The following is a 72,089-nucleotide window of genomic DNA, read 5'->3' as shown; positions in this document are numbered from 1 at the left end:
ATCAGAGTCGAGTTTTTCTTAAATTCTCTTCCAGCTCTGAGTACAAAGCCCAGCGCCATGAATGCAGCGTCAATTTTGTTTTTAAAATTACTTACTGTCATCCCATTTTGTCCAGTTGATTATCAGCGAGTTGAATAGCCGTCAGCAATTCTTGAATAGGGTATTTGACTGTATTGAAAATAAATTATTTTACACTATGCATGAAACAAAGCCCCAGAAGATTAATAGAGAAACGTAGACAGCAGTTATTTTTAGACACAATGTCTATTTTAAAACAAATATCAAACTTTAAAGAGTAGGTAATTTTATCGTGACGTCACATGCTAGTGTTTCATATAAATTCCATAGTAGCAAAATCGTTTTGCCAGTTCGAAAAAAGAAACTGATTTGACTAGGTAATTGGACGTACAGGGATTGGACGTTTGGGGAATTGGACGTACAGGGAGTGGACATTCGGAGAATTGGACATTCGAGGCCAGAATGGAGGTAATTAAACGTTCTTTAAACTGATACCAATATTAATTAGGTAAAGTTAATTATGCTATGAGAGACTCAAATTAGTCCAATTTGTGCAAAAGGTGAGATTTTTTCGATAGCGAATGTATGAGAGTTGTAAGGGAAATTCAAAGGGCTGGTGGGGGGGGTAACGGCAACACTTTTCAGCCCGACAACAACGGGTTACTAGGAGCGTAGTCAAACTCCGCTATTTTTGCAAACGGAACTTCACTGAGAGCCCGGTTCTAGCTTCCCTTTTGCACACAGCAATTATATTTAGGCGGAAGCTTTAGAAAGTTTTTTCACTTGTTAGTCATATGTACATTGTGCAGTCGCCATCAGATTTATCGGAGCGGACAAGGTGCTCACAAAAAAATGAACACGCCTCTATTGTCAGGCGTTGGAATGCGTATTCAGATGTTTTTGAACACCTCTGCCGCTTCGATATATCTGATGGCGACTGTACACGAACTTTCTGTATGCTTTCTAGATTCAAGTAGGAGTTGGTTTTTCACAGAACCAAGATTCTAAATAAACATGAAACTAAACTCGTTTAATAGTTCACGTTTATTGCCTGAGTGCAATATTGACACATTGCATTCAGGCAATAATGTTTGTGTAAATATTTTAGTTATTCAATGACTTTTTAACCGACTTCAAGATTTCAAAAGGAGGAGGTTCTCAATTCGGTTGTTTTTTTATGTTTGTTACTCCATAACTCCGTTATTTCTGGACCGATTTTGAAAATTCTTTTTTTGATTGTAAGTATATACATACAGATTGATTCCGTTTTTGTCAAAACGCAGTTCTGATGATGGGATCCATGAGGAATCGAGGGAACTCCTCAAATGTTAAAGGCATAGTGATTTTAGTATTTTCATCAACAAATTAAGCATTTACATTTAAAAAAGTGACATTTGATGAAGTGGAACTGCTGATGATGATCAGAACGAAACTCTCCAATGACCAATAGTTCACGTTTGGCGATTTGTCCTCTTCGTTATGTTTGTTAAGCAAGTTAGGTTTTCAAGACGCATTTTTGTCAAGCTCGAGTTCTGATGATGGGATCCATGAGGAATCGAGGGAACTCCTCAAATGTGAAAGGCATACATATAGTGATTTTTATATTTTCATCAACAAATCCAGCATTTCCATTTAAAAAAGTGACATTTGATGAAGTGGAGCTGCTGATGATGATCAGAAATATTTATTTTATTTTATTGGGAAACAAACAGCTTACAATAATACAGGATATAGATATTATGACTAATACATGAGCCAAAACAGTTTCCACTAATGGAATAAAACATAAATGCTCAAAGGGAACTTTGAAGAGTAAAATAGTTATTTGTTATACAAGGGTGCAAAGTTGTATTTTACCCGCGAGTGTGGAATTGAAACACGAGCAAGCGAAAGGGTCGGTCGCTTCGCTCGTGGTTCAACTATAGAATCCTGAGCGTAGCGAGTGTTTTAACACACGAGAAGTAAAATACATTTGCACCCGTGTGTAACACAAAACTTTTCCCCTCACTATAGCGAGGAAAGTGCAACATCCACAGGCGTTGGATCATCTTCATCACTGGAATTACTCATTTTTTTACGATAATACGATATTATAACAGAAAACTCTGGAAGTTGTGTATTTTTACGTGTCGGAGTCGGTGAGAAAATTTTTGTTGACAATGTTGACATTTCTGACGATGCGTTTTGAAATTGCATCGACTCAACTTGTGAGTTCAAAATTACATTTAACATCATTTAAAAAAACAAATGTTTCTTATGGAATTTAAGGTTAATGACTTAAAATTATTAAATAAAGCTAAATTTGGTATTTTTTATTAAATTCTCAAACCATTTATTTAATGATAATTAATATCGAACGAACCACTATTATGAGCGTTTTACGTTTTGTTATCTGTCAAAAGCTACTTAAACACGCTCCATCCAAGGTCAAATTACTTTCCCCACTAGTGGATAAAATGCGTTTTTCCCCGCTTGTTTTAAAGAATAAAAGACGGCTTTCTGAGCTAGTGGATGGATGTGGATGTTGCACTTTCCTCGCTATAGTGAGGGGAAAAGTTTTGTGTTACACACGGGTGCAAATGTATTTTACTTCTCGTGTCTTGAAACACTCGCTACGCTCATGTTTCAATTCCACACTCGCCGGTAAAATACAACTTTGCACCCTTGTATAACAAATAACTATTTCCCCTCACTATAGCGAGGAAAGTGCAACATCCACAGGCGTTAGATCATCTTCATCACTGGAATCACTAATTTTTTTACGATATTATAACAAAAAACACTAGAAATTCTGATTTTTACGTGAGTCGGTGAGAAGAACAGTAAAAATTTTGTTGGAAATTTCTGTTCTGACGTATGAAATGTCAACGATGCGTTTTGAAATTGCATCATCTCAACTTGTGCGTTCAGAATTATATTTAACATCATTATAAAAAATCTAACGTTTCTTATGGAATTTTAAGGTTTATGACTTAAAATTATTAAATAAAGCTAAATTTTATATTTTTTTATTAGATTCTCAAACCATTTATTTAATGATAATTAATATCGAACGAACCATTATTATGAGCGATTTAAGTTTTGTTATCTGTCAAGCTACTTAACGCTCCATCCAAGGTCAAATTACTTTCCCCACTAGTGGATAAAATGCGTTTTTCCCCGCTTGTTTTAAAGGATAATAGACGGCTTTCCGAGCTAGTGAGGGGAAAATACATTATCACATATCATTTCAATCATTCTAGGAAACAGAGAGAAAGAAAAAAAGAAAAATAAGAGTACATCAGAACAACATCATGCGTCTGCAACAAAATTTGAAGTAATAAAATAATAAACAATAAAATTTGAAAATTTAAGAACTTAAGAAAAAATTACTAGACGTCATTCTTTAACAAGGAAACAAATTTACTAAGCATCGTACTGAATAAATCGAGGTTTGAATATTTAGAGTTATATGCTGAGCACGCTCTAACAAGATACGAGTTTCTTACATATCTAGTACGACAGAATGGAATTGCGAATAGAGCATTTGTTCTAGTTCGGGAATTAGTGCATCTATACGAGTTATTACTGATAAGATACTGCGACTCAATCGAATGATTTAAAAATTTTAAACAGAAATATCTGATCTCGATGTTCTCTACGCAACTTAAGACTTGCAATAGTATCACCAACAGTAGATTTAAACTTGTATAGCATCCATTTTTTTTTTTTTAATTCTTTCGATATGATCAATGTGTACCGAATATTGAGGATTCCAAGCAACTGAAGCGAATTCCAAATTAGACCTAACGAATTTGCGACAAATTAGACGTAATATCAGAATGGAACTCTTTAATGACGCATAGTTCACGTTTGGCGATTTATATTCTTTTTTATGCTTGTTAAGCAAGTTAAGTTTTAAAGACACATTTTCGTCAAGCTCGAGTTCTGATGATGGGATCCATAAGGAACCGAGGGAACTCCTCAAATGTGAAAGGCATACATATAGTGATTTTTGTATTTTCATCAACAAATCCAGCATTTACATAAAAAAGTGACATTTGATGAAGTGGAACTTTTTTGAACTGCGATCCTCACAGAACCGAACTGCTATCAGAATATTGGGTTAGGTTAGGTTAAAACTGTGACCCTTACAAAAACGAAATGCTACTAAAAAAGTGGGTGGTTTTACCTCCTTTTAGTTAGACAAAAGGTGCTGTCTTTTTCATTTCATTGTCTGGAGTGCACCATCAACAATAAGTAACCTCTCAACGGCATCCCCCGTTGAAGTCGGTTTTTTTTCTTAAAAATTATTAAATAGTACCTACAATATTGAAAAAACGATGCCCGAGCATCCCATGGGGCCAAACGCCAAGATCGTCCGAGTGCGGCGCGCTCTCGTCAGAGGGCCTACCGCAAACACTGAAGTTCGCGAATTGCGGGAATCTTTCTCTTTTACTCCAATTAAGGCGTAATTAGTGTGACAGAGAAAGATGCCCGCAATTTGCGAATTTCGGTGTTCGCGGTAGGCCCGTCTGACGTCGAAGGTCGAGATGCAGGATGGACCGAGAGAAGTTTCACTGCCTACTCCATACGGCTACACCCCTGATAGAGCCTAATGAGCCTATATACGCGTTTTTTATGTTATACCCGAATTGATTAGGCAATATACCTACTATGTACAAAGTATCCCTACTATATATTATATATAATGCAATCCCTATTTAATTTTAATAAATGTGATAGTAGTTAACTATGTCTGTCTATCTGTTACCTCTTCATGCTTAAACCGCTGAATCGATTTAGATGAAAGTTTTTATGGAGATAGTTTTAGGGCCGGGGAAGGACATACGGTAGTTTTTTCAATCATCATCATCATTCTACGCAGACGAAGCGGGCAGAAACCATTATTAAATCAAATTGAATTAATCATGAATTTACAAATAAATGCTCCTCGGGTCACCTTCGCATGTAAAAGAGCCCAGCGTTGCTGTTTTAGAAGCACAGGCGTAGCCGCTGCTTGAAGTAGTTGCCAGCTCTCTGATCCGCATCAATGAAGCGCTGGGAAATTTCTGACAGTAAACTTACCTTGGCCGTTAGTCCTCGCGGCCCAAGGGTTTCTACGCCAATAGGCGCAAATATGTAGACATTGCTTATTTTATTGTCCTTTTTAAATATACGACACCACACAATCGTACTTTAAATACACTGCGCGACGTCGTGAATCCTAAGCGGGAGCTGAACATTTACTGTCAAAATGCTAATTTTACAACACAAGATATACAAACTCCTTTCAAGTACCTAATTGAAAGGAGTGTTGACCTCTATGTTGCAAATATGTTTATTAATTCAATTTATCTTAATAGAAAATTAAATGTAAAATTAAAATTACATGTTCATGTAATTTTACATTAAACACACTACACTATAGCCATCTCGTGGCAACAAGAAAACATATACGTAGGTAGAATAGAATCTGATAAAGAATGGGTACGATTTGGTAGGAATATGGTGAATATGGTACGAATAAATCACATTCGGGCGTTGCGATTGTGACATTGATTATCCTAGCTTTAAGGGTAGGTATTGTGTATGGAAATATTAGACCAATAGTATTCTGCTTCTGTTAAATAAAACCATAAAACCAAATCCAAATATCGCAAGATGGCGCTTTGTTGCCCCCAGGGCCCAAATCAAAACCATTTCATCATTTCATAAAAAAGTTAAATGTCAAATTTTAGTGTGTGATGTTTATGTGTCATTTTCACTTTTAGATAAGTATTTATTTTTATTCGATTACGTATAATATTTACTACATACCAAAATGGTAACAAATAGGAAACAAAAAAGCAATGACCCGAAGACAAGACCTTTAGGATTTGGCACTTCAGTCCCAAGGTTTGGCAAAGTGACCCTACACCCCAACCTAGACCCCAGCGGACAGTTCAAGCTGCAGGAAGAGGCCTACGATCCTTGCCGCTACCACCCTATTCCCATCCATGAGATATTCGTCGTAAACAAGAACAGAACCGACCCCAAAGACGTATGGCGCTTCAAAGCCGAAATGGAAGATTGGTGCAAAAACCTGGGCTACAGAAACCAGAAAATTCTGCAATACCGGCGCTGGATGCAATCTGTGGGTGGGCCGGCATGGTGCCAACCTCAGGACTTGCCCAAATATGAAGCTGCCTGCAAAAACGTAGGCTTTGGTAGAGCCCCGCGCTTTATACCAAAAAAATGCTTCATCCCCCCTCCAGGCATGTACTTCAAAGCCACTCCCTACGAAGCGCCCTACGGCCCTCATTCTACTTTGTCTTCCTTTGAATACGGAGAGCCCTGTCGATTCCCTGATAGAACTCTCAATTGGAGCCTTGCTCCTAATCGTTACACTATCGTCGACAAAGATAGCATCGAACAGAAATCCAAAAAGCTAGTCTCGCTTCGGGGTCCGTACGATCTCTTCACGGGGCCGAGAAACGCCAGTACCATAATAAGCCACTTTAACGGACGCAAATATCCAGCCGCGTCGTGGCCAATCGCTTTGCCGGGAAGTTTCGAAAAGTTTAAGAAGACTAGATTAGGTGTGATGAATAAAACAGGGAGAGATAAATCTTACAAAGGGCGGAACGCTTTGGTGGATATCGCAATGGCACCGCGGAGACCGAGCGACCCAGGGCCATTAGACACGAACATCGATAAGCCTAAAGTGTTTAAGGAGAACAAGCGTGGATTCAACAGTTCTTACGACCGCCCGCCTGGATATCAGCGTACCATTGTGTGGCCCGGCGTAGGCCGGTACCGGTCTCAACCGATTAGCTGCGGCATCATAGGCCATGGTCACAAACATGTGTTCCTGAGCAAGCAACAACGCACAATTGGCTCTTATTTACCGGAGCCTATGAACACTTTCTAAAAATAGCGTACATTCAGTATCACAAGAACCTACTGCAGATCTACCAACCTCTATTTACTCGAGTTATTGGTTCGTGCGTGTGTACAGGCAGCATCAAATACTTAAATAGTGGCCAAATATAATAACACACCTTTGTTACCATAAAAATAAGTTTGTAATTTAGCCAGCTTGGCCATCACTGTCAATTTGATAATATGCTACTGTTTAATAATGTTAATATGCAGTGATCGTTACCGTACCGACACAGCATAGTCCATCTACCAGAGGCGGTGCGCGCACAATTAATTATCCATCAAAAAACATAACATGTAAAAGGACGCAAGTCTCGCAACGCAATTATTGTACCTACTACAAAAAAGTTTAGAGATGTAATGCGAAACCAAGTCGGTTATTTTAAGTGCCAGGGGGTGTTAAGAACCGTATGAATATTAGATTAGATATCTTTATTTTTAATACCTATAATTTCTTGGCCATGGCATTCGCGCGCCAATTCCGTGCATTCGGAGGTCGAGGAATTGGGGGGGGGGGGGGGTGCGCCGCGCGTACGTACAAAATGACACCACTCGGTCATGACGCTCAACATTCCTAACATTCCTCAGCCGTGCACGGAATTCGCGCGCGGACAGTATATAATACTTATGCCCATACCAAACTATACTTGTACTCATACAATAGGTACATACTTACATATATCAGTTATTATTATTTACAACGACGGGACTTAATCGCGTAAAATAAGTATTAAACCCACCTCCTCCTGAAATCAAGAAACATAGAAATTTCAATCGAGACGAAGGTTTTAAGATCTCATCCACATGGAACCCAGTCATTAGTAAGTGTAAGCGAAACCAAATATCGAAAGTTGAAAAATCGAATATTGTGAGTGTTGTGTGTCGACCCGGTAACATCCCTAGTGCGCAAAACGTTCAAGTTAATAAACAAGACCAAGTGCGGGTAGTTCGGAAAACTCGCGCGCCTAGAAGATGTTGATGTCAACTTTAGCCAGTCTTCTCCGAGACCACGGGGACAACGCCGTCCTCGAAACGTCGGAGGTGGGTTTAATACTTATTTTACGCGATTAAGTCCCGTCGTTGTAAATAATAATGAGTAAAAATCGTGAAAGTTTAAATATATCAGTTATACCCATGACCCATCCCACACCATACCTATACAATATTCATGTCCATGTCCATACCGTACTCATACTATATACACGTATAATAACATCATCATCATCATATCAGCCGAAAGACATCCACCGCTGGACATAGGCCTCCCCCAGGGATCTCCACAACGACCGGTCTTGCGCCGCTCTCATCCATCGGCTCCCCGGTACCTTAACCAGATCGTCGGACCATCTTGTGGGTCTTTTCCTGCTGCGTTTTCCGGTTCGGGGTCGCCACTCAAGAACCTTTCTGCCCCATCGGCCATCGGTTCTGCGAGCAATGTGGCCCGCCTACTGCCACTTAAGTCTGGCAATTCTCTGAGCTATGTCGACAACTTTGGTTCTCCTGCGGATCTCCTCATTTCTGATTCGATCACGCAGGGAAACTCCGAGCATAGCTCGCTCCATTGCTCTTTGAGTGACCTTAAGCATTATGAGGCCCATTGTGAGCGACCACGTCTCTGTTACGTAAGTCATCACTGGCAACACACACTGGTTGAAAACCTTCGTCTTAAGACACTGCGGTATTTTTGACGAGAAGATATTACGGAGCTTCCCAAACGCTGCCCATCCGAGTTGGATTCGACGAGCGACCTCTTTCTTAAAGTTGGAATTACCTAGCTGGATTATTGTCCTATGTATAGTCATTCACAACTTCAAGAGTAGCATCTCCAACTTTCAAGGTAGTGGGTACAACATGAGAGTTCGACATAATTTTCGTCTTCTCCATGTTCATTTTAAGACCCACATGTTGTGAGATTCTACCGAGGTCGTTGAGCATTTTACCAAGGTCTTCCAGAGTCTCAGCCATGACTACAATATCGTCGGCAAATCGGAGGTTGGTGACGAACTCACTATTTATGTTGATGCCGAGCCCATCCCAGTCCAAAAGCTTGAAGACGTGTTTCAAAGCGGCAGTGAACAATTTGGGGGCTATAACATACCCTGTCGCACACCCCGCTCTAGTCGGATAGGCTTCGTGTCCCGGTCCTGGAGACGGACTGACATAGTGGCATTCTCATACAGACACCGTAGTACTTCGATATACCGATAGTCAATTTGGCACCTCTGGAGAGACTGTAGCACGTATGATAACATTGATAACTATATACACCTCTCCATACTCACATCGTACGACCTTTACTTTACCTATTTGTAGAAACTGCAAAAGTAACTTGTTATAGCATATATTTATATATAGGATTACAAACTTACTTTTGCAGTTCTTAAACTTTTTTTTATGGCTTCATAAGCTAAAAACTAATCATCTTTTAAATTTGAAGCTTGCGGGTCTGCTAGTAGTACCTTAGAATTATGATGATCGGTGAGTGAGTGTGTCAGTGACAAAACTAAGGAACTTTGAAGTGCAATAATTCTTAAACTACATGTTCAAATTGAATGTTTTTGGGAATATATTTAAATCATTTTATGCCTTATATATCACTGATAATTCAGGGTTCTAGCTGTAGCCAGCACAAAATTACAGGACGTTGAAAATGACTTGAATGGCTTCGAGAAAAGGATGGTACGGCCGTGCCTCTTTGTTTTGCTCGACTTGGCGGGGGCACGGTAGTATACGTAGCACGGTACGGTACGGTAGTAGGTACGGTAGTACGGCAGATATTATAACCGTCTCATTAGTCTGGAACCTGGTTTTGTTCGTAGTGCAAATCACTATTAGACATATTTTAACGAATATTTTAAATAAATGTTACAAGGTTTTACCTATATCAATTAAATATGTCATATGTCTGATATTAAATAGAATTACTTTGATAACATACAATGTGGTGTTATAGCTTTCATTTTTGCAAATTTATGTTTACCTGTACCTACTTTATTTATTCAATTTTGAGAATATTAGGCTTCAGCATGCGTCATTTTTACGCCGCATGCTATAAAATTTTACAAACAGCGCCGTCATGTTGCAAAGGAGAAGCGGTTTGCAAATTGCCGAAACATTATTAGTGCCAGTGTGGGATGTTCCATAGACGGAGTGCGCGTTAATAACATCAGCTACGCGGATGACATGGTGCATGCTGAGCCCCTCAGTGAGCGGTTAATTAGTTTATTGCGCCAATGTGAGTTGTATGCAGAGGCCCATGGGCTCAAATACAATGCAAACAAAAGCGAGTTTATGCTGTTTAAAGCGGATAATAAAACCTACAGGGTGCCCCCTGTGACTTTACGGAATTCCTTTGGCACAAGTTAAGCATTTTAAGTATTTGGGCCACTGGGTCACTGAAGACATGTGTGACAATATGGATATCGAGAGGGAACGCAGAGCCCTGCAATATGCTGGCTCGTCTCGCAGGTTTGCACGATGTACTGAAGAGGTGAAGGCTACGCTTTTTAAAGCATATTGCCAGTCCTTCTACACGTGCAGCCTATGGATCAGCTATACGCAGCGGGCATATAGCGCTCTGTGGGTACAGTACAACAACACGTACAGGGTGGTGTTCGAGCTGCTGTGTTCGGACATTTGAAGCTACCTACCTACCTTCCTATTTATTTAGTGTGACGTCCGTGAAAACATCTAACCTACTTACCTACCTACGTTTTTTTCCCCAGTGTAATGTTTTCACGGACGTCACACTAAATCAATAGGTATAGGTAGGTTAGGTTTGTTAGGTAGCTTCAAATGCCCGAAGGGCAAACCACCCAGAAATAGGAGCCCCGTCTATTCAAGTTTAAGTTTTTTAAGCCATAGTCACCCTAACGAAACCCACAACGTTGGACGTTGATGCTATTAAGCGCACTGCAAACCGCTTCGCGTTTATAAAATGACGGCGCCGTTTGTATTATATCAATAACTTTGAACATAAAATCATCATTTCATTTTCAGTCTTCATCAGCAGTTCCACTTTTAAAAATTACAAAATTTGGACCATAGTCCTGTTACTGGACTGGACTGGATTTGGGAGGTTTTACAGTACCTTATCACCTAGAATGTGTATACATTGTTTTTTATTCGGCCACAGAAAATATAAAAATCATTCTTGGGAAATTGTGTATTTATAACAAAGTACCCTTAGCGCCACTTGCGCCATCCCACTAACCCGGAGTTAACCGGTTAAACCCGGAGTGACCATGGTTACCATTACAATTTGACACTGGTTTAACCGCTTAACTTCGGGTTAGCGGAATGGTGCAACTGGTGCAAGTGGCCCTTAGAGGCAGTATCGATAGTTACAAGCAACATCATTTTTACTTGGCTTCTTGCAGTGGCTTGGCGTATATTATGATTTATGAAAGTGCTGTCGAAAAGGTTATTCCGTATAGGTACATACGTATTTAGCATAAATTTTCCCTTTTCCGGATAGGTACTTGCTGACCAGTCTAAGCTTTACATTAGATGAAAATACGCACGCCGCTTCTTTGTGGAGTAGCCAAACCGGTGTATTGTAACTCGGGTACTTGACGCTTTATATTCAGAATTAGAACTAAGTAAAGCCCGACCAGAAATATATGATCATTGTCAAGAGGCTGTTATTCTCGTGTATATGGTGACAGTTCAGTTTAGTATGAAAAATTTAGTTCCAATGAAATTCCGCAATATGGCGCGTCATCATATATTAGGTCAGGCTTTAGTAGTGTAATTTCAATTTCTTCGATTATAAAGTTCAAATTACCGTAACGGACAGGGCTCGTAAACTCTTTTGAAATAAGATAATATGGCCAATCATCTCAAGTTGTTTGTGGTGGTGTGCGTGTTGGCGACAGTTCTCAAGGAATCCAGTCTTATTTCTCTTGTAGTCGGACCACGTTTCATGTCTAGTGCTATGTCAAGTTAGTATTGTAGGAATATATGTTTGTGTCGCAGTCAAATCGTATGAATCCGCCGTTTGGAAAATGCCGAAGGCAAATTGTAATAAGTCCAGGCAATTTGTAAAATACCTTATGTTATGACATTAACAGCGCCGTTTGCAATTTGCAGAAGCTAATTAGTTCTTTAATTTACCACGCGTGGCGCTGCACATCAAAACTATGAAAAAAGCTGGGGTGTAAATCTGGAGTTCGTCCGACTTATTAGGGGCGTAGGGGCGGGGGAGGTTTTTGGATCTGGTGGCTCCGGCGCTGCGGAAGAGCCGCCCATCCGCCTTCGCGTGACGAAGCACGGTGACTACACTCGGCTCCGCGCCTCCTATTACGCAATTGCTCTCTAGGGGTGGGACAGACAAGGCCACGTAGATAGAAGGTTGCTCGGATTCGGTTTTGGGTGACCTTGAGATTTTGGTGGCCTTGAGAATGGTGGTGTGGTATAAAAGTTAATATAAATTTACCCTCCGACAACCATCACGTCGCGTTTACGTCGACACTATTGAGCGCACTAACAATTTGCCTTCGGCAATTTGCAAATGTGAAAACGTTTTTAAATGGACGCCGTTTGTAAACGGCGGATTCTTACTATTTGCCTGCGACATATGCAGTCTATGTCGCGGCGAGATACCTTCGCGCCAATCATGTGCTAGCCCGGCTGACTGCCAAGCTTGTGTAAAATTAGCGTGGTCAGTCTTTTGTTTATTGTTCTGTGGGAATATATAGTTGGTCAAGCAAATATTGTCACTAGAAAAAAACGGCAAATTTAAAAAATGTAGGTGATAAGGGATACCGTCCCATAGAAAATTTGAATTTTGCGCCTTTTTCTACTGACAAGATTTGCTTGACCAAGTATACTTACAAATTGGTTAAGGAAGTTAAAAATGAACCGGACTCCTTTCATGCCGTCGCGGATCCACGTTAGATAGTAGGTATTGAGTTCTAGTTGGTTCTAGTTAATTAGAATTCAAAACCTGTGCGGATCCATGTTCCATACGCGACTAATCAAAAACGTAAAACATGTTATCCTAGTAGGAGGTTTATGAAAACAACAGTGATTATTTTGATGGCAGTTTAATTGAGGAACAAATCTAAAGCATTTATAAATCAACGATCGTAATTATCATTTAATTTGTCAACATTAATATCAACCCGCGGAAGTATACAAGTTTAGTTTTGCTCCCCAAGTTCCCATTATTCTTTATTGTAATATTCACTGATAGTTCAGTTAAATACAATAACATGTTTTTACATTACATTACTTAGTGACTCAAAGTAGTGCGCATTTGGAGGCCTTTTGATTTAATTTGTTACTTATTTAAAAAAACGATAATTACTAGGTCCAAATGCGACTACAAATCGCGAAATGATTCAACTCAACTAACTATATACAGAAATAATTACTAAACAAGCAAAATATCGTAACAGTCAATGGAGCACAAATATAAACAAACATCTCATTATAAAGTTTAATTTTTCTTACTAATTACTTTTTTAATATACAAAATATCGATCCCAACTAATCTTACACGAGCCTGTTACAATGTTTTGCCTGACGTTGTTCCATGCTGAATATACTTCTAAAACTTAAAGATACAAAATAGGATGCCTATTACAATGGTAGCCTTCCTTAGTTGGACAAGGGGTGTCCTTAGAGCAAAACTACAATAACGGAGATATTTGTTTTTCCTTACTCTTACACGCTTCTGCGCCCGTCCGTCCCGGTCGCCGGCCATCCACTCTCATACGAGCCGTGCGAAGGCCACCTTCTGGCTTCCCACAGGCGGATACTAATCGGCCATTTGGCTACCTAACAGATCCCATATGCCACTCTATCCTTATATTATCTTCGAGACATTTACATTTACAAATAACAATTTTCAAATATAAGTACTTAGTTACATCGCCTGCTACCTCACTTTTGATTCTTCAACATTATTCTGAAAGACCAGCTTCCATACATATAATCGTGAATTCGGAATGATAGCTAAAAAGAGTTTGAGCTTTACTGTTTTCATCGAAACTGGGTAGTTAGTAAACCGTTTTTTAATACAATGATTGTTTAGGGCGGAGTCCCAGCTTTCGATGAAGAAGCACGTCTCTTGTCTGAATAAAATACAACCTAAGCGGGCGCCCCTTTGTCAATTTAAAGTAACAATAAGAGACGCTATCATGAAAATATAAAACAATAGTTTGCTGTTAAATCAAGGTATAAAATTAAAATACTAATACAATCACCGTCATACGTGACATCTTCAAATTTGATGCCATTTAGTTCGGCAGTTTTATAAAAGTCATTTGAGTAAAATTAACTCCATGCATGAATTTATTTTTATTTTTGGATTCATAATTTATATCGTTGGAATGATAAAAATACTTTTATAAACCTTAACATTATTTTATTAAAAATTATTTAAAATGTTGAAATTTTTGAGCGGTTGAAACGCTCATAATTTTTGGCGCGAATTCGACAGAGCGTGATGACGTCACACGTTGGGCGGCCCAACTGACGTTTGCTACTAATGACACTAATCTGTCGAACGCGTGACGTCACGTGGCGTTTGGAGCGTTTCGCTCACTAGCTTTTCGCGGCCAAATTTTTGTACTTTTTATTTATAATTTTAAGTAATTAAATGGTAATTTAAAAACGGAAATGTATTGTAACATGATATAACGGTAACAAACATCCGAATAAAACATATTTCGTTCAAATATAAACTTCATGCATGAGGCTAATTATAATTTTATACACGAACATTTCCACTAACAAAATTTACAGAGAAACTTAGAACTATTTAGTTTTACAATAGGTAATTTACGCAAGCTCATATTCCGCATGACATCGCGGGTAACATTATACCTTCATGAAACTAATTTAATTTTCAACAAAAAAAGTCATGTCATACTATAAAGCTACCCCCTCTGTAGTACATAATAAGTAGAACAATTTAGGCGCAATAGTAGTGTTACATATTTCTACTTCGCGTTTGCACTTTAAGGCTATTTATATATATGAGCAACTGTAAATTGCACAATATCGGAACGGAATTTAATTTCAAGGAGTATAATAAATGAGTGAGACAAATGTTCTACGAACCGGCAACTTCAGACAGTTCAGACGATTCGTCTTGTGTTGAAGAATTACATTTTTCTAATAGGAATAATCACATTTAAAAGTGGCACTGGCATTTTATCCTATATCTAAATTTCAGTTATTGACGTAAAATAATAAATTAACGCATTTAATAAAAATACTTAATCACTACAAATATTACACTAAGCTTCATAATCGCTGGGCGTCAATAAAGTTGGGCTAATATGTATTACTAGCACTTCACATGGAGCCATTTGCCAAATAGAGCCATGTCAAGTGCCAGCATATACGTTTCATTTCATATCACAACTGAAGACGAATCGTTTGAAGATAATGCAGTCTTAACACAAAACTAATCACACATTGAAATATGATAATTAGCGGAATCACATCGTGAGTTTCTAGAAAAATATTCCTTTCTTATTTTGCTAAATAAGTGTAGGTCCATTAGCACAATGAGTTATTTAAGTTTCATATAAACGGAATTAAAAGTACGGGTAGTATTTTATTAAGATAAATTGCACTGCACTGGAAAACTCGTAAGATGTTAATTTATGAAGGCCGTATAGTGGCAGCCGTACAAGCCCAATTTCAAAGAAAAACCGCAAATCGATGTACAGGTTAGCAGTTTCGCACACGCATACTAGAGGTCAAAACTAAATTTATGACCCGCAGTTCCTAAAAAACAATCCATAAGGAGGGGAGTGCTGAAACATATGTCTGTGTATTAAAAAAAAATTTTTTTGTTTAAAACCTATCTATACCACATTATACTATACATACTAGAGGTCAAAACTAAATTTATGACCCGCAGTTCCTAAAAAACAATCCATAAGGAGGGGAGTGGTGAAACATATGTCTTTGTGTATTAAAATTTTTTTTTTTTTAAACCTATCTATACCACATTATACTATATATATTACACACAAAAATAAAAAAATATTCAGCCATATTTCTTAAATTAAAACAAAAATAATTTTCAAAACATGTCAAGTTTGGGCTCCTCCAGATATGATATGGCTGTTTTTTTTTTGTACAATGTACTACAAATGATACTTGATATCCTCATATCTAACCCCAAGAAAGCAATTAGCTCCGCGTAGATTAGTATGGCAAGCTATGTGGGCACAAGAAATACCAGAACACTACATCTGTCTGGTGCAAGATATGTATGACCGCATCAGTACACAAGTGAGAAGTGTGGCTGGAGTTAGTAAGCCATTAGAAGTCAAAGTTGGAGTGCATCAAGGCTCGGCTCTAAGCCCACTCCTATTCAACCTGTCTATGGACTACCTCACCAAGCACATCCAATCAGCTGTCCCATGGTGCTTACTATACGCTGACGATATAGCTATAGCCGATAAGTGCGGAAAGAACCTGCAGAACACCTTGCAGGACTGGGCACAAGCGCTAGAGAATAATGGCCTCCGCATTAGCAGAAACAAAAATAGCCATATCAATTGACGGACAGCCATTACGGAAGGTACATCAATTTAAATATCTGGGATCGATGCTAAGCGCTGATGCCAACATCGATGCGGACGTAGCGTAGCATAGGACAAATGCAGCCTGGCTAAAATGGAGAACCCTTACGGGTGTGTTATGTGATGCCAAAGTCTACAAAACGGCAGTAAGACCAGCCATGATGTACGGTACCGAGTGCTGGGCCGTCAAACAGCAGCACGAACAAAAGATGCACACGACTGAAATGAAAATGCTACGGTGGGCAGCCGGAGTAACAAGATTGGACAGAGTGCGGAATGAATATATCCGAGGCTCTTTTAAAGTTGCTCCCATCGTGGATAAGATGATGGAAAGTCGTATGCGATGGTACGGCCATGTAATGCGACGGGACGAGAACAACGCTGTAAAGAAGGCCCTAGCTATCCCGGATAAAAGAAGAGGTAGAGGACGACCGTGCGCCACGTGGTGGACAACCGTTGCTAACGATCTAGAACGAGCTCAACTAGACGAGCAGACAACCCAAGACCGACTGTCTTGGCGCCGTAAAACGAGGAGGGCCGACCCCAAATAAAGGGATAAGGCACGGCAGAAGAAGATTTTGTGTGTTACGTGTTGGTTTATTTTTTAAGGTTTAGAGCGAAAAACAAATAACAATCAATAATTAACAACAGCATAATCACGCAAAAAATAGAATCAGACAACTCACTAGTGTAGAAAATAAAACCAGTGGCTGATATTTGTACGCAGGTCAGCAATAGGGATGTTGAATTGTTGACATGAATCGCGAATATATAAAAATTAATATTGTTTTTACCATAGCAGGGAATATTAGAATGCTGAAATAGTTATTTGTGCAACAAGAGAGGAAAGTTCGTTTTTCTTGCGAGTGTTTATTTTGAGTCCCGAGAAAGCGAAACATTCTATAATTGAATCACGAGCGAAGCGAGTGATTCTAAGGTAGAATCTTGAGCGTAGCGAGGGAGTCAAAAACACGAGATGTAAAATAACTTTGCTCTCGTGTTGCACACATAAATTTTCACCTCAGTAGTGAGAACATATTAAAGGTTAAAATGTATTTCGAATTACACAGAATAAACAGAAAAAAAAGTATTATAATATGTACGATACGATACGATACGGGACGGGACGGGACCGAACCGGACCAGACCGGACCGGACCGTACCGTAACGTACCGTACCGTACCGTACCATACCATAAAAAAATGTAATAAAAGTATGAAGTTCATGGCCTTCACTAAATTAAAAAGCTACATTGTTTCACTCCCTGGAGTGAGGAAAGTCGCACTTTCCTCACTCCAGGGAGTGACGAAAGTAGGCTTGTTCGAGCTGCTGAGGTGAAAATCATATTTTGTTAAGTGTAAATATTATTATGCGTAATAAATTAATTAAAAATAATTTAAAAGTATTTAAAATAATGCCCAGCATCACGTGACTTCAAAAGCAAATCGGAGTGCGTGACGTCACGTTGTGATAAACACGCACAGACAAGTTGTCAAACCACCAGTGAGGACCACCAAGGCCGTGTTGCATAATAAACTACAACTAATATTACAAGCGGAACTCCTTTTCTAATTACACTTATCAGAAAATGAGTTCCGCTTGTAATATTAGTTCTAGTTCATTATGCAACACGGCCCAGGTCAGCGCCAGAGGTGGCACTGACAGCGGTTTGTTTATCACATTGTTACGTCATCAAGATCACACTAAACTAATTTAAAACACAAACACTAAACACTGAACTAATTAGTCGATTTTTTATTAAAAAATTATAAATAAAAATTCATAAACATTTTTTTTTGCAATAATTACGTATCTATCTATAAAATGAATACAGTTCTAAAAAATTGACAACATCCCTATTGCAAACTTTATACACGATACTGTCTTGCTTTATGCTGTCTCGCCAAAGGCCTGACACTCTTTGATAGACAAATATAGTCTTATTGCGATTCCTATAAGAGGAAAGAGAAAATAGTGCCATGCTTTGTCCTTATCACCGCCCGGGTTTTTTTTTCATGGTCGGGTTATGGCAGCATAGGTAGGAGGCGATGGCGAAATACCGAAATTTAGAAGAGTGAAAGAGAAAAAGGATTATGCTGCCATACATTAACCTGTCAATACATGAATATGTCTCTCTTACCCCTGGTCGCTCGGTTTCATGTCTATAACTACTATACTATGTCTATGTGTCCCGCCCATGATGCCGGTTGTCAATGTCACTGTGCGAATTTGACAGCAATAAATTATGCGCGTGCAATAGAGATAGCAACAGGCGGGTCAAAGTACGAAAATCTATCTGGAAAGCGTCTCTTCTTTATACAAGATCGCCCAAAAATACACTGACAACATATATTTCGTTTCTCATGCCCTGAAAGCGGGTCATTGTTGTTCTAAAAGCTAAAGAAGAATATTTTGAAGACAATACGTTTTGCTTTAAATGATTTTGTATGTAGTTTTAATTTTTATTGACATTTTGTAAATAATGTATAAGAATAACTTTCTTACTTACACGTAAAGTAAGAAAAATATTCTTATAAATTCTTTGTCAATGTATTTTTCGGCTACCCTGTACAATATATTTGACGCCAACGCCTTGTCACTCTTGTCAGTGACAAACGTGTAGTATTTAGGAAAAATCTAAATTTGGTCAAATAACTAACTGCTATCGGGCGGCAACAACGCGGCGTTTATCAGATAAGTGCAAGTGCATGATTCTACACACCTATGTCAAATGTCGAAATTTAATGGGCCATATGTAGTATATAACGTTGTACGATACACGTGCGCATAGGTAATTCGCAACTCGTGTCTGTTTAAAACACTCCCTTCGGTCGTGTTTTAATTTATCGCCACTCGTTATTATAAGTTAATAATTTAGGAACATGCAATATGCATGTATAATTATCTAACTTTACGACAAAATATAAAAATTTATAAAAAATTGTCTGTAGCACTAAGATAAATTTTAAAGTTTCAAAATGAGGGTTTAATTCTACAGATTGATTTAAGAAACGTTGACTTCTGTTGTCCGTGTCCGTGAAAACTTTTAGAGAATCATGATAGACTGGGTAATATAAACTAGGCCTTTTAATAATCTAATTTATCTTAAGATGATTTGACAAACTTCACACGTTGAAAGTAATCGCTTAAGCATTTTGTTACAGTAATACAGGTATCACTGGACACGTACAGGGCAATTAATACACAAGTTTATATGCTCGATGATAATATTTCATTAAAAATAATGAACAAAGTGGCTAACGCAAACGAAGATCAATAGCGGCATATCTAGAACAATACGGGCAAACCGCTCAAAGGTCGAATTGTTACTAAAGAAAACCTTCGTCTTAATAAAATACCTAACATTAAATTAAACTAGATAGCGGCAAAGTGAATGACGTCAGTGCCCGTTCGCCACTGGCTCATTCAGTTTGGTCAAATCGGGAACTTAGTACAAATCCAAACGGGAATAGTTTTCAAAAAAACAAGATTTTCTTATAATTAGCCTCGTGCATGAAGTTTTTATACCGGGTGTTTCCTGTAACAGGGGCATTAAATTAAATTGGAGGCTGTACTCCTCAAATTGACCAACATTTGTTCAGCTAGTTTTAAAAATAACTTGTGTTTTGATTTTCATTACACTTTTAAAGTATTGCAAAATTTGTTATTATGGACGGTATAGAAAGGACGACAATCTCTTATGGCAGAACTATTGCAAAAGTGACCAGCTTTCAGCTGTAAATAATAGTTCCTAATCTCTCCGGTGGCGCTAGTTAGGCTCTGGGACATGAGTATAACATGAGCCATATAAGGCAACAAATAACCCGACCATATTACGTTTGTTTTTGGTAGTATTTCGGTGTAAGGTGGCGCCGCCTGATTACTGTTTTTTGATGGACACTTTTCATACATAGAGATTTGGCTCCTTTATATAGTCTCCATGTTTGTTATGTTTAAAGGGTGACAAGCAACGTAAAACACACAGATGGCAGCGTACATTGAAAATAATATTTAATTTACATATTTATTTATTTGACATTTAACCTATAGGTATAGACACTTAGCCGTAAGAGACTTGACTGACAGACTGACCAACGTAAATCCCAAGTAGCTAAGGTTATTAGCACTAGCACCTATCTTCATCTTTAGACATACTTTCTTTTTTTTCAATCTAGTTTTTAATTCACTAACTGGTCGCCCAAGATACAGGCTATGCCTAGTTTGGGGACCCCTGTTCATACTGTTTTAAATGTACCGCTGTATGCGCGCAACCTGGACCTCATGTATACTAAATCTGCAAATTCCCATTTTTGTGTGCAAAATAAATATATTTTTCATTTTTTCATTTTCATTTTTTCAATTAGTATGAAAATGGTAAAATCTAAAAATTTCATTATTTTAAAAAGTTGCTGAACTAATGTAGGTCATATTAGATTATTTTAAACCGGGTCACTCACGTATTATTAAGTCGAATAGCTCGACATGTTTCGGTCCAATTTACGAGGACCGCCTTCACGGAGACACGACACGTCTTCACTGGTCGAGGGCGCGGTCAATCGTGACAGTGGCTGGTCGGTGCCGCCTAGTTGGAAAACGGTTTTGGGTACTGCGTCGGTGGTCAGTGTGGACCGGCATTTAGCAAGTGACTCAGTGAGTGTTGTGTGCGATCCGACATTTGACAAACGCAATACGGAGGGTAGAGCTATCCTCGCAACGGTGACGTCGCCGGCACCGCCGACGCCGTCTGTCGTGAGCGGCCGGGCGAGTAGGGCTTTGGCCCGCAGTACACGCCGCGCCCTCGACCAGTGAAGACGTGCCGTGTCTCCGTGAAGATGGTCCTCGTATATTGGACCGAAACATGTCAAGCCATTCGACTTAATAATACGTGAGTGACCTGGTTTAAAATAATCTAATATGTTTGAGTCTCACGGGAGTTTTATAATGTTGGTCAGTTTGAGGCGTACACCCTCTAGTTTAATTTAATGCTCCTGTTACAGGAAACACCCGGTATTTGAACGAAATATTTTTTATAAAATTTAAAAAATAATATTCGGATGTTTATTACCGTCATTAAATAATCATTTAATTAAAATAATAAATAATTAAAAAGTATAAAAAATTGCAATCATCGTGCTCTGTCGAGTTCGCGCCAAAAATTATCAGCGTTTCAACCGTTTAAAATTTTTCAAGATTTTAAATATTCTTTTAAAAGTATTTTAATTTTTTCCGGTGTTCAATTCAATCAATATAAATTATGATAAAAAAAACTAAAAAAAAATTATGCATGCAAATTGTAACTGACTCGGTTTAAAATAATCAATATGTTTGAGTCTCACGGGAGTTTTATAATGTTGGTCAGTTTGAGGCGTACACCCTCCAGTTTAATTTAATGCTCCTGTTACAGGAAACACCCGGTATATGAACGAAATATTTTTTATAAAATTTAAATAATTAAATAAAATAATATTCGGATGTTTATTACCGTCATTAAATAATAATTTAATTAAAAGAATAAATAATTAAAAAGTATAAAAAATTGCAATCGTTAAAATTTTTTCAACATTTTAAATATTCTTTTAAAAGTATTTTATTTTTTCAGGTGTTCAATTCAATCAATATAAATTATGATAAAAACTAAAAAAAATTATGCATGCAACTTGTAACTAACGCGATATGAAAATTGTTGTCTCCCTAGAAATTAAAAAAAACTCAATTTGACGTGTCTAAAAAACTGAGCCGAGCCTAATGAGGACTCGAGGTTTTGCCAAACAGTACCGGTCACTCTATTAGCCGGGTCCAACGTGCCGGGGGTTCATCGCTGCAAGGTGCGGCGCAAGCCTCGGCGCACGCGACGCATGCCGGCGCTGGGCGCGCTGCCCATGCTGAACTGGACCTGCGCCGTCTGCCCGCCGGCGGCGCCGAAGTTGTACACACCCGCCTGCTGCGGCTGCTGGGCCTGCTGCTGTGGCTGTGGAAACGACGCTTTGGTTACACTTTGATCTAGTACACGTTGACGTTATAAGGTACGAGCACCGATGCACATGTTCTCGTCTAGTCACAGCATTTCCTGGGGTTCTCCCATTAAGACTTGATACTGATGTAGTTTAATTTTTTACGAAAATATTCTACGATAGCAACATTATGAAGAAGCCGTACCTGTTGTCCGAACATGAAGGAGGAAGTTTGAGTCGTGCCGAAGTTGAAGGAGGGCGCTGGAGCCGGCACCGACGGCGCCTCGAAGTTGGGTATCGAGGGGTTCGGCGTGCCGAACGTCGGCGTGGCGCCCACGCTCGGCCGCCCGAACATGCCCAGTGCCGGCGCCTGAGCCGGCTGCGCGGGCGACCCGAACATCCCCGTCGCATTCTGGTTTGGCGTCGAAAATATGGACGGCTGGCTGTTCTGACTAGGCATTCCAAAGATATTAGGCGTGGATTGCACGATAGAGCCGAAAGCGGGCGTCGCCGCGGTCTGAGATGCGCCGAAGGCTGGTGCCGCCGCCTGCTGAGTAGCCGACCCGAACGCGGGCGGCGACGTTGCCAAGTTGCTTCCAAACGCCGGCGTCGATGTCTGAGTGTTGTTCGTGCCGAATGCCGGCGTTGGGGTCCCGCTGAACGGAGTCGACGATCCGAACGAGAAAGGTTTAGGCGCGCTGTTCGTAGTCGCGTTCGCGTTAAACGGATTCGCCGCGCTGTTATTCGGCGGAGTCCACGAGTCCTTCTGAATTGCCGACCCAAATATGCTAGGAGCGGCCGCGGACAGGCTGTTTCCGGGCGACAGACCCACCGCTAGCGGATTAACCGATAGACTGTTGCCGCCTAAAGAGTTGCTGGTCAAACTGTTAGTTGCCGACAGCCCGTTGCCTCCGGCCACAGAATTCGGTGCTAAAGGATTTTCCGTCGAAGAACCTCCAAGTGAAAATTTGTTAACGGTGGTGCTGCTGTCCTTCGCCGCGAATGTTGGCGGTTTGAACACGTCAGATTTATTACTACTACCAAATGTGAAATTAAAGCTAGGCTTTTCGCCCGATTGCGCTTGAGAGCTGCCAAAGCTGAACATGGGCGCTGCGGCAGGAGCGGGCGCGGCTGCCGCGGCCGGCACGGCGGCGGACGCCGCGGGCGCGTCGCTCTTTGGGAATATGGAGGTCGAGGCCGTCGTCGACGGTTCACTCTTTTGGAAGATTGTATTTACAGGTTTTTCGTCAGTCTTTTGGAACATGGATAATGCTGAGGTGGCCGAGGCTGTGGTAGTTGGCGCGAAGGATATGGTGGGCGCGGGCGCGGAAGTCGCGGCGGCGCCAAAGAGACCGGTTTTTCCGGCTGATCCGGTCGTCGGGGCCGAAAAAGTCAGGATAGGCGCAGGCGTGCTCGTGGTAGCCAAACTGAGCGATGCGCTTGGGGCGTCCTTTTTTAGAGTAAACGCTGTACTTAGCAGCTGATTCGTTGTAGACTTGTCTGCCAACGGGGCCGATCCAAACATCATAACTGGCGGCTTAGCAGGCTCATCTGCCTTTTTCGCTTCCTCGGGTTTATCATTCAAAACCGGCTTCTCTTTTTCTTTAGGTTTGTCTTTCTTTTCGGATTCTTTAGAAGCTTCAGTCAGTTTATTTGGGATCCCGAATATCTGCGCGGGCGTGCTGGTTGGCGCTAATGAGTTCTGTTTAGGAACGCCAAAGGTGAAGGTGGCTTTAGATGTCTCGGCTGCTTTCTCTGCCGCCTTATTGGGAGCGTCAGGCTGATCCTCCGATTTCTTGGCCGGTATGCCGAAGGAGAACGTTGGCGGCGCCTTTGCTAGCACATTATTGTTAGTTTCTGATTCTTCTTCTTTATCTTTTGTTTCTGCCGGTATCTCCGACATCTTAGCCAAGTTAGCTTCTTGCACTTTCGGATCAATGCCAAATTTGAATGTAGTGTTGACAGTTCCGAAGTTGAATTGCTTCCTCTCTGGCTGTTTGGGCGCTCCGGACCGATCGGCCTCGCAGCAGACGCATTTGGTTTTATCGCTGTCGTTCCTAACTAAGCAATGTTCGCACTCCCACTTGTTCGCCTGGGATTTTAGCACAATCTTGAATGTGTTATCGGGTTTGCTTTCTGCACATTTGCTGCAGGTTCCATCACTATTTTTTGTAGAGAAGCATTTAGAGCACATTCCTCCGGAAGTCTCAACAGCGGGAACAGTTTGTGTGGACTGTTTCTTGGGGTTGGCTGCGCCGCAGCAGGCGCACTTGTCTGAAGCGTCGTCGTTGCTGACCCAGCAGTCCTTGCAGGACCACTTGGCGGTAGTGTCCGCCTTGAGAGGTTTAGCGATGTTGTTGACCTGAACTGCCGCACAGTTGACGCATTTGTCGGAGTTGGGTTGGGTGTTGGCGAGCTTGCAGAGCGAGCACTTGGCACTGGCGGGGGTCGCGGGGGTCGCGGGGGTCGCAGCGGTCGCGGCGGTCGCGGCGGCCGCAGCTCGGTGCTTGTGTCCGCAGCACACGCAAGAGGCCGCGTCCGATTTATTCTTCACCCAGCAGTCTGGGCAGTTCCAATCGGCCGCCACCGCCTCAGTTTTCTTTTCGCTTTCTTTTGACGCACCTAGAATTATTGAAGGCTCAGAAGTCTTTTCACTAACGAGAGGCTTGTCTATACTTCGCTCTGGGCTACCGAATGTGAATTTGGGAGGCGTTGACGTCGGCTTAGGAGATTCACTAGTTATTCTCACTGGATTAGCGAAATTGTAAATACTGTTGCTAGTTGTTGTTCCAGACTTACTTTTTTCAACACTGGTCTTTTTAGGTGCGAACGTACTAGTGGCGAATGGCGTTATTAGAGTAGGTTTTTCTATTGAGCTTGATTTAGAGGCTACTGGGATGCTGAAATTTGGTAAATTGTTAAGATCAATTTGTAAAACTGTTTTTGGCAGTTCCACGGGAGTGATCGTTTCGGTTTCTAATGCGTTAGCTCCATTTCCATGAATCCTGGTCCGCTTCGTCTTCACTTTAGTTGTAAACTTGCTGTTACCGTCCACCGCCAATTGGTCTCTATAAACAAATGAAATAGATAATAAATCAGTGCGATCGACGGCCATCATTATGTATGGTCTACGGTGGGTACAATAAACGCAATTACAAAATAAACTCGCAATAAAGACTTATCAATGTGTAAACGGGCCCCAATGTGAAGGCGAGTCACACTTACCCGTATGCCACAATTATCGGTATGCCATACTTAGGGCCAGTTGCACCAACCACAATTAGCGGACTGATCAATGACACTCAGCAGATAACTATGAAACTTCTCATACAATAGAATTTAGCCAGCGATTTAACGGTAACCGATGGTTTGGTGAGATGGTTAAAGAGTTCGCTAAATTTTATTGTGTGGAAAGTTTCATAGTAAACCGCCGCGGCGCGCCGGGTGACGTTGATCAGTCTGTCAGGTGCGGCTGGTGCAACTGGCACTTACCCCCGTATTAAATTTATATAAAATTAATTTACAACTTACTACTTTTAATTAGATCTTTTTGATTAGTGATGAGCATCTAAAACTTTAGACCAATATAAAGACACTGTATGAATATAAATTTGATGAACTATGATCCAGGTACAGTCCGCAAAATTATTATACCCCGTTTTTTTAGCATTAGAAAAGACTACACGATCTTGACATGCCTTTTTGTCGAAAAACGTTAAAAAAAAACAAGTGTGCTAAGCTAATGGTTTTGTCGATTACGTCTGACACTTACTAACAGACTTGATTTGACTGAATTCCGTTAAAAGATATTGTCTTCGGTTACCGCGCTAGTTACTCATGAAATAAAACTATGAATGAAAAAGACATGGAGAGATACATAGTGAGAGTCGGCATGTATTATAATTATTATAAATTCAATATACGCGATATAATCGGTACCGTATCCGTACGTTACCTGTTCTTGGTAGAGCTCGGATAAGGAGAGTAGTTGTGCGAGGAGCTACTGTGCGACGCGACGAGCTGCCGCGCGGCGTTGGTGGTGTCGTCGAGACGCGAGCGCTGCTTCAGTCGCAGGATCGATGCTATGCTTGGCACGTGCAACTCTTGCGTTTTGTAAGCTGAGAGAACAAACCGTTATGATGAAAACTAATAATGTCCGGTCACCATCAATAATAGCGGATCACACTACGCATCACAAATATGAACGGTAGATATTTTTGATGCGTAGTCTGATCCGCTATCCGTTCTCTAATGAGTTCTAATAGCTTAACAAAAAGAGAAATGTCTTTGAATGCATAACAATTATACTGTGACGTGACAGATACTTCTCAACACAACTATAGATAATATCCCTATTTGGAAAAGTATTCCAGGGTGGCAGACACTTTTGGCGCGTTGTTTTTTTTATCTACTACTGTTGATGCTGACTGTCCGACTTGGTGCATGAAAAAAAAATGAAAATTTCAACTATCTAGCTATGACGGTTCATGAGGCACTTCATTCGGTTCTTGTCTGTTTGTCTGATTTAACCTTTTGAACGCCAAGCATTGACGTAACTCGACGTGACACCGCAATGAAGCAAAATAAAACCTTAGAGAACAATAGTGATTACAAAACAGGATATCGATATTTTCACTGATTTCGTTTTTGACATACTTAGATTAGAAGAACCACTACACAGGTGTTTTACAATATAATATTAGATAATTCTGGCTTTTAGCTCTACTAAAAACCTTTAAATAACGTATTTAAATATCAAAATGTACTTGTAACTTCCACTCAAATCTCTCAATAATGCCACATCACTACTTGGTGGTGACGTCAGGCATCGGACGTGAAGTGCCGTCATGGGCGCACGGAACACTGATAAGCGCGCGTTACTCAGAGATGTGCAAACCCGTTGTCGATTATTATTACCTACTAATTAGCAAACTGCAGTATCGTTACAATAAAATAAATGCATAAGGGGTTACATTATCACAAAAGGTCAGTACCGTCTTTCAAACCAAGTTGTTTAAATTAAGCACGAAAACAAGTACCGTAACAGCACAAATAGCAGAGTTATTTTAGCAAAAACAACTATTACAAAATGTATGGGATTAAGCCATATCTATTATTGATGGCGCTAGCGTGTTTGTCGGAACTGCGCGAAATGATTTCTATTAGGAGATTGTTACTTTCATATAATAATATTATTCCTCCATGACTCGGTCACATCACTAGGCGACGTCAAGTGCCGTTTTTGGCGTGGCTAGCTATGCTATTTACTGGGTAAGTCGTATTATAACATAATGTTGTTTTTTTTAACCTTCTATTCATAGTTGAATTGTAATAAAGTTATACAATAAAGTAGAAGGGCAAAATAAAATAATGCAAATACAAACAAAGAAATATAGTTATTTATTAAAGAGTCTTTGATAAATTAAGTTTGGACGGCAAATGACGTCGGCGGCGTGAGTGGCACAAAATGTCGACGACGTGATTTACCGTCTTTGGCGGTCAAAAGGTTAATATCTCGTCTTTTTATTAATTATATAACAATTCAAGTCTTGGAGACCCTTTACATCTCTGGATAATTTGATTTTTTTTATTATTATTATATACATTTTATCTCTGACACCTAGGGACTTTTACATCTCTAAACAATTTTAGTACTTCTGTTATTTGTATAGTTTTTATTAGTTTTTTTTTCTTGTGTAATTTAACATTTATATTTATGTAATTGTTTTTTGTAATTTTGGATTAATTTTATTGTTTGTAAAAATTGACATGTAAAAGTGCCCCTGTGGCCTATTTGCTGAATAAATGTTTGATGTTAGATACAGCCTGGTGACAGACAGACGGACAGCGGAGTTTTTGCGTAATAGTGCGCGAGTCCGACACTTGTCCGTTTATTTTTCAATAATATTATGACAAAGCTTATAAAGAAAGGTATGCGGCGTGTTTAGTAAAAAAGCTAAATAAGAAAAGTTAATAGGACATAAAATGTATAGACTAAAAACTTACAATTAGTTTTTCTGTAAGACGACAACGAAATGAATGAATCGGAGGTCTCGGAGTGCCGCTTCAACACTTCTTGCCTCGTCGGCCTCGTGTAGTGAGGTATCCTCTTGGCGTCCATCAGGGGCGATGAGTACGACTCCAGCAGCTCCAGGATCCGCCTCGCGGACGTACTCATGTTGTTATCACTAGTGCTGGGCGCCTCTATCACTGTGGTGTTCTGTCTCTGTGATATATTCGGCTGGTTTATGTAGGAGGACGCGGCGCCACCGTATGTGGTCTTGCCGGCGTAGAATGGGGAGCCGAGAAGCGTGGGCTTGAAGGTTGGCTGCCGTGGGTCCCGGAGTGTGTTGCTGGATGTTTTCGCTGCGGAAAGGACTGTTACTTTAGCGCCATTTATAAGAGGTGTACACACACCATACTAAACGAATAATCACGAGTAAATCAGCATAGAGAACATAATTGTATATATCTCGTCAAACACACAACAGTAGTATTTAAAATTAAATTTTAGTAACTAGACTTTACAAAATCATTTAGAACTTTGGAGATATTACATACAAAGGGTCGAGGCAAATAAGAGCTTTGAACTTGAAATGAAATAGGAAATCATATTTAATCTCAACAATTCTCACCATAAGCATTTTTAGTAGCGTCGCCTAACTCGTGCGTCTTATCCCCGAACAGGGATTTCCTCTTTCTGGAAGCACTGAGACCTATAGCGGCCGCCGTCGTGTTTTGAGTGAAGGTAGGCGTCGATTCCTTATCCGTCTGGTCCGCGGTCCGATCGACCGTGGTCTCGTCTGGCCTGATGGGTGTGGACACGAAGTTGGTCTCCCGCCGGAACGTGGTCCGACCGGGCGGCGATTGAACTGTGTATTGGGTGGACGATTCCATTGTCTCAACGTTGTTTGTGACGCAACTTGCCTGAAACACGTATTGAAATAGAATATCGATTTCTTCAGCCATTGTTTACTGTATTGGGGACAGGCGTCATTTTGACGTGATAAGTGTTAATTGAAACTATTTATAAACCTATTTCTCTTACAACAAGCCAAAGTAGTGAGTTTTGATGTTGTTTCTTTCGAAAGTTTGTATCTTTCCTATAAAATACATGTAACTTTCGAAAAAACCAAAGCTGACGTTTGTCTGAAAAATACAATCGTACACGTATAATACCTTTTTTATACTGTGTATTTTACATGTTTATTTAGGTAATAATGACTTGATTAAATAATTACAACATGGTCCCGTGATAAAGCAAAACATAGAAATAATAATAATATTTTTGTATTTTAGTTTTATAAACATACTAGCTTTTTCCCGTGACTTCGTCTGCGTGGACTTAGTAACCGCAGCTAGAGTAAGAATAGCGCCTGGAAAAATTCTCATAGCAATCTAAATTTGTGCATATTGTGCACACAAATTAGCAGGCACTTCGTTAATTATCTCAATTCCACCCCGCTTTATACTTTCTTAAGGGATGATTTTCGGGATAAAAACTATCCTATGTCCTTCTCAGGGACTCAACCTATCTCTATGCCAAATTTCATCTAAATCGGTTCAGCGGTTTAAGCGTGAAGAGGGAACACACAGACAGAAAGACAGACAGACAGACTTTCGCATTTATAATATTAGTATGGATTGCAAAGACCCAAGCCTAAAACTGAAAATAAATAAAGGAATAATAATGTTAAGCTTCCTTAACGCCAAAGATCTCCACAACCGCGAGGTGTGCAATCTCAGGAATTATTTCCTTAACAACGAGTGTGGGATGCATCGTGATGTGGTGGCAGTGGACAGGAACTTCACGCCGCTCTCCTTCGCAAACGAGAACTGGCAGAAACCTGTGGTACAAAGTACTGCGGGCCGCAGGGCGGTATGGGAGAGTAAGGTGCTACACGGGCGGTTCTACAAGGCCCTCTCGGGACCCGATGTAGACCTGCTCGCGTCGGTGAACTGGTTACGATTCGGGGACCTCTTCGGAGAAACCGAGGGTTTTGCCTGTGCAATTGCGGACGAAGTTATGATGACGAACAACTATCGAAAATATATCCTGAAGGACGGTACGGTCGACATTTGTCGGGCATGCCGCCGTCCCGGAGAGTCACCCAGGCATATCATTTCCGGTTGTTCTCATCTTGCTAACGGCGAGTACTTGCACAGACATAATCTCGTAGCCAGGATATTACAAGTATTTACCTGTGCCGGTTCTCGAGAATGGTCGTGCCACGCTCTATTGGGATCGATCTATCATCACTGACAGGACTATTGTAGCCAATAAGCCCGACATTGTGATAATAGATCGATCGCAACGCCGGGCCGTGCTCGTCGACATCACCATCCCGCATGATGAGAATCTCGTGAAAGCCGAGAAGGACAAGTCCAGTAAGTACCTAGACTTGGCTCACGAGATAACAGCCATGTGGGATGTTGATTCGACGATCATTGTCCCGATAGTCGTTTCAGCGAACGGTCTCATAGCGAAGACCTTGAGAGACTCTCGCTAGGTGGCTGGATCAAGGGTCAGATGCAGAAGGCGGTGATCTTAGACACGGCGCGGATAGTCCGCCGGTTCCTCTCTCTGCGGCCCTGACCACCGGCAGCTTGGGCCTTGCCCCGCTGCCGGCGGTATCCTAGGTTAGGTTTTTTTATAATGTGTTTATATATTTTTTGTAATGTTTTGTAAGTGTTTTTGTATTTTACTTTTATATCCATATTATAAAAACCTAGCCTAAGATGAAAGATAAATAAAGAGAATAATAATATTAAGACTAGAATATTAATAATAATTAATAATTTCAACCTCTTTAGTTAACTGATATCGACATATAGTCTGAGCGAAATGAAAAGTCACCTGTTTGTATAAGAGCCAATACATTCTGAGTCATTATTTATGATATAATATAATAAATATAATATAATACGAAAAATAAAATGTATTTTACACGTAAAAAACTTAAACTTGCGAAAGATTCAATCGAAGATCCGCAAAGAAAGATACTGTATTTTATTGAAAAATACAGAGGCCTTTGAAAGATACATGTATCTTTCACGTAATTTTCATCGCTATGTGTAACTCACGTCAGCGCTTCCGAAAGAGCGTTCTTCTCGCCGCATCCTCTTACTCGGGGGCTGCACCGAGCTCTCCGGGCCCTCATCCTCCGTCGACGAGTCCGTCGCGTCCGCACCGCCCGCCGAACCATTGGCACTCGAGCGAGGGCTGCTGAACCATTTTGTTATAGTTGCTGGCAGCAAACCAGACACCCGTGATGTCACGTTCTTTACGAACGACTGTAAAGACATAGTTAGTGTGAGTGTTTTAAATGAGGACTTACGGAGACGCGCGGCGCTTGGAACAGATCACAGAAAGTGTTATGTCGCATACTAAGCAAGCCTGGCACAGGTCGATTCATAAGAGCTGGCGCGAGATTGTACTATGTCAATATTTTCATAGACAGTCGGCGCCCGCTCTTGTGTATAATATATGCATATCAGGTATACTAAGCAAGGATATAGAATATTTAGTTACAAAAGCGTCCTATTAGATACAAGTTTTTATTTTTTACGGCTTATAATATGTATAAAAGTCCAGTACAACAACAGTTATGGTAATTATGATCCATAAATTCAAGACGTAATTAAGTATACGAGGGGAGTTCAATAAAAAGTGAGAATGAGTATGTTATAAACAACTTTTATTAAATGTATATCTTTTTTCTTATCTTAAAATTCAATTTTTAAAAAAGGTCTCACTATGAGTACTTAAAAAATCTTGTACTACAGCGACTACCGCGTCGTCGTCTTCAAATTTCTGGCCTCTCAGGTATTTATTCATTCAATAACTGGGGGCGAGATCTGGTGAATACGGAGAATGCTTAAGGATATCGAACTTAGCATCACGAATTGCGGCCATTGCAACGGCGGACTTGAGTGTCGGGGCATTGTCCTGGTGGAACAGCACAACTTTCGAGAGTTTACCTCGCCGTTTTTCGCGGATCTCATTGCGCAATGTTGCTATTTGTTTGGCATATGAAGTGCCCGTAATAGTAGCTCCATGCTCGAGATACTCAATCATTACTACCCCTTTACCATCCCAAAAAACAGAGCCCATGACCTTACCGGCAGATGGGCCCACCTTGAATTTCTTCGGAGTTTGAGATGATGGTTTTTTCCATGTCATAGACTGCAGTTTCGTTTCAGGGTCGTAATGATGGAGCCAAGTTTCGTCCATTGTTATAAATCGCGCCAAAAAAAGTTCCCGGTCTTGCTGTATTAGGTCCAAAGCTTCTTGATACATCAAGACTCTAGTTTGTTTTTGCGTGTCAGTAAGCGTTCTTGGTACCCAACGCGCAGATACTTTTTTCAAACCCAAGCATTCATGTAAAATATTATGCACGCTCCTCGTTAAAATCTTTACATTTTCAGCAATAAAACGAACCGTGACACGACGATCCGCTTTAACTAAGTTTTCGACTTTTTTCACAATTTCTTCAGTTACTGCTGTAGGAGGGCGTCCGGAGCGGGGGTTGTCCATGGTCGATGTTCTTCCACGTCTAAATTCGGCGCACCAACGTGCGACTGTCGAATACGGAGGAGCATTAGACCCTAAAGTGTCCCGCAAATCTAAATTGAATTGGTGCGTAGAAATTTTTTTCAAACTAGTATTTGATAACGGAGCGCAGTTCAATTTTCTCCATTTTCGCTAACGTACTCAATAGCATTGCAAAGAAATGACCGTATTTTTTTTTAGCAACAGTTCGTTTTTTTTCATAGCAATCAGCTAGATAGATTAGCTTTACCAGCCAGTATTTAATTTCCTAATATTGAAAGAGTGCATCTCATTCTCACTTTATATTGAACGCCCCTCGTAAGTACCCATTAATTTGGTTTTGTCTGCGCTTTTTCTTCCATTTATAAAAACATTTTAAGTCCCACCTAAACGGAAATATTCAAGTTAATATTGGACCATGTTGAGAGCTTTTGGACTATAGTTGGATGGTTTTACGGTATGTTAAACAGAATTCCCTTTTTCGAAACATTCGCAAGGCATAAGAGTCCCCGGCAAGCTCGGTTCTCCATACAAACGTAGTTACGCTCTCATTTTAAAACCACTAGCTAGATAATATTGCTCTGAAACTTTGTTCTTACAATAGGATAAGGTATATCTAGGTCTGTAATTAGTTTATGTAGCTTCAGACATAATGGAAAAAAATACAGCTAATTTAAGTATTTCATACAAAACTTGTTATTGCTCTGTTTCGTTTGTTTTATATACTAGATACTAGAGCTATATAAACTAATTACAGACCTAGACATACCTCATGTCATTGTATGTGCAAAGTTTTATTACAATCCAACACGTAGTTTTAAAATGAGAACGAAACTCCGTTTGTATCGGAAGGTGAAATTCGGACGAGATTGCCGGGGACGGGACTCATAAGCGCTTCCCATAATCTATTTGTTAAACAAAGTGCGAAATATCTGAACTCCTATTCTAACGGCTTGACAGCAAACAGCAACACTCTTTACTGTCCATCGGTGGACCTTATGCCTTTTTTATTTTTTTTTATACCACGACGGTGGCAAACAAGCATACGGCCCGCCTGATGGTAAGCAGTCACCGTAGCCTATGGACGCCTGCAATACCAGAGATATTACATGCGCGTTGCCGACCATTTAAAAACATGTACACTCCTTTTTTGAAGAACCCCATACTGTAGCCCCTCGGGAAAACCTCGGCAGGGAGCTCATTCCACAGCCGAAGCGTACGCGGGAGGAAATTCCTCTTAAACCGCACAGTACGCGACCATTTAGGTGCTAGGGTGTGAGGATGAACGCCCTGCCGATGGCGAGCGGTGCGGTGATAGAAAGCGGCCGTTGGCATCATGTCAAACAATTCTTCAGAGCACAGCCCATTGTACAGGCGGTAGAACACACACAAGGAGGCAAAGTCTCTCCTTAGACTTAAAGGTTCAATACCGCTTGTGAGTAATAAGGTTTACAAACTGTCAGTTAACAGTATGGGCGGTGGTACTTACTGTGAGTATACATATTTATGGTCATCTATTAGCTTTCATTTACATGGTAGTGACATAAAAGATGTTGGAAATATGCACAGCCAGCAGAAGTTGCTAAGCGGGTGAGGTGTTCAAAGACCAGGGCCGTGTTGCATAATAAACTACAACTAATATTACAAGCGGAACTTCTTTTCTAATTTCACTTATTAGAAAAGGCTTGCCGCTCACGGCCCAGAATGCAAATTTATTGTTAACTAATGACCCGCCCTGGCTTTGCACGGGTAGTTCAACTAATTTACACAAAACCTTTACAAATTATACATATAAACCTTCGTCTATTAAATAAAAAACCGGCCAAGTGCGAGTCGGACTCGCGCACGAAGGGTTCCGTACCATTACGGAAAAAAACAGCAAAAAAATCACGTTTGTTGTATGGGAGCCCCATTTAAATATTTATATTATTCTGTTTTTAGTATTTGTTGTTATAGCGGCAACAGAAATACATCATCTGTGAAAATTTCAACTGTCTAGCTATCACGGTTCATGAGATACAGCTGGTGACAGACGGACGGACAGACGGACAGCGGAGTCTTAGTAATAGGGTCCCGTTTTTACCCTTTGGGTACGGAACCCTAAAAATCATCAAATCCACATCAAAATCCGTTGCATAGTCTTAAAGATCTAAGATACATAAGGACAGACATACATACAGACAGCGGAAAGCGACTTTGTTTTATACTATGTAGTGACTACGTAAGACCAAAGATAGATACAGTCTAAGGAAAAAATGTGCCTCGAAAATCACGAAAATTTGATTCTCGATCAGATGGCGCCACTAGCTTTGGCCTACTCTCGTATAGAGGGCGTTGACGGTTTCGTTTGTTATTTATAATTTTAACGCATATCAGTGAAAGAACATGGGTCAAAATCATATAAAAATAATTAATGCAAATAAAAAAAACATTTATCCATATTTAAATACATTTTAACGTATTTTTATAAATCTTCATTTTTAGTTTTAAAGTGGCAGTGAATTTACAGTAGTTACAAAATTTACTAGACAGTACCGCTCTATCTTATTATATCCTCTTTGGTAAGACTGTGGGCTAGCTAAATTACTTCTGCTTAATACTGTACATATGGGTCAAAATTCTTTTCATTGTCTTGTTTCTGACCACTGTCACGCTTCTATTTTTGTATTTAATCAAAAAAATAAAAAAAGTTGAGTGCTATTGCACGTATTTCTAGCTGTAGATTATAATACTCTTGAAAAAAATTAAAAACTAAATTTCTTCCCATACCAAAAGCTATTTTTTGGGGACAAAAACAAGACTACGAAAAGAATTTCGATCCATATGACTGTTTTAATATCCCGCCTAATATTATAAATGCAAAAGTAACACTGTTTTACTGCTGAACTGATTTAGATGAAATTTGTTATGGACCTAGTTTGAGGCCCAGAAAAGGACATAAGGTAGTGTTTATCAATCATCGTCATGATTCCACGCAGACAGTCGCAGGTATAGAAGCTAGTAATAAAGAACTATACAGAACAACAACTGAAGTAAATGGCAACACATTGCCATTTGAATCCTATCGACTTTCAGATTACAATCCATTCAATGCAGCAAGAATTCATGAATATATTTTCTGTCTTTATCCACATGTTCAACTGATACCTATTGATTTATATTTGAGAACATATCAGTCTGCCAGTTTTTAGGGTTCCGTACCTCAAAAGGAAAAAACGGAACCCTTATAGGATCACTCGTGCGTCTGTCTGTCTGTCCGTCTGTCACAGCCTATTTTCTCCGAAACTACTGGACCAATTAAGTTGAAATTTGGTATACATATGTAAGTTTGTGACCCAAAGACGGACATGTAACGTAAACAAATGAATTATAATCACGGGGCCACTTTCGGGGGTTAATGAGTAAATTAAAAAAATAAAGTTTTTCAAACTATATTGTGTCACATATCAAATGAAAGAGCTCATTATGAGAATCTCAAATATATTTTTTTTTACAATTTTGGGATAAACAGTTTAGAAGTTATTCAAGAAAATAGGCAAAAAATGGCCATCCCCCCCCCTCTTTATCTCCGAAACTACTGGGTCTAAAATAGATCTTTACCTATAGATTACAGGAAAACCTATTAGAAATGTGCAGTCAAGCCTGAGTCGGACTTAATTACTTAGTTTTTGATACGGGTTTTTTAAAGACATTTCACTCACGTTTCACATAAAAAATACATTGTTTAAATTGTTTAATGTACGGAACCCTTGGAACGCGAGTCCGACTCGCACTTGGCCGGTTTTTCAATTTATAGCTCTACCTTTTAACCTTTCATAATGTGTGTGGTAGTCAAATATCGTGGGTTTGCACTGTATACAGCAGAAAAAAATTATGTCGAAAAAAAAAGGAAAGAAGACTAAAAATTCGGTTAGGATCCATAAGATACACAGACAAGAGGTTAAACTAGGTGGTTGGTGAGAAGTTATTATCATCAGCTTCTAATGAGCGATGCCTTTGGTTGCATGAGGCTGATTTTTATTAGGGTTCCGTACCCAAAGGGTAAAAAACGGGACCCTATTACTAAGACTCCGCTGTCCGTCTGTCTGTCTGTCTGTCACCAGGCTGTATCTCATGAACCGTGATAGCTAGACAGTTGAAATTTTCACAGATGATGTATTTCATTTCATTTATTTATTGCATTCCATATGTTATTACCAATGATATCCTAAACTAAATTGTGACAACATGGACCCTGAATAGGGTATAGCAAGTTTACCTTAATAGCTAAATACTTAAAATTACCTTATAAAATATATTACCTATTGCTTAATATCTAAATTTACCATGTATACTTTCAAAATAATTTAAATACATTTCAAGTCATTAGCTTTGCAATCACAGTAAATAGTAATTAAACAATACCTATACTAATAATAACATGATACAAATTAAAGTTCTATATTAAAATAAGCAGTAATGTCAATAAAAAATAACAATAATCGAATTTCAAATTGTTGTGAGTCATACTAACGCTAAACTGACATAATAACTGGCGTGTAATTTAGCATAATAATAATGTCAATTCTTTAAATCATTCCATTACATCAAGACAAAAAGTTATTTTTAGTAAAGTAGAAATTAATACTTATTCGTTATCAGATGTCATAAATTCCTGATATGAATAAAATGATTTATCAATTAACCACGATTTCAGTTTGTTTCGAAATATATTATACGTTAGTTTCAACTTCTTTAATATAGTCTGGGATTTTATTATATATTTTTATTGACTGGTAATGTGGCCCGTTTTTATATATGGCTAATTTAGGTTCTGGAAGAACTAGTTGTCTATTTCGACGCGCGCTTTTAACGTACGTAAGTTGTTTATTTCTGTTGCCGCTATAACAACAAATACTAAAAACAGAATAATATAAATATTTAAATACATACGGGCTCCCATACAACAAACGTGATTTTTTTGCTGTTTTTTCCGTAATGGTACAGAACCGGTTTTATTATTATGTTACATAGTCCAGTCCAAAAATTCAGCTACATTTAACTAGAACACCACTCCACTTATTTACCAACCACCTGACACTAGTGGTAGATCTATAATTATCAATCAAGCAATTTTTGTACGAGATTCTAACAATATATTTTATATATTATGTTACAGTAATGTCACATGGTATTATTCATAAACTCACTACAAGCCTCAAGTAGGTATTGTTCTCATTTTGGGTTTTCTGTATTTGTAGGGAAAGACAAAATACAATTACCTAATAACCAATTAAGGATTGTAAACTGAAATAGATCATATATTAAAGAAAAACCGGCCAAGTGCGAGGAGGACTAGTGCACGAAAGATTCCGTACCATTACGCAAAAAACGGTAAAAAAATCACGTTTGTTGTATGGGAGCCCCACTTAAATATTTATTTTGTTCTGTTTTTAGTATTTGTTGTTATAGCAGCAACAGCAATACATCTTCTGTGAAAATTTCAACTGTCTAGCTATCACGGTTCATGAGATACAGGTTGGTGACAGACAGACGGACAGCGGAGTCTTAGTATTAGGGTCCCGTCTTTACCCTTTAGGTACGGAACCCTAAAAAAGCTTGTTATGATTGGTATTTTGTTCATAGATCACAGAAATTAAAGTTGCTAATTAGCAAACACCATTGTCAGGTATTTGTACAATGAATAATCAGCCTACTATTAAGCAAGATATCTCAGTGCTTTGATGACATGAAAGATTCCATACCATCGCCCTCACTGTTAACTGTCCATAGATTATAGGTTATATTATGCGGATGGGGTAGTTGACAGTGTTGCTGTTTGTACAAACAAAATACAGCTTTCAGTTAGCAAGTTGAATTAATTTGTTTTGTAAAACAAAAATATGTTTGGAAATGAAACTTTCATAAGACATATTTTAAAATATTTAGACTACAACGGTTACACTCACTTGAATTTTTTGTCACTATCAGCGACATGTTTCAGGCCCCTCGGGGGTCCTTCCCCAATGTCGCCAATAGTGACTAAAAATTCAAGTGAGTGTAACCGTTGTAGTCTAAATATCCATACTAATATTATAAATGTGAAAGTCTGTCTGTCTGTCACCTCTTCACGCTTAAACCACTGAACCGATTTAGTTCAAATTTGGCATAGAGATAGTTTGAGTCCCAGGGAAGGACTTAGTTTTTATGTCGGAAAACATTGCTAAAGATAATGAAAAGGGGGGTGAAATTGAGAACCTACAAATTTTACAAGATGCTCTTTCAATTAATTGTATAATCCAGTGGTTTTTACTTTCTTACAATCTTGTAAAGTGTTGGTCGGTGTTGTCTTCATTTAAGCAGAATTAATCTTCAATCCCAAGCTTATTAGGGGTCAAATAAATTAAATATCCTATAAAAGTTTATAATGGCTTCGCAGATAAATAATAAACATTGCCAACCATTTCATTCATTCATTCATTCTACAATAGGATAGCTGTTATCAAATATTTATATATATTTCCTCAAATGATGGCAATTAAATTAAGTGATTAATAAGCACTAAAGCTAAGTACCAGAAAAACAGAATATGTTTGCCGATGACTCAAACAACCATCCTTAAATGGTAAAAGATGTTGTCATATGGATAAGATGTCTAAAATGCCTAGCAGATGTCAACTAAATCTGCACTACTTAAGCTACATACATAAATATACTAGGTTTTTAACAAATTGCAGTAAGTAATGAATAATCTAAGTTTAATTTCTTGCAAAACAAAATCAACCTGTAGGACACACATGAATGATAGTCATTTTTCTGAGGATCTTATCCAAAAGCAGTCATTACATACCTGATCCATAGTTCGTTTACGGCATTAAACAGCCTGTTCACAATAAGTATAGGCTTATAGAGCACAGCAAGACCAACGAAGCATGGACTTTGGCAAGACCAGAATGTCGCGCACACACAAAAACTTGACAATCAACCACTTTTTAGCCTCAAAAGTCTCATCGTTTTAATCGAACCGTCAACAAATTGTGATCAATCGCCATGCAAAGCGTCACTTCTTAAGATATAAATACACAACTACGCGTGAGACCGCGATCGGTAAGAACAAATTATAACGACTGTCGCGAGAGCGGGAATCGGTGTGACAACTTACATTGTTAGATTCTCCAGACGATGATCTGGACCGCTTTCCCTTGTTCTTCGAAAAGACGCTACTCATTGTGGATAAATTTTAAGACACTTGCTTATAGCTTGCGAAAAACTACTAAATGTGAAATTTTTGGGCAAACAAATTCACAACTAGCAAAAAACGTGACAAACATGGCGTCTCAAGAACGTGTCAGAATGGAGCTTGGAGGGATCTTCACAAACATAATATATATAACAAATAAACTATCACTGATTTAACGTTAGTTGTTTTCCCCTACCAGATCTTTAAAAAAACTATTAAAGTAAAATCATGTATTATATCAACTTGATAAAAATTTTAAATGAATAAAAACGGCGACTTTTCACACTACAATAATCATTTTTTTTATTTGCGTTATCACTGTTGCCAGCTATTTCACGCTATTGTTAGAGATACCAGGCGAAAAACTTTTCGCACGATTATGTGTAAAACTTAGTACTCACGATCAACTCACGATCCAGACTAATTCAGAAATAATATGTAATTAATTGTATTAAAATACTTGCTTTTGTCATATCATTGTTTCAAGGTATAATCAACCACCTTATTTTCTCAATACAGCTTTTAAAATTTTCCAGTCCGCTAACCTTACTTTTTTTGTTTTTAATTGTACTTTTGTACATTCATGCAACCGCTATGAGCTTAAAAGTGGCCACACATAATAATTATTTTCCTTTGTAGTATGCCTCTTTCGCACTCATAAAATTTTGATATACGTACATGTTGGCTTTCCTTTTGAACACTCCAATTACCTATCTTGAAGAGTAAGCGTACAATAGCCCAAAATTGATTAAAATAATCTCTTCTTAAAATATGTCCATCCATCCACCCCCGGCTGGGTGCACACGCGACGGAATTCCTCACAAACATCTCTCACTCTCACAGATTTCCATTTAATATGTCTATGCTAAACATGGTACAATAAAACATGGTGTTTACCTGTACCGTACTACCTGTTTAGTTATTTTATTTATTTAATTTTTCTAAAAGTCTAGTGGTAGTGGCTCCACATCAAGGCCTGTTCACTCCCTTGGAAAGATGTAACCCCTAGGCCCCAGGGGCCTAGGGGACCCCCATTCTCACAAGAGCTTTTTTCAACGCGCGTTAAAAAAGCGTTTGAATGACACAAATGGATAACCATGTATGTGTTCACACGAGAGCGGTTTTTTATCGAGCACTGTTCGATTTTCGGCGTTGAGCGTTGACTGTTAATTGAAATGAGCGTACGGAACTCCGTGTATCTGTTCTCACAAGCGTTAAAAAAGCGCCAGCGCTGCTGTGAGTTAGGCCCCTTTCTCACGAGAGCTTTTGCAACGCGCGTTAAAAAAGCGTTTGAATGACACAAATAGATAACCATGTATGTGTTTACACGAGGGCGGTTTTTTGAGCGGTTTTTAAGCGCGGCGCTTTTTTATCGAGCACTGTTCTATTTTCGGCGTTGAGCATTGACCGTTAATTGAATTGAGCATACGGAACTCCGTGTAACTGTTCTCACAAGCGTTAAAAAAGCGCCGGCGCTGCTGTCAGTTAGCTGTCAAGTGTCAATCTTTGGTGTCAATCATCATGGCTGTGCCGAATTCGTAATAAATAACTATGTGGGAGCTCGATCCCGAATTGTTAATTCTAGAAGTCTAGTCTCGACCATTAACTCTATGTTAAATCTTTACCGGAATACGCAAATATAGTACATAAAAACCGGCCAAGTGCGAGTCGGACGCGCGCACGAAGGGTTCCGTACCATTACGGAAAAAAACAGCAAAAAAATCACGTTTGTTGTATGGAAGCCCCATTTAATTATTTATATTATTCTGTTTTTAGTATTTGTTGTTATTGTCGCGACAGTCGATCCGATCGAGTCAAGTCGAATCGGTTCGACAGTGTCGCGAAGTTTAAATAAGATATTGTCTATGGTCTAACATTTCGATGAGACAAAAGTTTGCATATTTGGGTAATAACGGCCATTCTCTCATTAGAAGAAGAAGAAGATAGATATAATACAGTTTGATCTGATATAATAAGTGTTATCAAGTGTTATTATCAAGAAGCCAAGAAAGGCGACGCGCAGAGTCGGTGACCACATGGGCTGGTTTACCTGAAAGCTAAGTGTTTACTGCTTTGTACCTATTGTCTTATACTATTGTACAATTATCTTGATTTATAATTTAAAGGCCATCTTACTGGTTGCCACGCGGCAATCCGTGGATCCAGTAAGTTTGTACCTATGAGTTCACGATGAAGGTCGTGGAAGTTCTTTGGAGCCCATCTTAGGTAAGGCGGACTAGGTAATTTATAGATTATGTAGGAGAGAGGTGGCTTCGGCTGCTGGCGTCTCCTTTATCAATATGTAAGAGTGACCACAGTGGTGGCCGGCTCTAGGAGTTCTGTGGCCTTGGCTGCTAGGTTCTCCTTTATCCTGTGCAGGAGTGCAGAGATGACTACGGTCGCTTGGTATTCCTTTATCAGCACGTATTATGCATGTACTGAGTACACCCTTTGCGAAGGGCGGCTACATTGGTAGCCGATATAACCTACATCCGGCCGGGTAAGATGGTTCTCATATATGTTATAGTAACTAATAGATATCATTTGACACTTATTTATGATTGATGGAAGATGCCATCATCCTTAGAAACATATAGACATAAAAGATAGAGGTTTAAACTCTCATACTTAGTGGTAGACACTTAGTGATGCGTCATTTCATATAAACCCTTTTAACCACAGATGGTGCATAAGGCAGATGAGCGAAGCAGATTATAAAGACTACAACTGGACTGTGAGGTAGGGCTAACCACTCCTATCAACCCTCACATACAATACCATTTATTCCTATTGTCGCGGCGTTCTGGACTATTATGGTAGTCTTGTATATTTGCTTGTCTATAGTGTTCATTATGAGAGCGTCGCGACAGTTATAGCGGCAACACGGTTCATGAGATACAGCCTGGTGACAGACAGACAGACGGACGGACAGACGGACAGCGGCGTCTAAGTAATAGGGTCCCGTTTTTACCCTTTGGGTACGGAACCCTAAAAATGGAGCGTGTTTTTATTACTACACGTCCACAAGGCAGGGAGTACGAGTCACAAGTGATTTTGGATTTTTAAGCGTTCATATGACCACAAATATTAGAAACGGTAAAAAAGCGCCAACGTCGGGTTTTAACGCGACGCTTTTTAAGCTCTCGTACGAATGGGGCCTTATATTTGCGCATGGTGCTTTGGCATGGCTTTGGGTGGGCTTTGGCCTCCTAGAAAAAGTTGCCAGTAATAAAAATAAAAACATTTTGCTACAGTAACATTGCTCCACAGGGTGACACTCAGAATAATGGGTGACAGTTCAGTATAGTATGAACCATGTATGAACATGTATGAACCATGGAGACTAAATAAAGGAGCCAAATCTCTATGTATGAAAAGTGTCCATCAAAAAACAGTAATTAGGCGGCCCCACCATACACCGAAATACTACCAAAAACAACCTACGTAATTTGGTCGGGTTATTTGTTGCCTTAAGTGCACCTTATATGAGTATGAACTATCTATTATAGTTTTCGTGAGAATGTCAAAAAACCACAAAAAACCACCAACGTTACTTAGGAATGGTGTCAATGTTGATACCATAAATGAATTCAGCACCCCCGATTTACACGAAAACGATCCCAAACCCGGCCTAGCATCTTCACCGATGTAGATAATCAAGATAAAAATGAGAGCCCTAAATAAACCTTGAAGAGCGGATATCTCAAAAACTATACAAGATATCGAAAAACTTGACTGAATAAAACTTGTAACAAATTAAATCTTTTTATTTTGTATAAGTGGCCAAGTCGCTCAGACGCATAGTTTCCGATATATAATCGAAAAACCGAAAAATGGAACCTTCAAACCCCCCTCCCCCCCAGCACCAGGGTTATGGCCGGGGACTTTTGATATGTTCATCTCCTATCTAGTCCAAACAAAGTGTTCCTTGCATTTCCCTCTATACCTTTTTTTGGGCATTTATTTCCTGGCCTAATAACCATCTGCGAGAATATTACGGTATTTTTTGCGGTTCTTGAATTGTATTGATTTTTTGTTCCTGCTGCATACATTTTTTTTCGAAAAAAACAATGCTGGGCAAAACCTATTTCAATGTAAAAAATATTGAAAATAACAACTTTGGTTTCTATGTCAATGCGAGCCGAATTTCAACCCACTGTTATTATCCAGGAAGCAAAAGGTGTAAAATAATGAGGAAACATAAATATTATAAATTGTAACGAGTTTATTTCATAATTCTTCACTGTTTTTAAGGATACTTGGTCAATATTGTTTTTAAACATACACATTATTAAACTGGAGGAATGGCTGTACTTACAGTTTGGTTACAATCAGATCTGATTGTAAGCAAAGTATGTACCAGTCTGTGCAGAATGAGAAGACCCGTGAAATGTATGGGATCTAGTACATTCCACGAATTCTCTACTCGCACAAACTGTGACACTTGTACATTTTGATCTTGTAATAACAGCCTGCCATTACAGCTTTAGGCAACAGAATTCTGGTTCTTAATCACAAACATTCACTATTATTCTGATTAGGTTCTGTGGCCATGAAGACCATTTCTAGGGTTCCGTACTTCAAGAGGAAAAAACGGAACCACTGTCCACTTTGCTGTCCGTCTGTCTGTCTGTCTGTCAAGTTGCTTTATATCGGGAACGCGTGTAGACATTGAGTTGAAATTAAAACCTCAAGTGTACCGTTGCTTCAAGCTGCAAAATAATCTAACTTCCTGACCTAGAACTATGAAATTTGGCAAGTTATATCATCTGACACTACAAGTACAGGGAAAAATCGTAAAACCGTAAAGTAAAAAATAAATATAAGGTTCTCAAATCACAGCAAGGAAGTCTCATATTCCTGCATTCGTTGTAAAAACGTACCTAATCATTTGTTGTTTATCGTTTAGGTAATCGACAAAAGGTTACAAAATACAAATTAAATTTAGGAAGATAGTTATTTATGGAGCTATGGAGCGCAGCATATTAGGTGTAAAATTAAGAGATCGAGTCCGAAACACCACGCTACGCTCTAAGACTCAAATAATAGACGTAGCTCGGAAAGCGGCCAAGTTAAAAATGGGACTGGGCTGGTCATGTCTGCCGAATGCCGGATGACTTGTGGGCCAAGTTAACCACAGAGTGGGAGCCCCACGAGTCTAACCGGGGATCCGGCAGACCTCGTCGGCGATGGCGGGATAACATGGACTCCTTCTTGACAGGCTGGCCGGATATAGCATTAAACAGAGACGAGTGGAAAAAGAGGGGGGAGGCCTTTGCCCAGCAGTGGGACACAGTGGGCTCTGAATAATAATAATAGTTATTTAACTTAATCCAAGTCCATGGCGGCAACATATACTTGCCATCATGCTTAAATCAAAAACGCAACTCTACAATCTGGGGACACGGCAGTGCCCCCGCCGAGACGAGCAAAGCGAACCGCAAGGGCACTACCTACCTTTTCTCGAAGCGCTTCTTCGTTTTTTTGAACCTTCATAACTTTTGGGTTTCGATTATAAGTACCAGATAAACAACATTTTCGGAATATGATATCAATAGTGGGTCTGGGGGCACGGGCGATGTCAATAGTGGACTTATTAAGCATAAAAAATTTCAATTACATGACTCTTATAAGTACTTTAGACCTTACACCTCTCTCTTAGTGAAAATTTGTGGCTTGGCCGTTTCGGTACTACAAGAACTATCGTATAATAAAAAATAATGAATAGTAAATCAGTTTTTCACCTTACGCCCATGTGACGGTAGCGAAACGGCCAAGCCACATAATTTGATTAAGGTGTAAAGTTTGTGAAGTTAGGGCTTGTAGAGTTGTAGATTTAGAAGCTTGGCTCTACAAGAGATCAGTGGGGCTAAGATGGACGGCTGTCTATCATTTGTCAGTGTCACGCTTTAACAAGTACGTAAGTGCGAAAGTGACGCATGATATGACAAGTAACAAAAACGCGACCATGATACTGGTGCTGATAACTTTTTGACCGTGCGAATCTTATGGTTTCGTCTTGGCAACATTTTACATGATTTATAATCCCAAAACCTCCCTGGCAACGACAATGTACTTGTAATTTTTTAGCCACCCTTTATAGACCCGTACGGCGCAATCTACTGAGGGTTAGAATATTTGAACAACTTCATACGTGTGAGCTCGCTCAATAATATAAGTCATATTTGACGCCATCTAACGACAATTTATGAAACTAGACTTTAAAATTGATATTTCCGTACCCAAAGGCATCCCAAAGGGTAAAACGGGATCCTATTACTTAGACTCCGCTGTCTGTCCATCTGTCACCAGGCTGTATCTCATCAACCGTGATAGCTAGACAGTTGAAATGAAGCGCTGGTGGCCTAGCGGTAAGAGCGTGCGACTTGCAATCTGGAGGTCGCCGGTTCAAACCCCGGCACGTACTAATGAGTTTTTCGGAACTTATGTACGAATAAATAAAATAACATTTGATATTTACCAGTCGCTTTTCGAGTTGATGAAGGAAAACATCGTGAGGAAACCGAACTAATCCAAATAAGGCCCAGTTTTCCCTCTGGGTTGGAAGGTCAGATGGCAGTCGCTTTTGTAAAAAACTAGTGCCTACGCCAATTCTGGGGTTTAGTTGTCAAGCGGACCCCAGGCTCCCAAGAGCCGTGGCAAAGTGCCCGGACCACGCGAGCAACAGAAATGGCTAAGCAGGCCAGGTGCTCAAATTCCGGGGGGCGCCTTGGTGGAGTGAAGTGTACTCGATCCCATGGCGCTCTCGCAAACGGCAAAGAGGGTGAAACGCCGGAGTGGGTTTAGTGGGTAGGGCCAAGTTCTCCCTCCCCTCTCGCCAGATGAGAGGAGACAGGAGCGGCGAGTCCCACACACCCCCCCATCAATGGCCTTCCCGCGGCCGGGGGGACGGTGCGTAAATGCAGGCCAGGTGCTCAAAACGATCTGCACACAATCTTACACTCCTAAAAATAAACTTATGTTTAAAACATTTTGAGATCTTCACCTCTTAGTTACTTCTTCTCATGCTGACTGTATCAATGGTGTTAGTTTGTGTCTGATGTTTTTGAATATGACAATTTTTTTGAATATTTAACCAAATTTAATTTTTATTTTCAGGGTAAATTTAGGAATGGGTCGATGAAATTAAAAAACTACTTTACAAATAATTCTTATGTATTAACATTATAGAGGCTTACATTATTAGTAAATTATGTTGGAACACCTGCATCTGTAACAAAAACAAAGATTTTATTAACAAAAACAATTGGTAGCCATTGGAACCCCATATATTATTATGTATGCTGGGTAGTTTCTGATATAGAGTTCTAATGAACTGAACGCAACACTGCTAATTACCCGCTAGCAAGCGTGGCTCACTCCGCGATTTCGTCGCGTCGCTACAAGTACATGCGGCCCACACCAATTTTGGTGTCTAGCCATAGTAGCTGCCGCGCACCGCTACGCGGTTGCGCCACCTAGCGCTCATATCTGTCGTAATAGCCGTGTTTTGTTAGAGAGTGAACCTTCTGTACCTAGCACTAGTAGTACTATTATTTATTCTTTGCCGCTAGGTGGGTTCATTATGTATAGGAAATGGGGCACTTAAAAGTCTACTCCATAGCACACAGATGCTGTGACCGAAATTTATTAGAAGAATCATCATCATTATCATCAATTTCTGATACTGGATTGCTGAGCCCCCAATCTTTAAATAAATAAATTTATACAACATTCTTACACAGATTGGAGGAGGAGGTTTGTGTTATGGGTACTGTTATGTATTTAGATGGGTACTTGCAGGATTGAAATGTAATGACAGCTGAAGGTAGTTTGGAAATAAATGAGTTTTGCTACTGACCTCAATGGCGTTGTATCTTTTATTGGCGACTACAGTAAATTAATGTAATTTGTGCGCAAAATGAACAGTAACCTTTCTAATGTGGTGCTTCTTGGACAATTTAACCCAAAAACTGACAAGTGGTGTGATTATAAGGAACAATTACTATGTGCATTGGACGTGGCGGGCGTGGCGCAGGACCCGACTCGGGCGCGCTCGTTGTTTCTGTCCCAGTGTGGCAAGGACACTTATTCACTCATTGCATCACTTCTGGTCCCGCAAAGGCCAACTAGTGCTTTATTTGAGGACATTATCAGTGTTTTGGATACGTTTTTTGAGCCAGAAGTAAATGAAATTTTACAAGCGGGGAAGTTTCATAAACGCGTACAACTACAACAAGAGAGCGTGCAAGAGTTTATCGGCGCGATAAGTTTGCTCGGTGCTAAATGTAACTTTGCCGATCTTAAACGACAGTTGAGAGATAGACTAGTACTTGGGGTGCGCGACGAGCGCCTGCGCCGCGAATTGTTGAAGACCAAGGACCTCACGTATACGGGGGCCGTTCAATATTGTCTTAACTACCAGGCGACGTTCCCAGACTTGTACCCTGAAGTGCGTGCTAGTACATCTAAGCAAACTCCACATAACGAAAGTGACCAGATGGAAATTGATAAAATACAATCAGTGAATTGCAAACATTGTGCCCGAGTTCATAAACCGAATGAACGGTGCCCTTTCAGTAAGGCTCAGTGTTATTATTGCAAGCGACATGGACATATTGCTTCGGCCTGCAATAAGAAACAAGGTAAGGTCCATGTGACCGAAGACAAGTGTTCATGCGACTCCAACTCGGACCAGGAAGACATGATGAATGGAATCTATGTCTGCGCTGAAGATTACTGTGAACCGATTACAGCTAATGTGGATATTGATGGTGCCAAATTATTAATGGAAATAGATTCTGGAGCTTCGAGATCGATAATATCTGAGGAGACATTTAAAAAGTTGTGGTTTAACCCACCCCCGTTAAATACCACAAATGTGAAACTAGTTACGTGGAGCCGTGCCCCTTTAAAAGTCTTAGGGTTGGTACACGTACGAGTGGTTTTAGGCGACAAAGAAGCTCAGTGTGAACTGTTGGTGGTCGCCGGCCGTGGACCAAGCTTGCTCGGTAGGAACTGGTTTAAGAAGTTGGGGCTGCAAGTGGACGGCGTGGGCTGGTCAGAAGAGGAAGTAGCTGAATGGAAGAATAAATATCCAGATTTGTTTATGGAGGGTTTGGGAGTGTACACGGGACCACCAGTGTCGCTGCATGTGCGACCTGGGACTGCGCCACGATTCATGAAAGCGCGCCCTGTACCATTCCCACTAAAACAACAAGTGGAGGATGAGCTGCGTCAAATGATTAAGGATGGCGTATTAACACCAATCAAATATTCCAAGTGGGCTACTCCCTTAAGAATTGTTAAGAAAGATAACGGATCTTTGCGTATCTGTGGAGACTATCGTTCTACGGTTAACGCATCAATAGATGTTGACACATACCCGCTTCCTACATCAACAGAAGCATTCGTGAAGCTTAGCGGGGGAAGCATATTTAGCAAATTGGACTTGAAGCAGGCGTACACCCAACTCAAGGTTGACGATGATACCGCGACGCTGCTAACACTAAATACACCCATCGGACTAATGAAGGTGAATCGTTTGGCTTACGGGGTGAGCGCTGCGCCTGGCATCTTCCAGAGGCTCATGTCTACCACCCTGGCAGACATGGAAGGAGTCGCGTGTCTTCTAGACGACGTAGCTGTCACAGGGAGAAATATGGAAGAGCATAACCAGAGGTTGAACGCAGTACTGGAAAAACTGCAAGGTCTGGGTTTTCGATTAAATGTTAATAAATGCGTCTTTGCTTCACGTAGTATCACCTTTTTGGGCCATATGCTGGATGCTGAAGGGCTACATCCGACTCCGGAGAAAATAGAAGAAATTCAGGGTAAACCAGCGCCCACAAACAAAGAGACATTAAGAGCATTTTTGGGATTATACACGTACTACGAGAAATTCTTACCTGACAAAGCAACATTACTTGAACCATTATACCGGTTGCTGGAAGCGAAATCATCGTGGACTTGGGGTGATAAGGAACAAGCTGCGTTTAATAAAGCTAAGAATCTTTTATCGTCGGATTGTACATTAGTTGGATATGACCTAAATAAAGATTTGTTACTGGTTTGTGACTCGTCAGATTATGGGTTGGGAGCCGTGTTGGTTCACATCATGGAAGATGGATCCGAACGTCCGGTGATGATGGCGTCGCGGACATTACAACCACACGAGAGACGCTACGGGCAAATCGACAAAGAAGCACTCGCGATAATGTTCGGGCTAACTAAGTATCACCAATTTCTGGCCGGACGGAAATTTTGCATCATCACCGACCATAAACCCTTAGTTGGTCTGTTCAACCCGGAGAAACCAATTCCTGACCAAATATCGCCTAGAATGTTACGGTGGTCGCTAAAACTTAACGGATACAGTTATTCTATCCAATATCGACCAGGTAAATTGATTGGAAATGCGGACGCTTTAAGCAGGTGGACAAAACCGGAGACGTCTTCTGTGAACCCAAATATAGACTGCCTGGGCGAGGTACTTTTGCTAGAAGAGCAACCACTGGGATGGAACCTGGATGTGAAAGCTATTGCTGAAGAAACCAAGAAAGATCAGATGCTACAGAAGGTGTTGTTTAACGTACTCCATGGGTGGCCGCACTCCAATACAGATCCTGAAATGCAACCATATTGGATCCGCAGAGATGCTCTTTCACATAATAAAGATTGTTTATTGTGGTGTAACAGAGTTATCATACCAACTTCGCTTCACCAAAAGGTACTTAAGTTGCTACATGCTCCACATGCTGGGATTGTACAGACAAAAGCATACGCTAGAGGGTACCTTTGGTGGGCCGGCATGGATAAGGAAATCGAGAAGGTGGTGGCTGAGTGCGAGGACTGCCAGTCTGTGAGGAACAACCCACCTAAAGATCCGCAAATATGGGTAATGCCTGACAAACCTTGGAGTCGAGTCCATATCGATTTTGCTGGTCCCTTCCAGGGAAAAACCTTCTTGCTATTAATCGATTCTTACAGCAAGTGGATAGAGGCAGAAATTGTTCCATCTATGAGCTCGGATTCCATAATTACAATTTTAAGACGCATTTTCGCCTCACAAGGCTTGCCGGACGTTTTGGTGTCTGACAACGGCAGGACATTTACGTCTGAAGACTTCAATGTATTTTTGAGGAGGAACCATATCAGACACATATTTACTCCGCCCTACCACCCAGCTTCGAATGGGCAAATAGAACGGGCTGTACAGACATTTAAAAATAATTTGAAGAAAATGGCAGCTACAAACATGCCTTGGAGTGAAAAACTGGCCAAAGCTTTATACGCTTTGCGGACCGTCCCTAACAGCTCTACCAATAAAACACCGGCGGAAATGCTTAACGGACGAAAATATAGAACAGCCATATCTAGTTTACACCCAGAGAGCACGCCGAGCCGTGCCGAACAACAGCTGGAACAGGCAGCACAGCGGCCGTGTGCGCGCGCCTTCCGTTTGCATCAACCTGTGCTCGTGCGAATGTACACGCCAGGAACTAAGTGGGCAAAAGGCGAGGTTGAGACTATAGAGGGACTCAGTACTTATGTGGTAAGAACGGAAGATGGTTAGCTGCATCGTCGCCATGCTGATCAAATTATAGCTCGAGCACTGAGACAGCCGATTGAAGCTCCTACTTGTGACCAACAACCGCTTGAATTTGGGTCTCAGTCTTCAACTGAAGAAGATCCTCCTATTGAAATACCACCGCCAGAGTTATGGCCCGACATCATAGGAATTCCTAATGACTATTAATTGTGTAACGATTTTATAATGATCACTATGTTGATTTAGACTTGTTGATTATGGTGGAAAGGTATGTTATGTATTTAGATGGGTACTTGCAGGATTGAAATGTAATGACAGCTGAAGGTAGTTTGGAAATAAATGAGTTTTGCTACTGACCTCAATGGCGTTGTATCTTTTAGGTACTTCAGACAAATATAAATACATAGAAAATACCCATGACTCAGGAACAAATATCTGTGCTCATAACACAAATAAATGCCCTTACCGGGATTCGAACCCAGGACCATCGGCTTCACAGGCAGGGTCACTACCCACTAGGCCAGACCGGTCATCAAATTTTCATACTGACTGACTTGCCAAAGCATCTAAAGCTGTCTATACAATTAATAGTCAAAGGGTTAAGTACCCCTGAACTGGGCGCCATTCTCCCAAAGCTCCCTACGGTCCAAAATTAACAAAGTATTTTTTAGGCAAGGTACTTTTTATAAACTCAGAAATAACCTGTTCAAATTGTGAACCATAGTAGTACTATGGGCATGGCACACTGTATCTGATTCGCATGTTTGAAGTTTGAGCAAGACAATGCTATGCGCGTATTATAGCGACATCCCGTTCGCACATCGGAGCGTATCAACGTGCGAATCGGACGCAGTGTGCCTTGTCCCTATAGCTGGGCCTTCAGAACTTTGAGGATGTGATAGTGAGACTTAAGCTCGGTTCACATTTGTCTGTCGTGTCGTGTTGTGTTGTGTCATGACGCATATCGGTTTCATACATTTAATATGATTGCGTGCACAGTCTGATGCAGTGTGCATTAGGTTATCATAAAATTTAATGCCATAATGGAAATTTCACAAAATATTAATTTATTTATATAAAAAAAAATCGTTTAATTCACTTAATGGTCCATACATCATAATACATAATAAGTCATATTATTGCCTTACCTATTTGGAACTGTTAGCATTGATGTAGTGGTACAGGATGACCAATAAGAAAATTGAGACTCCCAGAATGTTCGAGAACACGGCCAGTTGGATATCGGTGATCATGGTGGCGGTTTATCTGGAATTAAGATGTAAAGACATGTAAAAAGGCAGCAAACATGGAAATTGTAAAGGGGTATCTACAGGTTATGGTCTGCAAGGAAATACTATAGATACAGGCGATTTGCATACATTTTAATGAGGGAATCAAATGTCCAAGTGTAAATTGATATAAATACTTACTTGAATGGGAGTATTACGCCTCTTATTAATCAAATACAAATACAGTAAATACACGGTAATATTTACCGCAAAAGATACACGTCAGACAAATAAATGTCAAATTCTATAAATGTTGCTAGGTGAAAAAATCAATTTTTGATTTCCAAAAACCGATATTTGTGTAGTCCTTTACCACATCTCTATTATATCCTTGCCATGTAAAAAAATTGCAAATTGGTAGAATTTTAATACTATAGTTGGTCAAACCAAATTGGCAAGAACCAAAAAAACTATACTCATCGTTTTTTTTGGGTGCTAGTACTAGTGTAAGACAAAGATAGTATGATTATCTCTGTCTATCTTTGAAATGAGACAGTCCTTTGACAAACTATATCATAAATCGTAATATATAAATTAAGATTATGATAAAATATGTCTTCAGTGGTCAGATAAGTAATGCATTAAATAATGCTTAATAAATAGACTGTAATAGGAAGTTCTTGGTTCAAAATTTTTATTTTACTGTATTTAGTAGAAAATAAGTTTTCTACGTGTCTACCTTCATTAAAAACTACGATCATGGATAGATGTCAATGCGAATCAAAATTTTTCGTTGGGTAAAAAACTACCCTAAATATTGATGATTTAAAATAACTAAGTGCTATAATCATCGCTCCATAAATTGTGTTATCAGCTACAATTGCGTAATTAAAAATGTATCTCTCTTCTGTTAGTTCTCGCTTACATCTTCACGATACTAATAGTTGGGAGTTAAAAAAATCCTACGGATGTTATGATGGTCTAATGAGAGACATATCATGGAGCGATGATGGTAAATACATATTACAGGTAATACTATATCATTTGATTAATCTAGATTGCTTAAAAACCGTAAATACGCGCATTTAAGCTCGCTGCTCCTTTATCTGAAGTTATAGTTGTTTTTGTTTTATTTTCAGGTCAACTGCAAAGGTTTAATCGAAATTTTAACACCCGCAGACCATGACATTCGTAGCTTACAGCACATTCCGTTGAAAGACACCTGGTCAGCTAGTTTCCACCGAGAGGGCCACCGAAATGTCGCCATAGGCACGAAGAGCGGTAATGTTTTGATATGGGACACGAAGAACAAGACTATAACGAAAACAATCCCCACTCCCACGCATCAGGCTAGCGTTAACTACATTAGTTATAATGCCAAAAATAATAACTTAGCAGCTACCATGAATAATGGAGAAACTGTCATTTACGGACCAGTTTCTAACATTCCAATTTTAACAGTCAAACTTAATTATTCGAAAAGCGTTTCCGCAATGAAATTCCATCATGAAACATGCTGGTTACTAGGCTTAGCTACAGATGAAGGACATGTAGTCCTACGAGATATTGACACAAATAAGGACAAAGCTTTTTTTGATAACATCCATGCAGCACCTGTTAGTGATATTGCATATTCATTGATTAACAAAGATGTCATGTTGTCCAGTGGTTATGACAAAATTGTTCATGTATATGACATAAGACTCCAAAATGTAGTGTCTACCATCAAAACATCTTACACATTGTCTTCTGTAGCTATAAATGCTGACAATCAAGTTGCTATCGGGACCAGAAATGGAGTAGTTATGATTTACGATTTGAGAGATTTAACCAATCCGTTTACAACTTTAAAAGATCATAGTGAGGAGGTGAAGAAAGTAGCCTTTCAACCTTCAAGGAAGAAGCCACAATTGAATGAAATAAGCATTCAAGAGGACTCTGAATTACACTTGACACCTTGCAAACCGAGCCCCGGAAAACCTTGGACTTCTGACATGTTCCTAATCTCGGATTCACCTAACAAGGATATCCTAGGTGTTTCTGAAAAAACTGAAGATAATAGAGCTGATTCATTCCTAGTACTGATGGGGTTAGATAAGTCTAATGAAGATGATGTAAATAAATCGCAATTTAAAGATAGCAGCATGTTCGAAAGAAATAAAAGATTTGACATAGAAAAGGATACGAGTAAAACTTCAACACCTCTTCAAAATCAAGTCGCTGAGAATTTAGAGTTTCAGTCTCCCATTTTAAACGGAGCTCCTGATGATGGGAGACCACTAAACTTGATAAACGGAGGAAAGGAAAAGATTTCGAGATTTGATTCTGGTATTGTTAAAGAACTTAAAGATTTCATTGAGCTCAGTCTTGCAGATGTTGCAGAGGATAATAAGAACTATTTTCTACACATCATGATGGTTCTGACGAAGCAGAGGCTTTCGTTGGAGAGACAGATGGCAGCCATGAGTTCTCAGATCTCGATGATGCAGCAGAACCAGAATGAGTTGGTGGATGCAAATAAGAGACTGGTCTTGCAAGTGGAGCAATTGAAATATGCTGCTAACAATAATCTTTAAACTATTGCCATCGACTTTTACCAATTGTAAAGATCCATTTTTTTACCCAATAGAAGATAAATCCACACAGAGGCTGGCCCTGATATAGCCTACCTAATCTCATTGTTATAAATATTTTGTCTCTCTGGTTCTATCTTAAGCTGTTCTCACATTCGGCTTGTGTCCTGTGGTGGTGTGATAAAACCTTACTTTACCTTAAAGTGATGGACAAATGTGTTATTTTAATGATAAAGGGTATACCATGCTAGTATGTTATGAATAAAATAGCTATGCTTAATTTTACTACTTCTGAATATTGTTTTTATTGTAATTTTGTGCTTATGTAAGTAAATCTTCTTATTGTGTATGTTAAGAGGCCGGTGTCGATTTTAGTCGCAAAAATGTAAAATTGATAGATTTTTTTTGTTACCTAATTGAAATAACAAATACTGGTTTCTATTAGCGCATCTTCTTATCTTACCTTTTATTAGATCAATTTGTTGAAAACAGACTCACTAAATTAGTAATGTTTGCTTTTCTGATGGACGTTTAAGTAAACGCGCGTAAAGCACTGATTTTGTCGCTCTTATTTGTAAATTTCGTAAAGTTTGGACGGCTAAACATGGTAATTTTGTATTACACATATCGTGTACTTAACGTTTATCAGACTACATTTTTATTATTATGACTTTGAAGTAGTGTAAATGAAAGTTAGACGAAATCAATTTTCTCCAGAAATTACTTCAAAACAAGTGACAATTTCTCTGAAAATCGACTTAATTTCAACGTAATTTTGATACTTAAACAATCTACAACATTTGTTGAAACTATTCTTATACATCAATTTGTATAATTTACCACCATAAATTTTTGATGAATTTTTAAAAACTGCCCCTTTTCATATATTACCGGTGACGCACGCTTGCGACCTCATTATTAAAAGGCAAGATGAGAAGACGTGCTAATAGAAACCAATACTTGTTATTTAGATATTACGTAACAAAACGTGTATAATTTCAACGACTAAATCTCGACTACGGCCTCTTAAAAGTGTAACTGATTGACTGTTAGTGCCTTCGGTTTAAGCATAGATCTTTCAAAATGTACATAAATTACTTGTTAGTGATGCCCTATTATTTTTATGTTAGAATGACAGCACTGTACGTTGCCCCAAAATTGTATAATTTGAAAATAATGCATAACTTATATATATTTACCTAAATAATATTTTACTAAAAAAAATTATACACTGTTAAATGAAATTTTACTGGCATAGAAATGTATTAAGAATCTTGTGCCATGATAGCTGTAAAGATTTAATCTAATTCAGTATTATTTATAAATTCCACGACAATAAATGTGTGTGCTGTTGAGTTTGTTGTAACTAGTAACTATGTATAAAAAAACTAAAAATTAAATTATAACTAAACCCCAACTTATTTTTAATTATTAGTCATTGTTTATCCTTTTGCCTTTTCAGTGCAAATGACTCTGTTGCCCAGATCTTTATACCCACTTGCAAACTTTCTGAAGCATTTAGGTTAATAACATCCACAGTAACTCAATAAACCAACTCAAGGTACATAAATTTAGTATTCCAAGCTATTCTTTCCCTCAGGCCGCGGCCTGGAGGCATGCGACCGGCCGTTCATACATTTTGGTCGAGCTCAATGTCATTATAATAATAATAATATATTTATTGCTTTCACATTGGTAAAATTACAGATGTTCTTAATCGATAATGTATCACAACATGACACCCTGTAAGGGTATTGCAATTTTTTCTATCTACTCTAAACTAATACATATGTAAATTAAACACAGAAATAACATTACACAAAAGTTATACCTACCTAAGCTATGTGTATTACTTATATGTCTATTTATGGTATTTATTACAATCAAAATATTCTTGTATAGAATAAAAACAATTACTCGTTAAATAATTTTTCAAGCAGTTAACAAATTTATCATATTTTTGCTCTCCCGCTATTTCTTTTGGGAGACCAGAGGCGTATTTAAAAATTTGGCGCCCCGGGCCATTGGGTCCCTGCCGCCCCCCATGACCCATGAAGTAAACACAAAAGCATAATTTTTTCTTAGTGCCTTTCTGCAGAGCTTGGAATCGAACCTCTAGCCAATTGTGAGCGAGGCCGACGGCCGAGCTCTGCATAAGGGTGGAGGCCTGGAGCGTCCGATTGCGGTGTGCTGCCCTGTGAGGCTGAAGGCCGAACTGTAGAAGAAAGAGCTTAAAGCACTGGTCATGTCTAAGGGAGGCTGAAGGCTACGAATATGATTAAAGTTTTCTGCGGGCCCAAGAGACCGCCGGAGAGAGAGGCCGGGCGGAGGGCGAGCTTCAGTAGTAGTATCATCATCTCGATACCCTCTTTGGGAGGGTGTGAGGGGTCTCTCCAACATTCCTGTTTCGGAGACTGTGTCAATTTTCGCGCCCCATCTTCGTGGGGCGGTCTTCCGCCGTCAGTTTGTGGACGGCTGTGCGATCCGGTGTAGGCCAGCTTTATCGCTACCGGCCGTTATCCAACCCCGCTACCCCTAGCCTGGTGATACCGTTTGAGCGGGGCCAGGTTTCGGGGCGCGAGCTTCAGTGGAGTTGAGCTGGGACAAAAATCTATGTCCAAGTAGACGAGCTCTGCATAGTGCTAAAGTCCCGGATCGTCCAATTGCGGCGCTCTTCCGTGCAAAGCCAAAGGTCGATGTGGAAAAAAATCTATGTTGGGATTGGAACAATGACCATGTGACACGTGACATCAAAGGCCGAGCTATGCAAGGCCGAAGACAGAGCTGGAGGAGGGGAGAGTTTGGAATTGGCTTGGAGCTTGGAACTAATGTGATCTCGGCTCTCCTGCAACTCGACCTTTGGCGTTCCCTCAAATTAAAGCGAAGGCGCGACTTGCTGGAAATGCTGGAATGCTTCGGGTCTTCTGGAAGGCGCGACTTTTAAGGTGGTTCGATTTTCATACAAAATTCAATCTGCTTTAATTAAGGCACTACACACTATTACTACAGAAATATTTGCTCATTTATCCACTTTCGAATATTCGTTTGCGCTAAATTAATAGAAAAACTTTGTTTCATACAGAAATCATACATAAATCAACGTAATTTTTTCATCAATTTTACGTATGTGTGTGTCACAAATGTCGTGTACAAATACGTTGCGTGCGGCGTTGCCACTCTATGACGTTGGCGACGTTGCCTGGCCGACCTGGCAGGATTTGCAGTGCCGTCATGTTTAGTGCATTTTTATTTGACAGTGTTGACACTGACACATAGGGTCATGTTTATTGTGACATCAATTTGTTTGTATAAATTGAAAATGATAGCAACGTCTAAATCAAGTTACAAAAATCATCGGTGTTCTGGTCCACGAAAATCCAGGAAAATTCAGACTCAATTGAAGCGGAATTCATGATGGTGAAGTTTCGTAAGGTAGGTACAGTTTCATTCCTTCATTGTACATTGTAATTTTCTCGTGCCGATCTTTTTAGAAAATAATTCTCACTTCTTCCGTAATGGTAGATATAAGCAGTGAACAATACCTATATAATGTAATTATTACTGTTTTGGTTGCCGAATAGTCAATGTGTCACTAACTCTAGGTTTTTTTAGGTATTGTGCAAAATGAAGAGGCATTCTTGGAAATAAAATGTTTTCCTTCATTAGCCAGAAAAAATCAGGACATCCTCACTGCAATAAAGTAAAATAAAACATTTCCTGGGGATGAAAATTATGGAATTTTGTCTATGAATGAAAAACACAATTATTACTAGGTAAGTAAATGATAACTTTATTAGAATCCATATTGTTGCATCATCTTTCTTCCTATAACATTAGAGAATTTGTGCTATCATGATATTATTTTTCTTTCAGGTACAGGGACAACTACGGATAACAAATATGAAAAAATGTTATTTCATTTGTTGTGTGAATCCATCTACACCAACAAGACATCCACTGCTGGACATAGGCCTCCCCAGGGATCTCCACAACGACTGGTCTTGCAAGACCGGCCAAAATATCGAGAAATAAATAATATAAATAAACATGATAAATATCCCGTTTTCTATAATAGTTATAATTAGAAGGCCATGCAATGTTGTTACTCACTGTACCTACTTGAATCCAAAAAAAAAATATAAAAAAGTTTTAATTTTATTTTACAATTACTACTTTATTATTAGTACATTACGATACAAGTGCGAAAAGTAGGAAATTGGCAACGAGTGGCGATAAATTGAAACACGACCGAAGGAAGTGTTTTAATCGACACGAGTTGCGAATTACCTTTTCGCACGTGTATTGTACAACGTTTTACAGTACATAATTATGGCCCTTTACATTTTCGACATATGCACGTATTGTACTAATTACCGCACTAGGGCGGTAACGTATATGTAGCACCATATATACTAAAAAGTATTTTACAGTACATATGGTGCAACTTTCTCGCCCTAGTGCGTAAAGAGCACTTTTCATGCATATGTCGAAAGTTTAAAGGGCCATAATATGTACTGTAAAACGTTGTACGATACACGTGCGAATAGGTAATTCGCAACTCGTGTCGATTTAAAACACTCTGCGGTCGTGTTTTAATCTGTCGCCACTCGTTTCGAATTTTCTCTTTTCCGCACTTGTATCGTAAATAACTATTTCAAACTGCAAGGGTACGATGATAGATCTCAATTCAATATAATTTTGCAACATTTGGCATTATTAGGTTATAAATTGTATGGAGATGAAATCTATCATCGTACCCTTCCAGTTTGAAAAATACTATAGAGGCTAGGCAGTAAGGGATTGCTTTACTTGTAGAACTATATTTAGTGCTTTAAAAAAAAACTGATACCTGACACTGGACACAAACAACAAACCTGGACTTCCTTGGGCTAGTGCTACTAAGAATCGTCAGTATTCTCCATCCTTTCTGAGTTGGAAGAACCCAAAAAGGTGAGATTTGTGAAAGTCAGGTTTTCAATATATGTGGCGTTTTCAACCAAACGGGTACCTATTTATTGTTGTCATATTTCCATAAAGCTTCAAAATGAAATCAACCTAATCGACAACCGACAATGTGGTACCTTTTAGTTCAAAACGTCACATATTTTTATAAAACGTTATAAACTAATTTATTAATAATACTGAATATCTGGGAGAAAAAGAAAACATAAGTAAAAACTCAAAAATGCTCCCCAGGTAGCAAAATGACGTCAGCAACGTCATAATGACGTAATAATGCCGTCATTATGACGTCGCTGACGTCATTTTGCTACATGGGTCGTTTTCCCAGAGATAAGACCTAGCTAGATCGAACCCCTTACAGCAAATTTCATCGAAATCGTTAGAGCCGTTTAAGATATCACTGAAATATATTTCGGTTATATCGGAATCGGACAAGAATTCGAAGACTAAAAGGTATAAGAAACATAACACAAAAAGGACAAAAAAAAGTACCCCTGACGTACCAGTCTCGAACCCGAATCCTCTTGCACGTATTTCCACGAACATACCGCAACGCCATTGCAGCATACTTACACTGCATGAAATTGTCTACTACAAGCATCACGGAAACACTGTTTGCATGTGTGAGTAATAGTAGGAAATAGCATGACAGAAACACTCTGTCGACTTTAAAAGTGTTTTTTGCACTAATGAAGTATTCAATGTTTATTATAATAGTTCAATATTTATGTAAAGAGTGCGCTAAACATACTTTTAAGTATACAGATACCAACACTATTCCACAAAAAAATAAAACCTGAAAATTTGCGAAAGTGACGCCATCTAGCGGGGTTTAAGCTTTGGGTAACCTAGTCGAACCATTAAGCTTTTCAGGGCTCGCAACCTGACCTTTTAGTTCGCCATTCTTATTAAGACCGAAGCGTTAGCGAAGGTCTCCGTTTTAACTCGGGCATTTTGCTTTCGTATGTCCAGGTGTTTTCCTCTACAGGTCGCAAATCTTAACCGATTCTCGTGAAATTTTGTGACCTGATTCTATGATAAAATATTTTTTTTTGTCGATCCAGTTATAGGAAATTTTTCAAAATACGTAAATTGGCATAAAGGACTTAGGGTCTCCCCAGATAAAGATATCTGATATATCGACGCGCATTGAGCAAAAGCCGATAGGAAAAAGCTTTATGTCAATAAATAAATAAATTGTACAGAACCCTCAGTGGGCGAGTCCGACTCGCACTTGTCCGGTTTTTATTTAACTATAAAGCCCTATGCCATATATTTCTTATGTGAGAAATACAATCTCCTATGGGCAGTAGGTGGTTCATAGTTGAAACTGAAGTATCTTATCTTACCCCATTCTGTGAATTACCTCTAGCTTTAGACAACATGTTCCGGAACATTACCAGAGTTCGGACAAATTATCGCAAAAGTAAATATGGTATCGAACAGGATAAAAAAATTGAAAAATTTTGAACTGCAGTTTTGAGTATAATCTGGAAATTTTATTCAAAAATACTGTACATAATACGTGTTTAATAAATCTTGTCCTATTTAGGTTTAAGTCCTGACCTGACTGACTGACTGACTCACTTAAATCAACGCGCAGCCCAAACCGTTGGACCTAGAGAGCTGAATTTTTCACAGTGGGTTGATTTTATAACGTTAGTATCCACTAACAAGGGGTTTTTCAAAATTCATCCCCCAAGGCGGTGAAATGGGGGTCCAAAGTTTGTATGGGGTTGAAGTTTTATTTTAAGCTATGAATTCGAACCTTGGGTAGAAGATATATTACAATACCCCTTTTTCTATGAGATTTGGCTTAAAGGGCTGGCATTCAGGGCATTAAAAAAACAAAAATTTGACACAATTCTAGGGATTGAGAGAGCAAGCTAACCAGAACTGCAGATCGCGGGGATGCGTGGCGATTATGTGAAATGAGGGCTAACGCGTATGAATTCGCCGCTAGGGGCGCTAATGTAGATGGTGGTCTTTTCCATAGTTCGAAATGTCAAATGTCACTTGTCACTTCAATGACTGACAGCTGTTCTTTAGTCTTTTGGACCACCATCAACAGAGGCGCCAACTGGTGAGCAAAAAAACGATAGCCCTCATTGGAGGTCATGGTTCCTAAACTAGCTCGGGCGCGCCACTAACTAGCCTGCGCTCGGGGCATTTTTAAATTATAAATGATTTTTGATGGTTTTGCAATGATTTGTCCGACCTCTGAACATTACAATAGTTACAAACCCAGCACCACTATCAAAATATAATAAAATGATGGCTTGTGTGACATATTTGCTAATGGGACTGTTTTCTGATTTGTAGCATTCTTAGTTGTGCACATAATAAATAAATAAATAATAAATAAAAAAGCCTTTTATTTCCAATTTACAATTTTGTTACATTAGAAAGTTTTAGCGTATTGGTTAGTAAGTTTCTTATAGTTAGTAGTTAGTGTTAGGTTTATGTATTCTATTTACTATCTATTTATTTAATTTGGACCCCTCTTTGGGTGTAGGCCTCCTCCAATTCTCTCCATTTCTGCCTGTCTTCCGCTTTGTTTAGCCAGTCTTTCCCTGCAGTTTCTTTTATATCGTCCAGCCATCGTTTATATGGCTTTCCTACTTTCCTTTTGCCAATAGGGCCTTTCCATTTCGTTGCCAATATTATCCATCTATGGTCTTTATACCGTGCGATATGTCCTGCCCACCGCCATTTTAATTTGAGGGCTTGAGTTAGTGCGTCTTGTAACTTTGTTTTTTCTCTTATAGATGTACTCTTTATTTTTTGTGTCTTTTTTATGTTGAGCATGCTCCTCTCCATGGCTCTTTGGGTGGTTCTTATCTTTCTCTTTATTTTATCTGTAAAAGTCCATGTTTGGCACCCATAGAGCAGGCTCGGTAGAAGCCATGTAGCTGCCACTATCTTTTTTAGGTTTAAGCTGTATTTGCCTTTTAGGATTTCTTGCAGTGACCAGAATTTCTTCCAGGTTATGTTGGCTCTCCTTTCTACCTCTTCTTCGTTGTTTGTTGTTGTGAAGGACAGTTGCTTTCCTAGATATATATATATTGGTCTACATAGTCTATGTATTTATTTGTATTTGTTTGCTGTTTGTCATTATTTTGGTTTTATTTGTGTTCATTTGTAAGCCTGCTTTGGTTCTTTCTTCGTCTAGTTGGTTTATAAGCTCTCTTAGTTCTGTTGCAGTTTCAGCTACTATGACTATGTCGTCTGCAAATCTCAAATGGTTTATTAACTGGCCCTCCAGATTGATGCCTTTTGATTCCCATTTAAGATTCCGAAATATGATTTCCAAGACAGCAATAAAGATCTTGGGTGATAAGGGATCTCCTTGTCGGACTCCCCTTTCTATCCTTATCTGTTTCCCTCTTGTCTCCAGCTTGACTCGGGTAGTGCTTTTCGCGTATATATTCTTTATAATATTAATGTATTTTTGGTCCACATTAAGCTGTTTCAATGAATTCCAGATTGCGCTGTGATTGATGCTATCAAATGCCTTGCTATAATCTATAAAGGCGACATATAGGTTCCTATTGAACTCTTTATACTTCTCTATTATCTGTTCTAGTGCTTGTATGTGATCAGTGGTGCTGAAACCTGCCCTGAAACCAGCCTGCTCTCTTGGTTGTGAATAAAGCAGATTTAAACAACTATCGCCCCATCAGTCTGCTCTCACACCTGTATAAACTCTTTACCAAGATCATTACTCTACGCCTTACCAAAAAACTTGACTCATATCAGCCAATGGAGCAAGCCGGATTTAAAAGTGGTAGCAGCACGTTGGATCATATATTGTCAATGAGAATCATTATAGAAAAGACGACTGAATATCAAATGCCTTTGTGGTTAGCATTTATAGACTATAAAAAAGCATTTGACAGTGTTGAAACATGGTCGGTCATAGAATCACTACAAAATGCACGCATAGATCACCGATATACTGCTCTAATCGAAAATATGTACAAGAGAGCCACCCTAAAAGTGAACCTACCCCCGCTGACCGAGCCAGTTCGGATTGAGAAGGGCGTACGAGGTGATACGCTTTCACCAAAACTGTTTACTCTGGTGCTAGAGGACATCTTAAAAAGCCTGAACTGGGAAAAGCGTAGATTGAATATATGGGGTAGTCGCTTGAATAATTTGCAGTTCGCTGATGATATTGTCTTGCTGGCAAGTGACCCCGCTGAACTTCAAAGCATGATCCAAGAACTCAGCGATGCTTCCATACGGTGTGGGCTGGAAATGAATCTAGACAAGACAAAAGTTATGACCAACACAGATGTCAAGGCGAATATCACAGTTAACCATACCGCCATCGAAACTGTCGATAAATACGTGTATTTGGGACAAGAGATAGTGACTGGAAAAAAGAACCAAACCAATGAGATCAACAGACGCGTACGACTAGCCTGGGCAGCCTATTCAAATCTCGAGTTTGCCTTCAAAATGAACCCTAAGGCCGAACAAAAAGCACGCATATTTGACCAATGTATCCTGCCTGTTCTCACTTATGGAGCTGAAACCTGGGTTTTCACCAAACACATACTACGTAAATTGAGCGTTGCCCAGCGGGCGTTAGAGAGAAAATTGGTGGGGATCACATTGAGAGACCGTAAAACAAATGAATGGCTGATACAACAGAGCAAAGTCAATGATGTTATAAAACGCGAAGCCAATTTGAAGTGGGAATGGGCTGGTCATATAGCACGGAAGACCGATTCGTGGAGCAAACGACTACTCGAGTGGCGACCATGGGGGGAAGAGCGTCCTCAAAGTAGACCCCAGATGCGTTGGGACGACGACATTAAGAAGACTGCGGGGAAACAGTGGCTCCAAGTCGCACAGAACCGCGACGAATGGCGCAAAATGAAGGAGGCCTACACCCAAAGGGTAGAAAAAGGCTAAAAAGAGAGAGAGAAAGAGAGAGAGACAGACAGACGGACTGAGGAGTCTTAGTAATAGGGCCCCGTTTTTACCCTTTGGGTACGGAACCCTAAAAAACGGTGAAAAAAATACTAGCACTTAATTGAACACAAAACATTCACACATTGATTGAAAATTCTTCTATTACTTAGGTATATATGCTCTCTCAATCCGCACATCATCCACCGGACAATCATTCTTGTCACACTCAACAAGGCCTATTCGTTTCACTACTGACATACCACTTTGAACCCGCCCAAATATACTATGCTTATTATCTAGCCATTGAGTTGGTGCCAAAGTAATGAAGAACTGTGAGCCATTCGTGTCAGGGCCCGCATTAGCCATAGATAATATACCAGCACCGGTGTGTTTCAAGTCTGTGGTTATTTCATCATCAAATTGTGGGCCATAGATGGACTGGCCACCTTTTCCAGTGCCTGTGGGATCACCACCCTGGATCATGAAGTCCCGTATCACGCGATGGAACTTTGTGTTGTTGTAATAACCTCGCCTAACCAGCTCCATGAAGTTTCGACAGGTTAACGGAGTATGCTTCCAGTACATTTCTACAACAACAGCACCCATCCTGTAACAATCAATTTATTATTATTTTTTTATTTTCTTTATTGGGGAAAAAAAAACAGATACAGGCTAATAAGATTTACAGGCAAACTTAAAACAGTACATATAGCCTACATCCTAAGACAATTCCCACTAGGAGGTCCGACAGTAGTTTTAGGATAGCATTGTGATCGGAACTCAATACACAGACATACACTATATACTTAAACTTAACAATAACGCCATTTAACACTTCTAAAGTACATAAGCACAAGCATAGGTTTATCATAAAAATAAATTATGGCTAATTAATTATTATTATTATTAATGACTAGCTTTTGCCCGCTACTTCGTCTGCGTGGACCTAGTAACCACAGCTAGAGTCAGGATAGCGCCTGGATAAAGTCTAATAGCAATCATTCAATTGGAGCATATGCTTAATTGTTTACACAAATTACAGGCATTTCATTAATTATCTAAATTCCACCCTGCTTTTGCCCCTTTAAGGGATGACTTTCCGGATAAAAACTATCCTATGTCCTTCTCCGGGACTCAAACTATCTCTATGCCCAAATTTCAACTAAATCGGTTCAGCGGTTTAAGCGTGAAGAGGTAACACACAGACAGACGGACAGATATTTAGTATGGATAGCCTGTTTGAGACTGAAATTTGTTTTTGTGATTTGGGGGACTTACGATGTTTCCAGCACTGCGACAGGGGGCTGCCACGACTTATCTGGTATTCCGGCATTTGAATAACCAAGCATGTTAGAGTCACACTAAAGTATTTAGTAGATTAAAGGCTCTTCCACAACCAGTAATGCGTCGTGATATTTGGATAGCTGCAACAAATTTGCTCCGACTACTTATAAACGTTAAGGTTGACCGGTAGAGAATGCTTTTGGCATTAAGTCCACCTTTTGTACGATAAGTTTTTCTTTTGTGCAATAAAGATTAAATAAAATAAAGATAGAATACACTCCAAGAAACAAGCTAGAGCTTGTCTCAAGTTATTTCCAAGATTCCAAGCACAACGCACGACAGCATGAACAGCAACAAAAGAAAAGTCAAGCTGACATTGCTGACAACAGTGACATACCAACTTTTTTACAGATTAAAAATAAATTCTTCCAACAAAGGTTGTATACTTAGTAAATAAAAACAAAAAAAACTACACATCCTTAAGGGTCCTCCACACTCGTGCGCGAATCGCGCCGCGAAGCCGCGAATGTGAGTGTGGAATCTAGTTCGCTAATCAGTGAAATCGACTACACACTCGTTCGCGGCTTCGCGCCGCATAGTCTGGAGCAAAGAGTAGTATAATATATGTCTGGAGCGAGGTGCCACGCTGCATACAAACGTATTATATTCTTTGCACTGAATGCACATACCAAATATGTCCATATTTGCGACGACATGAGCGAAAATCGATTTACAGAAGACTTCTAGACCAAAAACCACCTTACTATAAGGCATAATTAAAGTGACAGAGAAAGATGCCCCGTGCCCGAGAACTTCGGTGTTTGCAGTAGGCCCTCAGCAAACCATGTATTGCTTATCTCATTTTAACGTATGAGTGCGTCCTGTACAGTCCTGAAGAATGGCCGTTGTTAATCTATAGAATGTAAATACCTCGCTTAATATGTTGGCATTTCTGACGCAACATATAAATTTGTACAAAAATGTGAAGATTGCGAATTGTACCGATTGGACAAGAGTTTGACGTAATGACGTAAATAGGAAAACGAAGAAGAAATGCTAAGTACTTGTGTAGTGAGTGAGTGTTCAATCGGGCGTTAATATTTACTTAACTAATATCTACCCACTTTGTAATTGATTTACTGAAATTTAGTAATAACGCGATGAATATCCGTTTCCGTCTTTAAACTGCCGTTAGGACAGAGTCTTGTGTCTCGAAATCTGGTTCGCCCTGACTAAAAGTGAAATAAATAGCGAATAAAATAGGAATTTGTATTTATCTAGCCATGGAGTCCGAGTATCAGCCAAAAGTTAGTCCCATGCGAGCATATTCAGGTATGGATTATCCTAGATATTTGTGCGTTTGTAGGTAAACTTTACTGATTGTGTGCTACGTACGCAGTTATGCACGGAAACACTGCGGAGGCGGACGAGTCCTTCACCAGCCTTTCGGATTACCACGACTACGAGCCCAGGCTGGAGTTCGACGACTCGGAGCTGACGCAGCCCATACCCAGCGATGATCTAGGTAAGTTGTTTTAAGGTCACCTTATTCACAGTTTTGCGTCAGATGGCGCGCGAAAAGATAAACATAAGCAATCACATTAGTGCATATCACGCAAATATTGGATAAAGACACGAGATTTCATACCTACTGCCCATTTTGCAACTTTATTGGCAATGGTATTGCTTAAGAGTCCCCGGCAAGCTCGGTTCTCCATACAAATGTAGTTACGCTCTCATTTTAAAACGACTAGCTAGATTGCTCTGATATTTGTACTTACAACAGGATAAGGTATGACTAGGTCTGTAATTAGTTTATGTAGGTTCAGATACAATAGTTAAAAAAATACAGCAAATTTAAGTTTTTCATACAAAACTTGTTTTTGCTCTATTTTGTTTATTTTATATACTATAGCTATATAAACTAATTACCGACCTAGATGTGCCTCCCGTCATTGTATGTGCAAAGTTTCATTAGAATCCAGCACATACTTTTAAAATGAGAATGTAACTTCGTTTGTATGGGACGGTGAAATTTGGCCGAGCTTGCCGGAGACTCTTAATCTTGAAGTTAATGTATTGCTTGCTTCGCTTGCATTTTAATAATTTAACAAATAAATTGGTATTAATTATATCTGCCAAGTTAAACCAGTTTGACAGCACTGGCTTCCCTCGAATGCGGCTGACCCTGCCCCCTGCGGCTTAATCTTCTGTACCAATTTCTGTGTGTGTGTGTGTGTGTGTGTGTGTTCTGTGTCAATGAGTTTAAGAATAAATTAGATAAGCACAAAGCAAATTCTACTCAACACTGAGAACACGGTTTATGACTCTGGATACAGGCATTATCAGTTGTTTAAACTGCCTGCCTGCATTACAAATAATAATAATAATAATAAGCCCCCAGGGCAGCTTGTGGCGAGCTGAACGGGAAGTGACGTCCCTTGGGTCCCATACCCCCGAGAGTCGGTCAGGCCCCTCCCTCCGGCTTGCCTTCATTGGCCGGCTGGAGTGAACACTGAGCAGGGGCCGCAGGACTCTCACCTCTGGCTTGCCTTTACCGGCCGTCCAGTGTGGGGTGTCAGAGCTATATGCTCGCAGGGTGGAAGTGAAATATGCATAAGACGCGAGTTGGCACAGTGGCTGTGAGTGTTTACAGCCACTGGGTACAAAGCGGTGCACACCTCTCCACACCCTGAGCCACTCACGCGATGTTGTCCCCTTGTCGCTCCGTGCGAGCGGCCGTTTTCGGGGACCCATATTGTGAGTTGGCGAGTCACCACCTGTCCATTTTTTTCGTGTTTTTAAACATAGATTGGGGCAGGTGCCATAGTATTTCCATAGACCCGGTAACCAGTACACTAACATCTCAACACAATAGCCTAGTTTATTTTGTTTCTTATCATTGCAATAGTCCTGCACTAACCAGGGCTTGTCCTTGGGTGCACTACTATAGTGCATACAGGGATAATCGTCGATTGGTGTCACATCACCTTTTAGAGTAAATTATCTTTTTACTAGGGGACTCTGCGTGTTGGCTTCGGCCCCACGCACGCCTTCCAAATGTCCGGGACCGGGACCCCATGGTCCCGAGATTATGTAAAGGACGAACATAATAATAATAATAATTTATTGTTTTTGCAAGCATTGCACCAATTAACACTGTGATGGGCTAAGAGTAACATACAAATACATGACTGGGAGACAATAACATTCAATTATTAATACTACATATGAATAAAACTTTTCTTTATCTATGCAAACTATGAAATAAAAACAAACATATTTATCGTGCACTTAGTTTTTATTTTTATGATTGTTATAGTGAGTAGTTATTGTTTACTTATGAGTTTAAAATAGAAAAAACAGTTAACACTTTTACTTACATGTAGTGCACCATCCAATTAACTCTGTCACGTCTACGTGACGTCAGAAATGGTTAGCTCTGTAAGCTTATGCATCATATATAATGCATGGATGTATCAACACGTCACTGTTAACATATACCACAATGACGATAATAGAGATTTAGCTTAATGGAGATTTATTAGTTAAAGCACAAACAACTGTAGGTACTTAAAGTGTTACATTGAAATTGTTATGTCATCAGTAAATTAGTAGAATGTAAATAATTAATATAAATTTTAAAAAAATTAGTAGAATGACCCTAAGAACAAATTAAACTATTTTGTATTCTCTCTCTCTTTAGCCCCTTTCTACCCTTCGGGTGTAGTAGGCCTCCTGCATTTTGGGCCACTCGTCATGGTTCTGTGCAACCTGGAACCACTTCTTCCCCGCAGTCCTTTCCCAACGCATCTGGGGTCTTCTTTGAGGACGCTCTTCCCCCCATGGTCGCCACTCGAGTAGTCGTTTACTCCACGAATCGGTCTTTCGTTATGATAATAAAATAAAATAAAAATAGCCTTTATTTCTGAAGTTTTGTAACAATCTACTTAAAAATATACCTTATTTTTCTCTATAATTATATATATATTACTATTTACTATTTTCTAGTTCCCATCAACTACTTCAGCTTGTCCTCCGACATAGGCCTCTTCCAAGTCCTTCCAGGTATCGCGGTCTCTTGCTTTCCTGGTCCAGTCCACTCCGCCTATACTTTTAAAGTCATCTGACCATCTACGAGTAGGCTTTCCTCTCTTCCTTTTGTGCCCCCTTGGGTACCACTCTATAAGGTCTCTTGTCCACTTTTCTAGCCCTTCTCTGATGATGTGACCGGTCCACCGCCACTTCTGTTGCTTGACCTTTTTGACTACTCTCCCACACTTAGATCTGGCTCTAATTATGGACAATTTCACTCTATCCTTGAGTTTAATGTTTAACACGCTTCTTTCCATGTTGTTTTGACATGTAGCGAGCCTTTTTTCTTGTTTTTTCGTAAGTGCCCAAGTTTGGCATCCATAGGTGAGTACAGGTACAATGCACATATTAAAAACTTTAAATTTCTGGCTTGTTGGTCTTTTAATGACCAAAATTTCTTCCATGCATTCGATATTCGTTTTTCAATTTCCTTGTTAGACTGATCTGATGGTGATATTATTTGACCAAGGTATACATACTCAGATACATATTCTATTGTATTTCCGTTTATTTTGATTTGGTCTTTAGAGTTATTTGTCATTAATTTAGTTTTTGACATGTTCATGGACAGGCCGACCTTTGTGTTCGTTATGATAATACTATTACTTATTCTGTGCTTTCGTGCTATATGACCAGCCTATTACCACTTCAAACTGGCTACGCGTTTTACCACATCAGTGACCTTGCTCTGTTGTCTCAGCCACTCAGTGGCGTAACTAGGGGGGGGGGGGCAGGGGGGCAAGTGCCCCGGGCGCCATCCAAGGGGGGGGCGCCAGAATGGGCAAAAGGCAGCAGCAGGGAAACTTTTGTCAGTAGTCAGTCAGGGGGCGCAAAATTGGTGACTGCCCCGGGCGCCATATTCTGTAGCTACGCCCCTGCATCCACTTATTCGTTTTACGGTCTACATTTATTACATTTGTGTATCAAAGCTAAAGGAGAATGTTTTGAAGATAATACGTTTTGTTTTAGTTCAATGGTTTTAGTTTTAATTTTGTATGTTATTTTGTAAAAGATTTGTAAATAAGAAAAAGGTTCCAAATTTTTTTTTGTCAATGTATTTTTTGCTCTATCCTGTACAAAAATAGTCGTTTTTTTAAAGCTAATTTTGCTCTGTTTTTATTAATCATGTCTACTATTATTATAATTGCAAAAGTAACTCCGTCTGTCTATTAGCTCTTCACGCTTAAAACACTGGAGCGATTTGGAAGCAATTTGAGTCTTAAGAAAGAACATAGGATACTTTTTAACACGAAAAATCACATTTTAACACCAACTTTT

General features: G+C 39.6%; 6 protein-coding genes across 6 annotated transcripts in view; 4 read left to right on the top strand and 2 right to left on the bottom strand.

The window, feature by feature from the left end:
* Positions 1-5,725: 5,725 nt before the first annotated feature.
* LOC134754530 (uncharacterized) lies at positions 5,726-6,937 on the top strand. The gene has a single exon (XM_063690825.1). The coding sequence runs from the start codon at positions 5,822-5,824 to the stop codon at positions 6,908-6,910; it is 1,089 nt and encodes a 362-aa protein (XP_063546895.1). The 5' UTR covers positions 5,726-5,821; the 3' UTR covers positions 6,911-6,937.
* A 6,017-nt stretch (positions 6,938-12,954) lies between these two features.
* Positions 12,955-40,514, bottom strand: LOC134754102 (nuclear pore complex protein Nup153-like). The gene is made up of 7 exons (XM_063690178.1): positions 40,117-40,514; positions 31,508-31,717; positions 29,059-29,350; positions 28,430-28,789; positions 26,379-26,541; positions 22,629-25,491; positions 12,955-22,440 (listed from the first exon to the last, which is right to left on the bottom strand). Exons 1-7 carry the CDS (start codon positions 40,180-40,182, stop codon positions 22,285-22,287), a joined length of 4,110 nt encoding a protein of 1,369 aa, XP_063546248.1. The 5' UTR covers positions 40,183-40,514; the 3' UTR covers positions 12,955-22,284.
* A 7,601-nt stretch (positions 40,515-48,115) lies between these two features.
* LOC134755067 (uncharacterized protein K02A2.6-like) lies at positions 48,116-51,769 on the top strand. Its single transcript, XM_063691547.1, has one exon. It carries the CDS (start codon positions 48,116-48,118, stop codon positions 51,767-51,769), a length of 3,654 nt encoding a protein of 1,217 aa, XP_063547617.1.
* Positions 51,770-53,803: 2,034 nt separating this feature from the next.
* On the top strand, positions 53,804-56,964 carry LOC134754042 (uncharacterized). Its single transcript, XM_063690100.1, has 2 exons — positions 53,804-54,003; positions 54,114-56,964. Exons 1-2 carry the CDS (start codon positions 53,869-53,871, stop codon positions 55,548-55,550), a joined length of 1,572 nt encoding a protein of 523 aa, XP_063546170.1. The 5' UTR covers positions 53,804-53,868; the 3' UTR covers positions 55,551-56,964.
* A 5,619-nt stretch (positions 56,965-62,583) lies between these two features.
* On the bottom strand, positions 62,584-67,059 carry LOC134753899 (peptidyl-prolyl cis-trans isomerase-like 1). Its single transcript, XM_063689863.1, has 2 exons — positions 66,711-67,059; positions 62,584-66,039 (listed from the first exon to the last, which is right to left on the bottom strand). Exons 1-2 carry the CDS (start codon positions 66,779-66,781, stop codon positions 65,595-65,597), a joined length of 516 nt encoding a protein of 171 aa, XP_063545933.1. The 5' UTR covers positions 66,782-67,059; the 3' UTR covers positions 62,584-65,594.
* A 628-nt stretch (positions 67,060-67,687) lies between these two features.
* The window catches only part of LOC134754310 (rho GTPase-activating protein 1), a 21,159-nt gene continuing 16,757 nt past the window's right edge, over positions 67,688-72,089 (top strand). Inside the window, exons 1-2 of the mRNA XM_063690555.1 lie at positions 67,688-68,048; positions 68,116-68,241. Of these exons, the coding sequence (XP_063546625.1) occupies positions 68,000-68,048; positions 68,116-68,241 (175 nt within the window). The 5' untranslated portion in view covers positions 67,688-67,999. The remainder of the gene's footprint in view (positions 68,049-68,115; positions 68,242-72,089) is intronic.

Source organism: Cydia strobilella, chromosome Z (assembly GCF_947568885.1).
Source record: "Cydia strobilella chromosome Z, ilCydStro3.1, whole genome shotgun sequence".
NCBI classification, from domain to species: Eukaryota; Metazoa; Arthropoda; class Insecta; order Lepidoptera; family Tortricidae; genus Cydia; species Cydia strobilella.
Note: the sequence above shows the minus strand (reverse complement) of the source record. Positions and strands in the feature narration are given on the sequence as shown.

Bases quoted from the DNA above. Each gene is read 5' to 3' on its own strand.
- LOC134754530 (XM_063690825.1), top strand. From the start codon at position 5,822: ATGGTAACAAATAGGAAACAAAAAAGCAATGACCCGAAGACAAGACCT.
- LOC134754102 (XM_063690178.1), bottom strand. From the start codon at position 40,182: ATGAGTAGCGTCTTTTCGAAGAACAAGGGAAAGCGGTCCAGATCATCG. The intron at 25,492-26,378 runs GTAACGTACGGA...ATTTGTTTATAG, and splicing joins CCGAGCTCTACCAAGAACAG to AGACCAATTGGCGGTGGACG. The intron at 22,441-22,628 runs GTACGGCTTCTT...TCGTTTCCACAG, and splicing joins CCTTCATGTTCGGACAACAG to CCACAGCAGCAGGCCCAGCA.
- LOC134755067 (XM_063691547.1), top strand. From the start codon at position 48,116: ATGAACAGTAACCTTTCTAATGTGGTGCTTCTTGGACAATTTAACCCA.
- LOC134754042 (XM_063690100.1), top strand. From the start codon at position 53,869: ATGTATCTCTCTTCTGTTAGTTCTCGCTTACATCTTCACGATACTAAT. The intron at 54,004-54,113 runs GTAATACTATAT...TTTTATTTTCAG, and splicing joins ATGGTAAATACATATTACAG to GTCAACTGCAAAGGTTTAAT.
- LOC134753899 (XM_063689863.1), bottom strand. From the start codon at position 66,781: ATGCTTGGTTATTCAAATGCCGGAATACCAGATAAGTCGTGGCAGCCC. The intron at 66,040-66,710 runs GTAAGTCCCCCA...TGATTGTTACAG, and splicing joins GTCGCAGTGCTGGAAACATC to GATGGGTGCTGTTGTTGTAG.